The sequence below is a fragment of the Dasypus novemcinctus genome, chromosome 22 (assembly GCF_030445035.2).
Source record: "Dasypus novemcinctus isolate mDasNov1 chromosome 22, mDasNov1.1.hap2, whole genome shotgun sequence".
Lineage (NCBI taxonomy): Eukaryota > Metazoa > Chordata > Mammalia > Cingulata > Dasypodidae > Dasypus > Dasypus novemcinctus.
Genome location: NC_080694.1, coordinates 17150339 through 17222427, shown reverse-complemented (window position 1 = coordinate 17222427; position 72089 = coordinate 17150339). Strand labels below are relative to the sequence as shown.

The following is a 72089-nucleotide window of genomic DNA, read 5'->3' as shown; positions in this document are numbered from 1 at the left end:
GTTTAGTCTTCCAATCTTTGAGCATGGAATGATTTTCCAGTTATTTAGGGCTTTTTAAACTTGTTTTAACATTGAGTTGCAGTTTTCTGAATAAAAGAATGTTACATCATTGGTTAAGTTGTTCCTGACTATTTGAGTTTTATCTGTCACATTTTATTTTCACCATTCTTTTGACACTTGTAGTTACTTTTATTGATATAATCTTCATTTCTAAACTCTCTTGCAGGCCCCTCTCTCCTGTCTTTTCTTTTCAGGCTCTAGTACACCATGTAGTATTTCCTGAAAATCTGTCCCTTGCTTAGAAATTCTCTCAGTTTCTGTTTATCTGTGAATATTTTAATTTTGCCCTCATTTTTGAAAGACAGTCTTGCTGGTTATAAGATTCTTGCCTGGAAGTTTTACTCTTGTACTATCTTAAATATATCAGACCACTGTCTTCTTGCCTCCATGGTCTCTGGTGAGAAACCAGCACTTAACTTATTGGATATTCCTTATATGTTATGCATTGCTTTTCTCTTGCTGCTTTCAGAATTCTCTCTTTGTCTTTGGCCTTTGACATTCTGATGAGTATGTGTCTTGGAGTTGGTCTATTTGGATTTTTTCAGATGAGAGTACGTTGTGCTTCTTGGACGGGATATCTATATCCCTGAATAGGGTTGGGAAATTTTCTACCATTATTTCTTTAAATATTCCTTCTGCCCCTTTTCCCTTCTCTTCTCTTTCTGGGACACCCATGACCCATATGTTTGCAAATCTTTTGCTGTCATTTAGTTCCCTGAGACCTTGTTCAATTTTTTCCATTCTTTTCTTCATCTGTTCTTTTGTATATTCCCTTTCAGAGGCCATTTCTTCAAGCTCACAAATCCTTTCTTCTGACTCCTCAAATCTCCTGTTATATCATTTCAATGATTTTTAAAAATTTCACTGATTGCACCTTTCATTCCCATAAAATCTGCTCTTTTCCTATGTATGCTTTCAAATTCTTCTTTGTGCTCATCCAATGTCTACTTAATATCCTTAATCTCTTTAGCCATCTCATTGAATTTATTAAGAAGATTTGTTTGAACATCTGTGATTAGTTGTCTCAACTCCTTTATGTCATCTGTAGGCTTATCTTGTTCCTTTAACTGGGCCATAGCTTCGTGTTTCTTGGTGTGGATTGTAATTTTTTGTTGGTATTTTTTCTGGGTGAGTTTTTTCTTTCTAGTTTAGGGCTTCCTATCATTTCTACCTTGCTGGTTATGTTGTAGAAACCAAGCATTTAGTTGGTGCTGTAAGCTGTGGAGGCTCAAGCTGCCCTCATTGCACCATGGACCAATGAAGCTTCTTCCAACTTTCTCCTTTGCCAGGGGCAGGGACAGGGTCACAGCTGTGTGGAATAATCCATGTGCAGGCCTAGATTGTAGTTGTACAGAAAGACTGATGGAGCTTCACATCCCTTTCTCTCCTGCCTGGGACTGGGGTGGAGCTCCAGGTGTGGGCAGCAATATATGCAGTGGTGGTCCTAAGATGACTGCAGTTGCCCTGGAAGACTTCTGATTGTCAGTCTATGCCAGCCAAAGTTCTCTGCAGTTACCTGTACAGGCTGGTGCATGCTCCTCAGTCTCCTCCCTGCCAGAGGTGGGGCTGAAGCCTAGGCAGGCTGCAGGCTGATCTGCATGAAAGAAACTGTCAGCCTGTCTTCCCCTCAAGCTGGCGGCATAGTAAGAATGGTGGCTTCTGGACTTTTTTTCACTTGAGCTTGTTCTCACCCCATCTGTTCCCAGGGTTATCTCTTAGCCAGCCGAGTCTCCCAATCAGTAGCTGAAATTGGCAGCCAACCATCTCCCTCTCCCCTCTTTCTGGGAAATGGAACTTCATATTCCCATCACAGAGCAGCTCCTGGGGCAGCTTGTGCTGCCAGAGTAGGACAATCACTGATCTCCATGGCTTGGTTGGTAATTTCCCAGAGGGTCTGGCTCAGTTCCCTACAGCTTCCTCCCTGCTGGAGGTGGCACTGGGACCTAGGCTAGAGCTGCAGTATGATCTGGATGGGAAGGAGCCGGTCCCCACCAGCACTGGGATTTTCAGTCTGCCCTGCCTTCCCTTGTGCCAGGTGCAGAGTTAAGATGACGGCTCCCAGGCTCTTTCTGACCTGGACAGGTTCAAACCTTAGCTGTTCTCAGAATCATACTGTAGCCCACTGAATTTCCTCATCATAGCTGAAATTGGTGCCCTACTGTCTCTTCCTCCCTGTTTTAGGGAAGTGAATCTTTTGATTCCAGCCATATAACATCTCCCGAGATGGCCTTTGCTTCTAGTGGAGGATGGGCACCATCCTTCCTGGTGTGGAGCACTCTACCTACAAGTCTTCTCTGCAGGCAGGCCGTCTCCTCCTTCCACTCCCCTAAGGATGTTGCAGGATGCTCTTCTGGCCTCCTGGAGCGGACTCTAGGAGCTCCTTGCGCCACTGCCCTTTTGCTGATTTCCTCAACTCCTGATATTTTTGAAAAGAGAGAACCTTAATATGTTTTCCAAGTATCTGGTGTCCTAGGATCACTCTAATTTCATGATTTTTATTTACTTCAGAATGTTAGATATTTTTATATGAACTCTAAGTGTCAGGTTTAATATCTTATAGAAAAGTGCTAAATTATGTGAGTTTATTTTCTTTCTTTATGGCTCTTCTTTTGGCCTCCCTTTTTCAAGATTTGATGGAATGACCATACATAGTTTAGACAAATAATCACATCTTTAGGTATACACAGGTATCTTGATTTCAAACAGCTTCTCATGGGATGCCATTTTGTGTTTTCAAATGTTTCAGTCTCCCTTTGTTTTAGGATCTTCTCATGCAGGAGACAGGATGATGGCTATGCCACAGCATTTAAAACCCTTTGATCTGGTCACCTAATAACAGCAAGAATTAAGACCAAGAAATGTAACAGGCTTTCGTACAATGCCCATTCCTCAGCCGTCTTTTGGTTAAGTCCAAACCATGGGGAAAGTTTTGAAGGGTTAGTTTGTCCTACTGTGGGCAAACAATTGGAATTGTTCTTAATTTTTTACATTCGGGTCTTAGGGAACAGAAGATATTACGCAGAACACATAAACCACATTATTTGGTCATGAAATAATTTAGACAAATTATTTTGTAAAGCCTCTTTGCAGGAAGTAAAATTAAAGCATTTTTAAGCTTATACAAAAGGACCTGGACAACTTTTCTTTTTTTTTTAAGATTGTCATTGTAAGGAGACTTTAAAATGCAGCTATCTTATCCAGTGGCTCCTTTTCCTTCCATCTCATACTACCTCCTAAAACACAAACAGCTATGTAAATCACTATCTCTGAGCTTCCTGGGAAATATGCATTTCTACAAGTCATTTGAGAAACTACCAATGTACAACTTTTAGAAACTAAAATCGCATATAAACCTTGATTAGATCAGGATGGCTACCTCTTTTGAATTTGCATATTGTTGGGCAATATTATCAAGGAAATTTTGTATGTTATATCCCAAGTACCTGAAAACCTTCATTGCCAAATATTCGTGGGTATAAAACAGAAAACAAATAATAAGTCAAAGTTGAGCATGGGTTTTTCCCCAATAAATTTTGATGAATTTAATTTATTGCCAATTTTTATTTCCAGAGATTCAATCTCATTTAAAGTATTTCATATTATATGGATTTACAGAAAAGCTCTTATACTTCATGCCTGAAATAGCTATATTTATAAGAGGCAATCATGATTCTCAACAATTTGTAGAACACAATAAATGGATTTATGTATTTTGTTTTTTTTTTAATTTAATTCTAATTTTCCAAAATTGGTTCATTAATGTAATTAGATTGAAGAGTTAAATTTTAAAGTTATTCATTAAATCAGGTTTGCCAGAGTCAGAAAGTAATTTCTGTATGGATGGAATCATAATTGCATTTGGATGACAGTCTACAAAGTACCCTAACCAATATTACAGAAAATAAATGAAGCAAGTTCTGTTTCATGGAAATTTCCCAAAATAGCTATTAATTTACTGAATCTCAGAGAAGAGTAGCACCAAAAAAGGATTTGTTTGGATGGTTAATAATTTGAAATGTAAGTTGTATTTCTATAATTAAGAAAATTATCATTAGCTATTGCTAGGCATCCATCCAATAGAAGTTTTGGGGTGTGTTTGCTTGTGTTGAGAACTTTTACTAGTAAGGTATCTTGTCCAATAAGAATATGGGAATAAACACAGTTTTCATGTAAGGATGTGATATCCTATCGAATGTCAAGAAGTGCAACACCCTTGTAGGTAACCCCTGGGAATAAAGAAAGGGAGCATCAATTAAAAACACCACATGTTAAAAGACTATTTTACATGCATACAGGAGATTTTTACAGGAACTGAGATATTACCTAGGATTTTCAGAATACATTAAAAGTACACAAAAGGTTAAAACTTGTTCTCTCATGAGGAATTTCAGTTTCAATATGCTATAGCATGTCATGTCATAAAATATGTATTCCAATTCCAGCCCCTCTTCACCTGTCATCTTATTAATGTTATTCTGAAGGCAGACCTAAATTTAGTTAAAAACAAAACTATGGGGAAAAGGACTTTGGCCCAGTGGTTAGGGCGTCCGTCTACCATATGGGAGGTCCGCGGTTCAAACCCCGGGCCTCCTTGACCCGTGTGGAGCTGGCCATGTGCAGCGCTGATGCGCGCAAGGAGTGCTGTGCCACACAAGGGTGTCCCCCGCGTGGGGCTCCCCCACGCGCAAGGAGTGCGCCCGTGAGGAAAGCCGCCCAGCGTGAAAAGAAAGAGCAGCCTGCTCAGGAATGGCGCCGCCCACACTTCCCGTGCCGCTGATGACAACAGAAGCGGACAAAGAAACAAGACGCAGCAAATAGACACCAAGAACAGACAACCAGGGGAGGGGGGGGGAATTAAATAAATAAATAAATCTTTAAAAAAAAAAAAACAAAACTATGTTTCAATTTGTGTGTTCTAACCAATGTTTTTGTGCCACAAACCCAGTAACAATTATTAGAGTAGACCAATTCATTTTTGGTTGAAATACCCTGATAGTAGGATTATTTCATACAATTTTGGCCTCATTCAACAATAGTAGTTGGTTACCAGTTGATAGTCTAAAAAACAACTTGAAAACTTGGGCTCAAAAGTAAAACTTCCTTGCAAGGTTTGGGAAATGGTGGAAATTGCAAATTCTAACATATATTCCATAGTCACTCTCTAATTTCTATTTCTGTAAAAATATGGGCAAAATTGATAGCAGGTACAAAAGGTCCACAGTTTTTATTATAGTTCAGTCAGGAACTTCCTATCCTAGGTGTCACATTGTGGGAAGTTAGTCTTATGTTCATATTGCTTTATATAGTAATTATCATCTACAACATCACTTTATGATTACATTAAATTACTCAGGAAAACGATTCACTGTTATTTGGTAGAAAAGAAGTGTTTGTGGCATCCAAGAAAAAAGAAATTATAAATATTATATTTGGTTATATTTTATTAGCCTTATTTTGACTGAAATTTAGGCAGATATTGGAACCATATGTAAGAGGGAAAATCTGATGGAATATTCAGGGAGATCTTGCCTTACTTACTTAGCCCTATAATAAGTAATGAAATGATGATCCCAAAACCTGAAACTGTGCTTAAGTAACTTAAATGTGAATCTGAATAAAGGACAAGTATATTTATAGGACTACAATGTATCCAAAACCCAACAGATAAAATTCAAAATATCCAGCAGCCCATCAAAGTTTAGCAGATAAAAACAGGAAACAGGAAGACCCAACAGAGGATGAGTGTAAGAATCAATCAATAAAAATAACCAGAACTAAGACACATTAGAATTAAGAGAAAATTAAACTTAAAATGTTATTACAACTCTTAACCATACGTTTAAAAACAGTTTAGAGGAAAAAAGCAAAAAAGACCCAAATTAAACTTCTAAATTGTTTTTGTGAGAAATATATAAGAACCTGTATTTAAATTTACTTTGTTGTTTTTATTTTAAATTATATTATTGTTTACCAACTTGTTTTCCAATGCACTTTAATTAAAAGTAGAGATACTGGATAAATTCATACTTATATCCATGGGGACATAATATTATTTTACTGCAAATGCTATGCAATAAAAATAAATGCACAGAGAATAAGAGTGTGCAAAACATTTTGTTTCATCAACTAAAGATCACTTCAGCACACTGAGATAATAGCAATCACAGAATTAAGAGTAATGGTGTGCTTCTTTTAATTAGTGCAATAGTGCTTCCAATGTACAGATCAAGAAACTAAATATTGTGTTATGAAATATTGCATAAGTTTTGGATTTCTTTATCAAATATAGTTAATTATTTTTCACTCACTAGAGATTATTATGCATATATCAATCATTAACGTAGACATTATGGTCCCTTATATGAGAAAACCTATATGAAGCTTTATTTAATTCATATTTCCACCGTATTTACTTAATATATTGAAACAATGGATCAGAAGATTTATAATTGAGTAGAGATGAATTTAAATTATTTTTGTATACTTGTAATGAGGATTTCAATACTTACCTCATTAGCAGATAATCTTTTCCTAAATGTTCTAAAATCACCACTGAAAAATAATTTGTAAATAATATTCTTTGCTTTAAGCAAAATGTTTTTATTAAAAATCTAGCTCTCGATAATATGAAAAACCAGACGACATATTATTGCGCTTTCTTACCAACAATACCTTTGCCAGATGCTTCTGATTTATTCAGATAAAAGTTATTATTATTTTGATTTTAGGGATAATTCACAAATTTGAATGAATAGATGATTTAGATTTATAATTGCATAAATAGTTCAGGTAACTTTAATATATCACTGTCCTAATCTAAGATCCTCTAGATTTTAAGAAAAAACAATGAGAAAGAAATTATTTATCATAGTAGCTTTAGCAAATGGCCTTAAGCAGCCATGTTTCATTATCAGCTTATGTTCAATTTTATGAGGCTAAACCTCAAAACGAAATATGATTGTGTTATTTCTATGCTGACATATAATATGACTATTCCTTAGTATTCATGTTAGGACCACCAAAATTGAAAATAGGCAATAACTTTCAAATCATTTTGCATCTCAACACATTAACATGGGAGACTCTTGAAATAAATATCCTATTACTTTCCTGAATGACGATTGTTTGCTAGAAATTTTCTTTATAGCCTTTTTTGTTTGCTTGTTTCTAAGACTATAGATTGTAAGATTTAAGAATGGAGGTAATACGGAAAAGAACATAGAAGTGATCATGTCCTGAATTGTGGTTGAGTTGGAGGTTGGCTTCATATACACAGAAGGAGCAGAGCTTACAAAGAGAGACATTACAATGATGGGAAGGACTAAGGTGGCAAAGGCCTTTCCTCACTCTTTCCCTGGCTGGAAACTTGAGCACAGTAGAAAATATGTGAATATAAGACGTGGTGATGAAAGTAAAGTAACCACCAGCAACTGCCACTGCATAGGTAAAAATGAAAATTTCTTTGCTTAAAGATTCAGAACAGGAGAGCTTCAGTAGAGAGGGGGCATCACAGAAGAATTGATGGACCACATTGGACTGACAGAAGTCCAGCTGGAATATGTTGCCAGTATAGAATCCTGCATAGATTATGCTATTGAGTAGAGAAGACAGTGATATTTGGACACAGACCAGAGGGCTCATATTCATAGATTAGTGGAGGGGCTGGCAGATGGCTACATAGCAGTCACGAGCCATGATAGTAAGGAACAGAAGCTCTGTAGGAGAAAATAAAAACTCAAAGATCTGAGCTGCATATCCAACCATGGAAATTGTCTTGTTGTCAACGAAGAAGATAACAAAAGCCTTCGGCACAGTTACAGAAATGTAGCATGTGTCCAAGAAAGATAGATTCCTGAGGAAAAGTACATTGGAGTATGGAGTTTCTTGTCGAGTGGTTACTGTGACAATGATACAGTTGCCCATCAGGGATGCCAAGCACATCAGGAAGAACAGCATGTCATGCAAAAGTCTGTACTCCCACACATCAGAAAATCTTATAAGCAGGAATTCAGTCACCATGGTGGAGTTGGGCATCTTTGACAGATGTGATTAAGATATGGAGAGAAGAAGGCAGATAATCCCTAAACAAAATGGAAAATCAATATGAGGAAAAAATTAGCCTAATCAACCACATGCATCTAATTTTATTCTTTGTTGCTCATTTTGTTTAGTAAGAAGTAACATAGTATTACCTTAAGCTCTAAGGGAGCTGCTTCTGTATCTTACTTCTAGGGTAAGGTATCAATAAAGCAATTTCCAGTAGATTAGAGGTTACTAAAGGCAGGAGGGCAGGAGCATTTATTGCTTAATGAGTGCAGATTTTAAGTTTCAGAAAAATTTGGAGTAATGGATATTGGCATTGGTAGCACAATAGTTTGAAGGAATTAATATCAAGTGAATGGTACACTTGAAAGTAATATGGGAAATTATAATCAAATATATGTTATCACAAAACCAAGTGACAAAGAAAATAACAGGATTCTTTTAGAGCATGTGATCATATTTTGTTAATGTTCATCATATTCTAGCAAGGCAATGGGTTTGTTCATGTGGAAGATTGACTTAAGTCAATGCCTATGTATACTGACTCATTAGAAATATTTTATAAGTGTTAACACTTAAACTCATTAAGTGATGTCAAAACACAATATGGGTAGATATAGCAGGCTACAGTTGCATCAGATCCCCTCCAAACTTTACATGTGGTTGTAATGCATTACTTGCACCCTAGGTGATAAGTTATTTTTATCTTTACTTCTATGACTCTAACTTTTGACACTGATTTCATTTGGAAATTCAACTTAAGAACTGGTTCTCTGTTAACCATGTTGTTATTGATTACATATGTCTCTGCCTTGCAACTATTAGCATGTACCCTTTTTATTTTGACATTTGATTTTTCAAAATCTCTCTCTCTGTCCCTCTATCTCTCTCCTCCAAAATATTTATTATTTATTAGACCTATATGATCTGTTTTTTGTTCCTTTCTTAGCTGAGACAGCATAATCAACCAAATGAATAATGAAATAAGAAAAATTATTAAAACATGAAAATGTAAGAGAAAGGGCAGACGCGTAAACACAGTTTTGTCTGTGCTGATATTCGTTGAGAATCCCAGCTCCTCCTGCAAACTGACCATGTACTTTTACAATTCCATCACAGCCTGTCAAGTATTCCACAAGCCATTTTTTTTAAATTTTTAAATCTTGGTGATCCAGAGATGAAACATCACTCCACCTATTTCCTACATATTGAATGTTAAGTGCTACATAAGAACTATACAAACAAATTTCTATATGATAACAGATTTCCAGATTTCCCATCCTTTTCCTATTTTAGGTGATGGTTTCAACTCTGGATAATTTATTTTAATCTGATTTTAACCCACAGAGTACAGTAAAACATCTATGTTTCCCAGACTCTTCCAAATATCAACATAGTTTTATAAGCATTTAAAATTCCTAAGATATCTTAGCTATAACTTATTTAAGTAAAAATAATTGGTATGTATTTCATTCACTTTTCACCTTCATCTGCTATTTTAAAATGAAAAGAATTAACCATATCTAAGACTAATTAATCCTTTTCTCTTCTTTCTCATCTTGCATTGATGCCAATATTTCCCATTAAATGCCATTTTTTTTTTAATTCTTTGTCAATGGCAGCTCAAAAAGAAATGAAAAAATCATGCAGACCGGGGTTCAGGGAATCAGAGCAAATACTACTGATAAGTTTATTGTACCAAGGCGTAGTATTTGCACAATTCCAAACAATGTTCTGTTTGGCAAAAATGCCCTAGCAACACTATAATTAAAAAATTGGCAAACACTATGCATATTGATCCTAACATGTACACAATGAGGAACAAGAAGTCACCTTCTCCTTTCACTGACTTCTTTCTGAGTCATTTATTTCCATGCCAACCGCTAACATTTCTGTTTAAAGCAGTCAAGTATCTCAGCATGTTTCATGCTGGCTAATACTCCAACAACTCTTTCCATATGTTCTTTTTTGAACATAGATCTATTTTATTTCATAAAAAATAAAATATATATTAACAAAGTTTCTTTCATTTTCCATGATTTATAATTCTGTATAAATTCTGAGAGGTTTCAGTTTTATTGACATTAGAAAAAATTAAAGACTAAAGAGCATACTTACAAAAAACAAAAGTTACTTAGATTTTTTTTCGCATTACCTTTCTTTAAAAGATACTTATATTACGCATGCTTAGAATTCACTAGAATTCTCTAGACTTCACATATGTGCTTAGGTTTCTCCATTGAAATATTTATTCTGAAATCCTGATCCATTAATTACATATTTTATTTTATTTTTCTATTTTTTTTTCATAAGCTTTTTTCATATTTTGATTTGAAACTTAAAAATCTGGTTCCTGCCAGCATCTGAACATCTCACTTAATAGCATCTACATTAGAAAACCAATTGGCTGTTCCTTCAGTCTTCAGCTTCCTGGACTTTCTCAACTGTGGAGTGTGGTAAAAGGATTTCCACCCCGGCACTATATCTCTGTTCTCCCTTGATTCACCTTTATATTGGCTTAGTTGCTTAGTCATTCATTTCATTTAGGGTACATAGGGATGGGGTTCAAAGTTTACTTTCTCAACAAGTCCATATCACAAGTTTTATGACATTCCAAAATTCATTTGGAATTCTCTTTTTATACCTCCTCCTCTGCCCCATTCCCCTTCTACTTTATGTTCCTCATCTTGCTCTTTAATTTACCACCACTGTTCCCCTAAGTTTCCCCACCTGAAAATTTCACCCTTGTTTTCCCCTTCTGCCTTATAAATTTTGCAATCAGCAGCTGTAATGATTTTGGCAAGTCAAAATGATATAGCTCACATTATATATCTGATCTAAGTTAACTCCTCTCAATTGCTTATGATTTACTGTATAACTTTCTGGTTTTTCAGTAACACCACACTTGCGATATCTTTTTTCAAAAGATCTCATAGTAGTTAAAATTAATGGTAATTGATTATAAACATAGAATTATGCCACCAAAGATTTATGTTTATTTCAGGCAATGAGTTATTAAACTAATATCAACTTAGATAAAATATATGGCATCATTGAAATCCATGGAAAAATGGTCTCCAAGATATATCTCCAATAACATCCAATCTATTAATTAAAAATTAATAAATATTTCAAAACAAAGATTTCTGAAAATATTATAAAAATCCTTAAAACACATTCCTTTGGGGGCACCTATTGGAGGGTGAGTATACCTTTGCTTACCTTTTGTTTCATACATATTATTAGAAATTTTTAACTAAATGACATAATTTACGGTAGATATATATTTGAATATTTAGGGAATGATGACTTTACCTGAAAAAGCAATGAATTGATGAATTGATTGATTTGATGATGCAAGCAATTATTAATTTCACCACAATTAATTTTCCCCATTTTAGAAACTAAGAATAATGATGGCTAGTATCTTTCCTTGAAACTTATCATAAGAAGATATTATTTGTGGAAATTAGTATTTATTTGGTAACATTATGAAACAGTATAATTTGAAATGTGATATATTTGTGGTATATAAATATTGTTTTCCCACAAATCCTGACCATATTCCAGACCTTGAAGAAACAGAGAAAGGAAGAGATTGTTTTCTGCTCATGGGCAAACCTAGGCATTGCTGGAAATATGTAATTAACGGAGGCTGGGTCACACTAATTCCTCGAGAACATTCCTCTTCATAATGTTACTATAATTTCAGGAGATTTAACATGTTTATGTAATACATTGAAGAAGAATTCCTAGATTAAGCCCTTAATCACCATTAAATAAAATACAGCACATATTCTCTTAGCCTTGTCTATTTTCCTTGATCACTTTAAATGGCGAATGTACATTTTCAGATCTGCTTATCCTTGCACACTCAGCATCTTATTGAAAATGGAACATTCAACTTGCCACCACACTTCACATTCTTCTTCCCTTGTTTCCTTTTTCTTGTGACTAATGTAACCAACTATAACATGGAGAAACTCTGGTAAAAGTCAGAAGGGAGGATGGGAGTGACTTTCAGATTTATCTCCTGCTTGGAAGACTAAATATTTTCTCTCTTTTTTTCCTCTTTGGTGGTCTTTAGATCAGGTTCTACATTTTCAAACTAATTATTAAGACAATTACTAACCTATTGTAGAAAGGCATTAGGTTTTCATGGTTTGAACACAGAATAAAATACATTATTTCACAAGTTTTCGGTTTGTAGAATGAAGCTCCATGTGTCATTTTAACAGAGTTAGATTCATGGAATTCAGGGTAAATTATGTTTTTCACACCATTTCTGTCATTTACTTGCTTTGTTGCTCTGGATACCAATTTGACATCTTTCAAACATGGTCTCCTTATCTATACAAGTAGCAATAATGCCTATCTCATGAATTTAACATTTATAAAAGATTCCAGAGTATGAACACAAAATGATAGATAAGTTGAAGAAAAATAGTTAAAAGGGTTGAGCATGTTATCCTTTAAACACTTAATACTTTCCATCATAAAAAAATAAAACTATTGGTACATTTTATCAATAGTCTTATTGTTTATAAGCCAGCAAAAAAATGGGAGGGAAACCCAGTGATCTGTAGTTGTTTGTGTGATTTTTGTTAAAAGGAATATAAACCAATATAAAATGTTCTGAACTAATTTGATTAGAAACTGTAAAACTAAGTATATGAGCAATTATATAAATTATTAATCAAATACCCTTAATGTTTTCTACCCATATAACTGTGTAAGGTCATAGTTTCTTCACAATTGTCAACTGAAAAAAAATATTGCGATAGAATAAATGTTATGAGAATTCAGCTACCATCCAGTAAGCCATGATAAAGGGATTTTAAAAAGGATAAAATACTGTCTCTCCTCAGTAATTTTATTTTGCTTTGGGAAATAATATATTTTAAAAATTCATTATTGCATTAAAATATAAGTGATTTATTACTTTTAATAACAAATAATTATAATGATATCAATTGTAATTCCTAATATGGTAATTTTCAATAGATATAACATAGAGAATTATAAATAAATTAGAGTTTTCAATAATTAGACCATAAATTTTTCCTGAAACCAAAAGACATAAGATACATTGATTTATGTAAATTATATTAAATTGTGTTTTACACTATATCAAGGAAAATAAAGCAACATAGTTTTGTATGTATTTTGCCCATCATTACCCTCTTTTGAGTGCAAAATTTCCATGAAAATATTGTACTGTGACATTACTAGGTACTTGGTCATCATTTTCCCTCTTACTCAACTTCAGATGCAAACCTGCCTGTTTCATCTAATTATTTTGTCTCATTCTGAATTATTTTACCATATCAGGACTCTCTCAGGTGGAACAAATCATTAAAGTTTTGCTTTTTTGTCTAAAATAAACATACAGTGTTTGGTGTGATTATAAATGAAGTTAAAAATCTGCTGGTGATCTGTGAAACCCTGAGTGTCCTGATTTGTGGTGAAGTGAAAAAGGTCCAGTACTAAATCAAGGGGTATTTTGCTATCATAGATTTAACATCTGTTCTCTCCTAATCAAATGCTTCATGTCTAAATATGCAACTGTATTGATAACCTGTGGGTATATGTGGAGATTTCTCTTTTTGAAAATTTATTTCCAAGTCTTTCCTTCAAGTTTCTTATCCTTTCCCACAATCTGATACAATCCTGATTGTCAACTCTTAATAGGAATTTTCAGAAAATGACAAATTAGACTAGAATCCACAGAACTACCTTTTTTTTAGAGTAAATTAATATTTGAAAGACAACTTCATTGTTGTTTTACTATACATGTAAATCTCTTCAAAGCACTTTTTAATATGTATATTTTAATAAAGAAGTTGTGAGCTTACAAAACAATCACACATAACATGCAGAGTTCCCATACATCACCCCTCCACCAATACCTTGCATTGTTGTGAAACGTTTGTTACAGATTATAAAGGATAATCAAAATATTACTACTAACTATAGCCCATAGCTTACATTTGGTATATATTTCCATACACCCCTCTATTAATAATACCATGTATTTGTATTGTATATTTGTAATAGATCATGAGAGAACACTCTCATATTTTTACTGTTAACCACAGTCCGTCATTCACCATATGGTTCTGTGTTATATGATCCCATGCCTTGTACAATCCATCCAAAGTGTATACTCTATGCCTTTAATTTTTATCAGAGTTGTACAGTCATAATCTTACTAAATTTTTTAATGTTTCCCTTAGTCCAATAAAAAAAAACCCATACCAACCTATTATTTACCCTTAGCATTGATACAGTAACTTCTTCGACATTGATGCAAGAATACTACAATATTGCTAACTGTTGCCCATAAATTATTTTAATCCTATTTTCCCATGCGTCACCATATTCTTACCACCTTGTAATTGTGATGTACATTTATTCTATTTCATAGAAGAACAATCTTGTATTTGCACTGCCAACCACAGCCCTTATCACTGTTTGGGTTCACTACGTTATTCATTCCCTAAATTAGCCTCTAGCATTCTTTCCATTGACTTTTATGTCTTAGCCTATCCCTTTCAGTCACAATCATGTTTATAACCAGCTGTGCTAGTTACATTCACTATAAAGTGTTCCCTTCAACTCTAAACTATTGCACACTTTTACAGTCAAGCTAATTAGAAATTCTTATATATTAAACATCACTACCCATTCTCAGTCCTCATCCCATCACCTAGTAACCTATATTCTAATTTTAACTCCATGTATTTATTATCCATCTTTAGTTCATATTAGTGAGACATACAATATTTTGTTCTCAGGTTTTATCCATGTTGATATATATATATATATATATATATATATATATATATATATATATATATATATATATATCCCAAATTCATTTAATCTTATATCAGGATAGTATGGCTTTCTATGTATATACGACATTTTGTTTATCCTTTCATTAGCTGATGGACACTTGGGCAGTATCCTCTTCAGACTAATTTTGATTAGAGCCCCATGTTGTGCCAAACCTAATTTACTTGCTTTTATTTTAAAATTAATTCTAAAATGTATCCCACTTTCTTTTTCTTTATTATTAAAGATTTATTTTTAATTTCTCTCCTCTTCCCCCCCCCCCCGCAATGTATACTCTCTGTGTCCATTCACTGTGTGTTTTCTGTATCCGCTTGCAATCTTGTCAGTGGCAATGGAAATCTGTGTCTCTTTTTGTTGCATCATCTTCTGTGTCAGCTCTCCGAGTGTGTGGTGTCATTCCTGAGAATGCTGTGCTTTTTTTTGCATGGGGTGTCTCCCCTTGAGGAGTGCACTCCTTGCACGTGGGGGTCCCTACATGGGGTACACCCCTGTGTGACATGGTATTCCTTGCATGCCTCAGCACTGTGCATGGGCCAGCTCACCACATGGGTTAGAAGGCCCTGGGTTTGAACTCTGGACCTCCTATGTGGTAGGTGGATGCTCTATCAGTTGAGCCAAATCCGCTTCCCCCATTTTTCTTCAATTTAGTAGCTCCTAGACATTTTTTGCCTATTCTTGTTGTCGATAATTATAAATAGTGCATGATTTTCCTTCTTTCCATAATATGAGTTCGAACACTTAGATATCATTTTACTGGGTTTGAACAAGTATGTGTATATATTATAATATAAATAAGGTATTTTTATGATGTGACATAAAATTGAGAATGCATTGATACACCAATAAAGTACTAACTTTATCAAAAAATGTATATGAATTTTATTGAAAACATTCATTATTATGAATTTAACCAGGTTCAAATATATAGCCAAGGCATCTTTGCCAATCAAGAATTGAAGTCAAACTGTCTTCCCTGGAGAGGGAATTCCCTACTCTTCCCAGTCTCCTGACAGTGATGACCCATAGGTGAGCTTCATAAGGAGTAACCATGTGTTGAAATATAATCTAGAAGGAGAATCCTTCATGTAATTAAGGCTAAATATAAAATTCCATGAGAAGGGTCTCTGACATTTGGTCAGTGATAAAAGAGGCAGGATCAGGGATCTGTAAAGTTTCTATCATTGTACAAAAGAAATATTCATGTTACAGAAGAAAAAAGAGATTCATCATTTACCAGGTATATTTCTAGGTTTAAGTTCACATTTTTATTTAAAATGACTGAAGAAAAATGATCTGAATAGCTCTGGTAGGTCTCTTATTAGTATACTTTATTTCTGTCCCATAATGTAAATTGATACTCATAGACTATTAAAAATATGGAAAATGTAAAATTATCAACATTACCAAGAAAGTAAATCAGCAGAAGGCACTAAGAATGAAACATTATCTGAACTAGATTGGAAAGAATAGCTAATATATAAATCCACATAAGGAATAAGAGTTTCCTGGAGATAACCAGTGATGTTTTTCCCATAAAAACTTTCTTACATTTCTTTGCTGGATATTAGAAACTAAAAATGACTCCTGCACATTTTGAAAATGCTATTATATTTCATTTTTTAAATAATTCATAAGGAAAAAAAAAAGGCCATTCATAAGGTTTAATTCTCCCACTAACTTTGTTTTACCCCGTGTTTTAAAATTATAAAGTAAATAATTTCTAAATGTCCCTGGGGTAATAAAAAGCAGAAGAAAAACAATCTGTAAACTTTCTCTTTCTCTTACACCCAAAGCTATGCGTTTACCATGATGCAGTCTGGTACAGAATATGAATGGTAAATTTATCTTAGGGAAACCTGAGCCTTTATAAAGACCAAGGAAAAAGACAAGACATGAAGACTGTAGGAGAGGAATGAGACTTGTAAAGAAAAACCCAAAGATTTGGTTTTGATAAAGATTCTTTTTTAAATTGTCTGAAAGTCTACATATGTTCAATAAGCTGGCCTTAAGTCAATAGAATCATCTGTATTCTTGACTATTGTATTTGATATTTAATAAAATTGTCAGTTTAAAGGACTTTTCCTATTGATAAATATGTAGGTAGGACAGACAACATAGTAGAAAGCTTTTATAGAAAACAATTTGGATGAGATATTTTTCAATAATACTGAATTTTATGTGTTTATTCAATGAGCATGAATAAAAATAATAGGATTGTTATCCACATATTAGCCAAAATGTGTACTATTCTTAATCGCAAATCAAATACATAAATAATATACTGATAAAATATTAATTTGAACATTTTTATACTTATTAATCCTCTATTCTAAATTTACCACACATAAAACTTTAATAGATCTGAAATTATACAACTCAATATAATTAGTTTTAGGGTTGAAAGTATAATTAAGACTGAAATGATTTGTTTTTGAGTTGGAATTCTTCAAGATAAGCTGAAGTTAAATATTTGTGGATATAAAGTTTTTTGAATAAGAGTAATTCAGTAAAATTTAGAAAAGGAGGATGCAGGTAATCTAGGCAGTATTATTTCCTTCTTCAAATATTAAAATTCATGTCTAATTGCAGGAAGGGTTCGTCACAGAGGAGTAATATCAGGTGGGATGATTTTCTTAGACACTGTGTGAAGGTGAAAAGGTAAAATAGAGAGACAGAGAACAAGGGAAATGTGGTACAATTTGCAAAAGGAAAATGAAGTAAGTTATCAGAATCAAATAAAATATTTTTTTGGATTGTAAGAAAGGGCTCAAATGGATGTCTTGCTTTACAACTGAAATGAAATACTGGTGAGACAATCTATTTGGTCTCCTTTGTCTGTATCATCCCAAGTATCATAGATTAACTTTGAATCATTAATTTACTTTGTTATAAGAACATTTTCCATGCCAGCTGCCCATTCAAAGATATATATTAGCAATCATCCTAGTCAGGTGGTACATAAACAACATCAATAATAACTGTAGACTTTACAAAAAAATGGGGTGATACAGAGGCTTTCTTAGAGAGCATATTTGGGATGACCATAACTAAGGAAGAAAATAAGAAAATACTCATGTGTCCAAGAAGTGTTTTAAAGATATTTTACTGAAATAGAAAAATTTGACCCAGGAAACTGAAATGTTTATGGGTTTTTATTTTATTTTAAATCATATAATGAACTTAGATTCTCTGATTATATGCATGTTAAAATTATTTTATTGGAATAGATAAGAAAAAAGTAAAAACAGAAATATGGCATTCATTGATTTCAAATAGTCTTTTTCCCATTACCTTTAAAATGAATTCCTGATGAAAATACAAATATTATTACCAATGGTGAGACTTTATTCATGACTAATGTGGGTTTCCTCCACTTAGTTTACAGCATATTTCATCATATTATTTTTGTGTACAGGGAGACTGTGACATATTAGAAAACATGGACAACCTCACCGTCTTCACAGAATTCCTCCTCATGGATATCTCAACTTCCCGGGAGTTCCAAGTCTTTCAAGGTCTGATGTTCTTAGTGATTTATCTTGGAGCCCTGACTGGGAATCTTTTAACTATTATGGTCATTGTAATTAACATACATCTACACTCTCCAATGTATTTCTTTATTGGGAATTTGTCATTCATAGATATTTGCTTAATTTCAGTTACTCTTCCAAAAATGACCATTAATTCTCTGACAGGAAATAAGACAATTTCTCTCCTAGCATGTGCCTTCCAGATTTACCTGTTTATCATGTTTGTAGCTACAGAACTGGCCTTCCTTGTGGTGATGTCCTACGATCGCTATGTTGCCATTTGCCACCCTCTGCACTATGGACTCATTATCACCCCACGTGTGTGCACACAGGCAGCTGGTGGCTCATGGGCAGCTGGGTTGGTATATTCTGCTGTCCACACAGGCATCATGTTCAGGCTTCCCTTCACAGAGACTAATGTGATCCATCAATATTTCTGTGATGTGTCTCAAATTTTGAGGATCGCTTCTTCAGATGTTCGATTTTCTGAGTCCATAGCCTTACCTGTAAGTGCTTGTGTTGTCTTACTATGTTCTGTTATTTTATTTAAGTCTTATATTGATATTTTTTCAATGGTGCTTAGGATGCATTCTGTGGAAGCCCGTAACAAAGCCTTATCCACCTGTACCCAACAGTTGTCAATTCTCGCTTTGTTTTTGATTTCATTGCTGACTGCTGTCTTTGCTTCCACTGCAAATGAAGCATCGCTCAGTAATCTTCTCATGGCCATGTTCTACTCCATGGTGCCCCCACTTATAAACCCCATCATCTATAGCCTGCGCAATAGAGAGATTAATAATGCACTTGGCCGAATGTTTCACAGATCTTTTGAGCTCCAAACAAAAAAAGGTATTTTAATTAAAACTTTTAAGTAAAACAGTTAAAAATATAATTCATTGTTGGAAACTGAGGCACAGTGATCTTGCAAGGAAAATTTGATGTTTCCATGACTATGCTTGCAACCTAAGAAATGTGGCAATTAAGAGTTCCCGGCAAATACCTTAAAGCTGTGAAAGGGTGAAAGAAAAGATGAGCAGATAACATTTGTGTAGTAAATAGAGCAGTTAAACTTTGTACCTTGACATAAGATTTTTTTAATTCCTTAGGCTATGAGTAATGTTGATGGTTAACTGCATATTGCTGCTTCTGCACACTTGGACTGGGGTATATATAAAGCCCCTTGTGAGCAATAAAATTGTCTGATAAGGCTCTATTCACAGACCCCCTGAATCCAGCTCTCTTCTTCTTCCTCTTTCTTTCTTTCTTTCTTTCTTTCTTTCTTTCTTTCTTTCTTTCTTTCTTTCTTTCTTTCTTTCTTTCTTTCTTTCTTTCTTTCTTTCTTTCTTTCTTTCTTTCTTTCTTTCTCTTTCTTTCACTCTCCCTTTTCTCTTTCTTTCATTCCTGATACCTTCAGGTCCAAATCTCCAACAATTCATATTCATATATGTTCTTAAACAGAATCTATTCTTGTTAAATATCAAGGTTTGTTTAACATAATTCCTTTTGTTTTATTACATATTTGATAATGAGCTATAAATTTGTGTCCTAGTTTTTCAAGTTTATAATAATGTGTAATTCAGACATTCTTCTATAAAATGTTTTCCACATTGTTAAAATGCTTTGTACAATTTGTCAAATGGTTTGTAACTGAAAGTAAATGATGATACATGGAGAAGATCATGGATGAGTGCCCTAACTGATGCCTATATTTTTCAGATAATTTCAAGATTTTGGATATAGCCAACTTGTAAAAGAGCAATGAGTGTTTTGAATTAGAATATTTAATACAAATTGTATTTTTGTATTGACATTTATACAAATATCTGTACCAAGCTATAAGTGTTTAAAACTAGGAAAACTGCAGAATAAGGACACAAGAAGGTTAGAAAACTGGATCCATGCAGAAGCTGCTCTCCTTATTGAAAAGTGGATCTAAATACCTGTCCCTAATATTGTGATTAGTAAGGGAAGGGGTTGTGGTGGTGATGTGGCGGGGGGGTGGCCACGGTGGCTGCTGATGGTCGGGAGAGGAAGGAAGAGATGTGTTGTGGGGACATTTTCAGGATTTGGAGTTGTCTTAGTTGGTGCTGCAGGGACGGATGCTGGACTTTGTGTGTGTCCTGTCATGGCCCACTGGGTGGACTGGGGGAGAGTGTGGACTACAATGGGGACCACTGTCCATGTGCTGCAGTGGTTCTCCAGAATGTATTTGCCGGGTGCAGTGTATGTGTCACAATGATGGAAGAGTTTGTTGATGTGGGAGGGGTGGTGTAAGCGGGGTGGGGGATATATGGGGACCTCATGTTTTTTGAATGTAACATTTAAAAGAAAATAAAGAAGAAAATAAATAAATAAATAAATAAATACCTGTCCCTTAAATTAGGGCATACTTTGGATGCTTTCCTGCATCTATGTGATATGGCTTTTAAGGTGAATGCCATGCTCAATTCATTCAATCTTTCTGAATTACTAAGAATAAGTAATACCTGAGGGAAGTTTATGACAGGACACACTCTTACCATGGACAGTTGGCTTTCTTTCTGGCCCACAATTACCTCCTGTGCCCAGGATTATGTGTGTCCACTTGGCAGGATAAGATACCATCTCCTACTAGATACATGGACTGCCAGTACTTCCCTTCCCATTTTGCCTGAAGCATTGTAAAATATGCTATGGAATATACACACACTCTGGCCATTTATCTGTCCCTGGCAGGGAGGGAGCCAGCTTCTAACACTAGAACACACAAAAAACTGAGAGCTATGTGGTACTTAAAATATGTGCCTGCACTGACCAAGGATTGAGACCTGCTGGTTTTGGGGAAGCATCTCTCCCCATGTAGCTGTACTTCTGTGTCTCTTTTCTATATGAGTAAAATGTTGCTTCATCCAATGGGTTTGTCACACATGTTTCATTTGGCCACTCAACAAGTATTTTTGACTGGTTTGGCATCTCTTTAGGTGTCTCTTTTTCATCTCAGCAAATAGATGTAGTTAATTTGATTGCCATAAATTACAACATGCCATGGTGATGTCTTAAATGATTGTCATTTCAGCCATCCCATTGAGGTGCCAGTCTATTGGGGTGATTGGCTGACGAGTAGCTTGCATCAAACTGGTCATGTGAGGTCAAGTGGGATGTAGACATTGTATCTGTTAATGGTGAAGAATTAATACAGCAGGTAAGGGCAGAAATAAAGGAGGTAGATTCTAGGAAAGGTAGGGAAACTATATCCTGGGTCCTGGCCTCCTGCATGCTCCCTTGCAGTTTGCCAGCCCACACAGTTTCTTTGTTTCAGATTACTTTAGAGGAGATTCTAGGGAACTCATCCTGGTCTGGGTTGTTTGTAAACACCAGGTTAGCCCTGTTTGTACTTAACATCTAACTAATAATGGCATTATCAAAATTCAAGTTGTTATAATTTGTTTTGTTTTAGAGAGAGAAATATGGAAATTAAAAGACATATATTGAAAGAAGCCAGGAGTGGACCATGTGATTTTGGTTGTTGTATTTTTTCAATGAGGAGACTCTATGGACTAACTTTTCTAGCACTGAGAATGGCAGTTTGGGAAAGTCAATTACTGACCTGAATAACATATTTTGTCTCTATTACTCAGGACATCCAACAGGTGAGAGATAGGAAGAAACTCAAAATAGATTTTTTGTTTGGTTTGCTGGTTGCATGAGAGTAGTAGTCCCAACTGTGGGAGACATTCCAAAAAGTAAAACCTAATTGAAAACTGTGAGTCTCTAAATGCCCTAAAGATCAAGATGATTGACACTTGGATATAGTACTCTTCTCCATGACACGATGTGGATGAAACTCATGGATAGCTTTGGAGACATCCATGAAAGAAGGCCTCTCCCAATTGAAGACCTGATTTTCACTTTTGCTGCTTTCAGGGATGATGGCAGGGAAAGTGGTAAGAAAACTCCACCATAATGTCCCACTGTGGGGTAGAAATGATAGGAAGTGACAGGCCACAGAGAGGAGTCACTAGAGCTGAGCAATTGGAGGTTCCTCAAAATGGAGTATGTAAAGTGAAAACAAAGAGCAAGCAGGGAAAGAAAAGGATGGAGCCAGGCCCACCACTGAGTGATGTGGCTTTTGTTACTAATGGAAAAGATGAATAGAGAAAATTTCAATGGAATTCCAGTGAAATATTTCACCAACACTATTGGAGAAAAGGAGGTCCCTACAATTTATGGGTTAAGGACCTAGTATGATCCATAAAGGATTAGGAATAAGAGAGCCCAAAGTACTGAAAGGATTTAGAATTCAGCATAAATACCCTCTGAGTCCCTGAACAAATTTGGAGATGGGTAAGGAGAAAACAACTTTTAATAAGCCTCAATGTACCTGAACAGAGCAATGAAGAAGATAATTGCAACTTTGAGAACGCTGTGTTGGATAGGAAGGAAAATTTGACATAATTGTACCCTGATAATATTCCTTTAAAAATGACTAAGCATTGGATGAATGTCCCTGGATCCTTCCTGGGGATCAGCAGCTCTATGCTCCTCATTGAGTAAAAGGGAAATGGGGATGGATCTAGAACTTAATGGGTCTAACAGATACAAGGACCAAGTGGCAATAATCCAAGGGCTTCTCAGGGGCAATGAAATACTACTGACTTAGTGGGACTTAAAGTGGACTCATTGACACATGACAGGCAAGGACACATGTTAGTGGGTGTGGCCTTTTTGGTCATTTCATGTGTCAGTGGTCGTAGTTCCCACTCCTGAGTGCATTATAAATTTTGACATTTCACTATCTGTGTCATCGATTAGCACCACCAAAGACAAACAGAAGTTACTGTCACTTTCAACTCCTACTACAAAGGGAGAGGCTAAAGAGCTGATGGTTCTTTGTGGCCAATGGACACATCATAAGCCACACATGGGCATTCATTTAACCTCTCTAGTTAAGACCACCACAATGTAGCCACCTGTAAATGCAGCCTCCAACACAAGCAGGTTGTAAAAGGCCATGCAACACACAATGGCAGTGCTCTGTCACTAGGATCAATATACCCCTCTAGTTCTATAAAACTACAAGTACTGGCAACTGCTACTCATGCAGACAGGAGGCTGTGGAAACAAGTAACTGCTACAGGTTTGCTGATCCGTCAGGTTTTGGATATACAGACTACCCAAGACAGTCTCTATATATTCCACCTTCAACTGACAAAATTTAGCCTATTATTGGGACTTACTGGAGACAAAGCATTTAACCACTGACATGGTAGATGTAACTAAGACTAAAACTGCCCATTCTCTCATGGGTACTCGCTAATTCTGCAAATAAAGTAGGAGAGGGTCAACAAAGCTCTATCATTAAACAGAAAAGGCACATCCAAGACCAAAGCAAACTACTCTATAAACAAATAGTTGCCTTATCAGAAGAAAAGAAACAGTCTTCAGGAGCTGCCTCAGTCTCTCCCTTGGTAAAGTGTGGCCCTGTGGTTTGAATGTGTATCAGATAATTATAGTGCTTGGTTCACAGGTACATCTATATACATCCAGGCTAATAGAGTCCATTGAAATTCTGTGGCCATCCATACCAATGATGGTCACCTACTGACTGAGAATAAATGAGGCTATTCTGCCCAACGTGTGGTGACTGTACTGTCCACTCCAACCTCAACTTTCTGCTACATATTTACAAACTCATGGTCATTAACATGGGCTGGCCATATAGATCCTGACTGATAAAAAATGATTAGACTAATAGAGGCTCCCACATAGGAGGCCATGGAATGTGGAAACAACTTATGAGTGGGGAATGAGATCTACTCCTCAACCACGTTGATGTCTATGGTTAAGGAAAATTAAGGAAGAACAAAAATAAATTTTCTGACATAACAAAGCCTGTAACTAAAAGGTTGCAATATTTGCCTGCAAGGACCCCACCACATGGGACATGGAAACCCACCTCAGATATAAGGATGAGCCAAGTCACAAAGACTCACCCTAAAGGAAGTAAAAGCCAAAGAGGCATCAGTCATGTCAGTCCTGTAAATGAACCCAGGGCACATCATGTGGTGACCTGGGGCAAAGCAGCTGGGCATAGGCCCCACAAGGGTGTGGCAGCTACACCACATAAAGCCTTTGCCCCTAGACATAGGTTGCACTAATGTTTCCATGTTGTATTCACATATTCCATATATAGCACAAGTCACAAGCACCATCTGGATACTGTGACCAGAGTTGCAGCCTTAGAGAAAGACCTATATGCCTTTTGCCCATACACCCAAATAGCTCCAATCAATTAAAGATACCTCATTTACAGTGCAAGACAACCAAAAATGGGAATATAAATCTTCAGTGCTTCCTATCATTTACAAAACAAATGGGAAAATAGAAGTTTGAAACAGAATTCTTAACCATAACTAAAGATCTTCAAAAAGACAAATAACTAATTGATATTCTCATCTAAATGACTATATTTACACATTCAACATTGCACTTTCCAAAAATAAATACTGAGCCTAGATTGTATGTAGGACCAGGCAATCTAGAGATTAGACTAACCTGTTTTATGACATTCAGCTCACACAGTGATCATGTGGGTGGTAGCCAGTTTCCTCCACCAGGACACATAAACACTGGATGAGTCTGTTGCATTTAAATTATCTCTCTACATTCGCCATGGGTTTAGACACCCTGCCTATGGGGAACCACAACCCTAGTGAAGCTGAAATTCTATGTCTCTTCTCTATGCAAGTAAAACTTTGTGCCATCTATTGCTGTCAGTCTTACTTCTGTTGGTGACCTGCATTATATTGGAGTGACTTGATTTCTCTTAGAAGTCTCTTATTCTGACCTACAAAATAAAATGTAACAACAAATGGAATTTGGATTTTGCATACAGAATATCAGTTATTGCTTATATTATATGACACACTTCCTACCAAACATATATAAGAACCATACCTAAAATCTGTGAATAGGTTATTTTTTATGCTGATTCTCCCAGGTTGAGCCAGCATTTTGATGGTTACATTAATTAGTGATTTTATAAGTCAGAACTGAATCCCTTGAAAGTTTCCTTTTCTATGAAATTTTACCTAGAAAAGTTTGAACATTAAGCAACTAATCTGCATTTAACCTCAGCAAAAATCCAACAACTGGAAAAACAATGTTTTATTTCTTCATCCTTTTAATTTACCCTCTACAATTTGAAATTATATTTTATTTATTTCTGAAGCTCTATAATGATATATCTTTTTTATTAGATAGTATATTTACAGAAAAATAATGCATAAAATATAGAGCTCTCATATACAACCCTATTATTAACACCTTGCTTTGGTGTTTTACATTTGTTACAATTGATGAAGGCACATTTTAAAATTGTACTATTAACTTTATTTCATGTTTTGACTTTAGGGCTCACAGAAGAATCTGTTTCTTAATCCCAAAGGTTCATGAGTTGCTGTAGCAGGTAGATACTATGGTCCAGGAACGTGAGACAGGGGACATGAATGGAAAAGAACATTCACCAAAGGCATTTTTCCCTCCCCAGAAGTTGCCTCCTGCCTGTTTCATGGTGATAATTTCCTGCACTTCATTCTAAACAAAGTAATTTTTTTCTTTTATTTTTTTAATATAAGAAGTTGTTAGTTATCTAAACAACCATGCATACTATATGGGATTCCAATATACCACCCCACCACAAACACTTTACATTTTGTAAAACATTTTTTACAAATGATGAAAAAACATTGCCATAATATTATTGCTATCTGTATTCCTTAGTTTATATTTGGTGTATTTTTCCATAGACAATTCTATTATTCACACCTTGTATAAATATTGTATATTTGTATATTCCTGAGAGAATATGGTCATATTTGCAGTGTTAACCACAGTCCAGCTTTTACCACAAGTTTCAGTGTGTTATACATCTCCTGCTTTGTATAGTACATCCAAATTGCACACTCTGTGATTCTCACTTGCACCACAGGATTATATCATGAGCTCAGTCTGTTTCAGAATTTTTTATTACTCCAAAAGGAAAAATCCCTAACCCCTTAACTCCCCCATTATTAACCCTTAACATTGATATGGTACCTTCTTTAGCATTACTGTAAAATATTAAAATATTACTGTTAATTATAGTCTGTACATTACATTACTTATATTTTCTGGTATATTTCCATATTCTTAAAAATGTAGATAAATGGGACATCCTCAGAATTCAACACTTTTATGCTTTAAATAAATGTATTAAGAAAGTAAAAAGGCAGCCTACTCATTGGGAGAAAATTTTCAGAAACCACACATATGTTAAGGGTTTCATCTTCATGTTATACAAGAGATCATACAACTTAAAGATAAAAAGATAAGCAACCCAGTCAAAACCTGGGCAAAAGACTTGAACAGATATTTTTCCAAAGAATAAATACAAATTGACGAAAAGCCCATGAAAAGATGCTCAACATAACTAGCTATTAGGGAAATGAAGATCAAAACTACAATGAGATATCACTTCATGCCTTACAGAATGATCGTTATTAAAAAAACAACAATAACAAAAACATGAAAACCAAAAACTATGGGTGCCAGAGAGTATGTGGAGAAATAGGAACACTCCTTCACTATTTGTAGGAATGCAAAATGGTGCAGTCTCTTTGGAGGACAGTTTGGCTGTTCCTCAGGAAGCTAATTATAGAATAACCATGCAATCCAGCAATCCTGCCACTAGGAATATATTCAGAAGAACTGAAAGCAGGGACTTGAACAAACATTTGCATACCGATGTTCATAGCAGCATTTTTCACAATCACTAGAAGATGGAAACAACCCAAGTTCTTTCAAACAAACAATGGATAAACAAAATATGTTATATATATACATTGGAATATTATTTGACAGTGAGAAAAAATGAACTTAGGATATACTATGTCAACATGGATTAAATTTGAGTACCTTTTGTTGTGTTAAATATACTGCTATTTCTAAGCATATGTGTTAATTAATGCAGCTTTCATAAAGTAGGCCATGTCAATCAAGAAACTTAATGTTTTCTGACCTGGATTTTTTTTTTCTAGTTTTTTTGTTTTAATATTTGATTGCTAAATTAATTTATATCTCAAGATTGAGAGGATCATTTATCTTTGCATATTTTCTACATTTTATTCTTTAATACTACATTATGAAAAATAATCTTCAAATCTCTTTACATTATCCAAAATGACATGTTTAATATTTAATATAATGCATATACACATATATAGTTTTCCGTAGCACCTTAGAATGCATAAATCTGTCATTTAATTTCTGATTAGTAAAATACACTGCAAAATCATCCTTTTTCTTTTTGAGTATATTTCCTTTGGTTAAACATTTCCCACTTTTGCCTTAACTATCTCTGTACCTTGGCAGTCATTTAAAAATATTTGCTTTGTATTTTTTAGATATTAGTTTAAAATATGAAAGAAGCAATGGGAAGCTGCTTAGGATCTCCATTCCTTGTTGTTAAAAGTCTAGTTAGCATTTGTTTATTGATATGTAGGATGGAGTGGCCACAATTTGCCTTTGTCCCATTAACATCCAATTAATTTGAATGGATGAATATTTCCACTCAGTTTTCAATTCAAAAAGCTGCCTAAGGTTTTTCCCAACAATTTCTCAGGCTCAGTTTCAAAAGAGAATTACCTCAGATATTTTTGAGCATGCACATGACAGCTGATGGAGGGCTGAATATTTTTGGCAAAATATTATGTGGATAAACAAAATCTAAACCAACATAACAGGATTGTAGCTTAGCCTCACAGTCTCAGAATTCATGATCATTCTCTCTGCAACAGGCTTCATATTTCTGAGTTGTAAGTTGTCAGAAAGAAATCCCAGTGTTAGAATAATAAGTTCATAATAGAATCATCAATTTTAACAAATGTATACCACTCATGAAGAATATTGTTAATGTGAGAAAGTGTGGGGGAGAGGCAGTGGGACATATGGGAATCCCCTATATTTTTATGTAATATTTATGTAATCTAAAGCTTCTTTAAAAATAAAAAATAAAAAAATAAATCCTAGGTTTTGTTTTCTTATATATTATTACCTAAAGTTTCTTCTACTCCTCACTAGGCACCAATTTGCATGTTGTTTTCTAACTGCATAAGATCAATTCATGAGTACCATTTCATGGTCTTACCACTAAGGATCATAAACTATGTGTTTATTGGCTATAATTTTGGTGATGTCTTCATCCATAAAAAGCATAAATATATAGATATAAATTCTTGCACTAAAAGTATACTGATATTTGATGGAGAGATATGGCATGACCAAGTTTATTAAACATGTCTATTTTTTCTGTTTATATGGCTATATAATTTTAAATAAAGATACAGTTGCCTGGATCGTGGTTAGATTTCATCCACTTGATCCACCCAGAAATTTTTATCCTACTGCTGCTATATTGAACACATTTACACTTGTCCTCAAGTCCTTTTTCTGCCACAACTTTTTTACATTAATATATTTCATTCATGGATTCATGTTTTGTTGCACTCTGTGGTGAAGATTAGAAATATCACCTCCATACATACTTTTACAAAAAAGAAAATATGAAGTTAAAATTTGTCAGAGAAGAAAGCACAAAATACCCTAATGGGCTAGTGGATTGAGCAAAACCCCACATGAGATCAGCAATTTTTCTATAGTCATTGGTTGTTCTATAGTTTGGCACAAAATCTTGGGTAGTGCGAAATGCACATCTGGAGCTGCTTCTCAAACACTAAGCAATTAAGGAAGCACTGCTTTGCTCCTGAAGCATAGGGACAATGCACTCATTCTCTATTCTATTTGACATTTGGTTTGATTATTCTGCATCAGCGCAGTTACCAATGTGGAGTGATAGGCAACAGAAAATAGAAAAGAATCTTGAATAATGAAATCTCACTGCAATGAACATTGGTGGTTCACTCTAGTATAACATAGCTTAACAAAATTCATACACTTCACTTAAAATGGTTTGCACCAATTAATACATACCTCAATAGTGATTGAGAGTTCTCTTTGCTCAATTTTCTCATTAATACTTTATATTGTCAGCACTTTCAAATGATTCTAATGTGTTTAGTTTATACAAATGTTTTTTTAAAATTTTAATGTTCTTTAAAATCAATTTAAATTTTCCATTGACAGGTACATTTCCCCATTTTGTTGCATAGAATTTTGAGTATTTCCATATCTTTTGAGGAATAGAAATTCTCAATTCTAATATAATCAGTGTTTTCCATTTTGTTTTACTTCTTATATGACATATCCTTACCTTAGCTATTTATTTTATTTAATTTCATTTTTTTAATTAAATTGTCTTTTTTTAAAATACATAGATCCAAAAAAATGTTACATTAAAAAATATGAGGTTCCAACATACCCCACTCCCAACCCCCACTACTTCCACATCAGCTTCTTTCATCAGTGTGGCACAAACATTGCATTTGGTGAATACATTTTGGAGCACTGCAGCACTGCATGGATTATAGTTTGCATTGTAGTTTACACTCTCCCCAGTACTTTCAGTGGGTTATGTCAGGATATATAATGTCCCTGCAATATCATTCAGGACAACTCCAAGTCCCAATAACGCCCCCACATCTCATCTCTTCTTCCTTCTCCCTGCCCTTAGCAATGACCGTTGCCATTTCTCCAGATCAATGCTACAGTTTCTTCCATTACTAGTCACAAAAGTTCGATAGTAGGATACCAGTAAGTTCATTCCAATCAATATTTTATTTCTACATCCTGTGGACCCTGGGTTGGTGATGTCCACTCCACCTCTATATTGCGAGGGAGCTTAGATCCCACATGGTTGATGGATGTGATCCTCCTGCTTGGAAATTGTAGGCACTCTTGTTTCCCTGATGTGGTGGTTGACCATTTTCACCTCTGGATTAGTCAGCCAAAGGGGTACTGATGCAAAATACCAGAAATCTGCTGGCTTTTATAAAGGGTAGGAGCTTACAGTGATCAAGCTGTAAAACATAAGTTACTTTCCTCACTAAAGTCTATTTCCACATGTTGGATCAAGATGGCTGGTTCAGGGAAATGGACTTTGGCCCAGTGGTTAGGGCGTCCGTCTACCACATGGGAGGCCCGCGGTTCAAGCCCCGGGCCTCCTTGACCCGTGTGGAGCTGGCCCATGCGCAGTGCTGATGCGCGCAAGGAGTGCTGCACCACGCAGGGTGTCCCCCGCGTAGGGGAGCCCCACACAGGGGAGCCCCACGCGCAAGGAGTGCACCCATAAGGAGAGCCGCCCAGCGTGAAGGAGGGAGCAGCCTGCCCAGGAATGGCGCCGCCCACACTTCCCGTGCCGCTGACGACAACAGAAGCGGACAAAGAAACAAGAAACAAGACGCAGCAAAAAGACACAGAAAACAGACAACCGGGGGAGGGGAGGGGAATTAAATAAATAAAAATAAAATCTTTAAAAAAAAAAAAAAGATGGCTGGTTCAGGTTTTCTGGGTTCCTCTGGGCTCAGCTCCTCTGTTTCCTCCATAAGGTCAGCTGTAGACTATCAGGCAAATGGCTCCATCTCTTTACCCTGGGCTCCAATTTAAGACTTCAGCATCAAAATCCAACATCAAAACTCCAACAATAGAAAACCTCAACCCTTTTCTTTGCCATGCCTTTTATCTTTGCCTTTTATCATAACTCAATCATGCCCATGTACAGACAGATTACAAGCATAATCCAATATCTATTTTTGGGATTCATAACCATATCAAACTGCTACAATCTCTCTGTTAACTGACTTGTGTAAGTCCAACAAACTGGAGAGTAGGAGTTGTAACTCTGCTGAGGTTAAGGGCCCAGCTGGCACATGGCCAGTCCAGAGATTCAAGTCTCCTGGACATACACCAGCCTCAGAACAAACCAGAGGTTCAGTAAAAGTGACAGAAGATGCAAGTGTAGAAAGGTCACATCTGAGTCCATCTATATCACACTCAGGAACACAAATTCCAAAGTAGGGACACTGACAAGGCACTGAACTCCAGAGTCAACCACCATGACTGTGGAACCTGTGTGTCTCCATAGCCCTCAGGAGCACCAATACTTGGGGTTGTATCTACTTTGGCTGTCTCTGGGATCCTGCTGAGGCATGCACAAGTACAACCCCTCTGATGAACTCCCGACTCCTTTTTGAAGACTCTTAGCCGTATAAACTCATTTGTCTTTACTATTTCCCCCTTTTATTCAAGGTCTTTTTCTAGTTGCAGCACCAGTTGGTGATTGGTAGTAATCCCTTGGCACCAGGGAGGCTCATCCCTGAGAGTCATGTCCTATGGTGGGGGAAGGTAATGCACTTACATGCTGAGTTTAGCTTGAGCAACACGGAGGCTCTCAAGAGGTACCTCTTAGGCACCCTGCACCTCTAGGCCTAGCTGAAACTTCAGGCACACAGTCTCATTAGCGTAGTCATCAGTATCAAGGGCTCTTTATCAGAGCATCCTTCTTCACTGGTCTTTTCCCTTGCACTGAGGGGATTGTTGTTCCATTGGGGAATGTGACAGAGCTCCACTGGCTAGGAACTCAGCACTCCTTCAGTTGTCATTTTTAAGTGTAACTGCTTTGAAAACACCCAATGTATATCCAAAAATTTTTATGTCTCCTATATACATGCCCTGGAGAACTCCCTCCCAACCATGTATCCCCCATCAATAACACCCCACACCAGAGTTCCTCCCTTGCCACAGTTGGAACCCTCTGTGTTCCAAAACTTCTTCAAAAATGAAGGTTAATACATTGCCAGATTCAATTAATAGGAAAATGTAATATTAGTGATAGGTTTAAAGATTAGAAACAGAATGCATCTTAATTTAAAAATCTAAAATGAAGTAAAAATGAATTGAGTTTTTAAAAATGAAAAATATCATAAAACTTTGCTTTTGACATTTTACCTTTCATTGCTGCAATAGGTATTGCCCTGTATGTTCAGTGGCAAGGCAATTTCTTTCATTTCTTCCTCAGTGTCTACATCTGTTTTTTTTCCAATTTTTAATTTTGTCTTCAAAAACGTTTGAGATCACAGTAAAGTCATATACAATGTATGGAACTCCCATATATCCAACAGCAATGATTCTTACATGTTCATGTTATATTTGCTGCAGCTGATGTATACATATTGAAACATAGCTATCAAACATGGTTTCATTCTGATTTACATTATGGTTTACATTTTAGCCTACAGACTTATACATTTTTGGTGTAATTTAACATGTCCTATATCATTGCATGATCTTTTGGAATTCCATTGTCCCCCAGTTACCTTGCTTCCATCTATTCTATTCCTACCTCCCCCTCCCCTCAGGCCCACAGTGACATCCAATCCACACTACTTGAAGGACCAGATTCACAGATACTTGCAACATTGCTGAGGGCCTGACATACTAGACCGTCCTCCCCCATTGGGAGCCACCAATTCTCTCCAGAGACACAATTCTCTCTATTTCAGAACACAGGTTTCCACAGGGTGTGAGTACACCTTCCCTCTCATTGTATGGGTCTCCATCCAATGATATAACACTCTATGACAAGATGAGCACTCACACGCTCCTTAGAAGCCTGCCCCTGTGCTTGGCTGCTATTTAGACATTATCCAATGTTAGTCTTTAAAGCCGTTATGGTGTTTACTTTCATTTTTGTTCCTTATTCAATATTATGAGTGCATGTTTGGAGGTAGGTAGCAGTGAATTTTTTTGTCATATATAATTATCAAACTGTTGAAATGCCATTAACTATAAAGTACAAATTTTTGAAACTGTACTATCTCTTGCTAGATTTGTCATGTAAGTATTCCTAAATTATCAGTAATAGGCATTTCTGAAGCTGTGCTCTTTATACTGTTGCATTGGATTCTTTGTTTATTTCTGCTTTCATGCCACTTATATTCAAATGAATATAATGTAAATTATATTTGGAAATGATAATTAAAATGATATATATATATAGTTCTTGATATGTTTAAAGGAATGCACATGGAAATGGTTGAATTCATGCTATGAATTTTTTTAAATTGGCTCTTCTTTCTTAAAATGTTGGGCAAAGCTTTACAAAAACATTTTTGGCAGGATGCTATGTATTCATTAAATATTGGATAGTTTTAGTTTAATGCAAAGAATTTTGAATTTTGCAAGATTAAATACGAAATAGTGTCTTTTGCTTAAACATTTTCAGCTAAAGTCATGAATTCAATTTATGAGTTTTATATGTTTGTTGTATTTTCTGATGAAAATTTGCATCTACTAGGGAACCAATATTTAAATGAAATTATAATCAATATATTTCAGAAGTGATGTCCAATTGCAAATCAAGTTATTGACAATAACTTCAAGAACATCAATAATTATTAATGAATAGTAGATCACTTTGTTGAAGAATGCTGTATATTTCTAAAGGTAATTATTATTCATCAAAGTAATTTAGCAATATATTGTTAACTGAATATGGAAGAATATATTATATTCTAAATAATATTTAGATTTCTAAGAATATTTATAAAAATATTCTTAAGGTAAACACTCCAGGATCCTAGGAATTATCATGTTCATCTTTCTTTTCATAACATTCTTCCATCTTTCATAGAATCACTCTCACGATTGGAAATAAAGTTTCATTGCATGTGTATATGCAATTGTATAAATATAGCCTTATGTGTATTATTATTCAAAATATCCATGAACCTTATGAGATGACACTCTCTACTATACCTCTTTAAGACAAGAAAATAGAGTACTAGTTCATGAATAGACTGGTTCACTTGAGATTGTTTGACTGAAAATGTGATGAAAAGTAAGAAGTGTGGGGTTTAAGAGTCAAAATATGAGAACTTTTTCTTAACATCATTTCACATTGCCTTGAAAACTTGTAACATCCCATATGAAGCCTGCTTCAATAACATAAGTTATAATGTGGGCATTGACCTACTTCAAATCATAGCCAACACAAAATGAACATGTGCTCTAAATGGAAAACTTTGTTGTCTTTAGCAGTGACTTAAAGTGTTTCAGTTACTGCATCATAAATTACTTAGCTTGCTAATACAATATCAAATTATTTTCCAAAACAACTGTACCAATTTATGCATACTCTCAAGCAATATTTCCACATATCCGTTGCTACACAATCTCACCAACAATTAATATAATTACATTTTTTTTATCCAAACTACTTAATTTGTGGCAGTACCATGTGGATACATTTTTTATTATTCTTTAAGCCAAATGCTGCAGAATGCACTGCCATTGGGGAAAAAAATGTATCTGTTCTTCCTCCTCTTAAGAATGTCTTTCTAGGACTTAAAATTTACATGTATTTTTAAGTAGTTCATGAGCTTGTTATGGTTTAGAACCATAATTTCCCCAGAAAAAAATCATTTTCTTAAAGTTAACACATTACTGTCTGTGTGAACTCATTGTAAATAGGAAATTTTGATGAGGATAAATAAGTTATTCTGCGAACCACCACATTCAGGATGCATCATCAACCTACTACTAGAATGCTCTATAACCATAATGAAATTTAGACAGAGAAAATGCTACAGAAGCAGCCAACTGAAATCAATGAAACCTAGAAGAGAAGGGGAGTCCAGCAGATGCCACCGTTTGTCTGGCCATGTGACAGATGGGCCAAGGATCTCCAGCATTCAGTCTCAGGGAAGAAAGCATTATCCTGATGATGCCTTGAGTTGAACAATTTCCTGTACTCTGATCATAAGAAAATAAATTCCAATTGTTTAAGCTGAAACAAGCCTAGGAAATGAAAACAGAGTTCTAATTCTGATACCTTGTGTTGGTTCTGGAGAAGAAATAAAATCATTTAATGCAATCAACTTCACAAATATATTTCCAAATATATTCAACAATAGTTATTTAAATTATGAATTATCATTTTAGGAATATAAACATTTTATGCAAACAAGACATGATACTGTGATGTTTTTCTACATGTCTTCAGAGAAGATAACAGATTGAAATGATGTATAGAATGTTTTATATAAGACTTTGGTATTTTGTAGAAATTTTGTATATGCATTATTTTATTTTTAAAATACCTAATTTATTTAAATATATTATTCTATTAAGTTCCATTTCTTTTCTAGATTTCTTCCACCCATAGCTTCCCATCAACTTTTTCTGATTTGGATTGTTACATTATATACCCACTGTGTGTCTGTCATGCTAGTTATTCTCTTCATTGGTTTTTCACTATTTTTTTTAAAGATTTTATTTATTTATTTATTTCTCTCCCCTCCCCCCCCAACCCGGTTGCCTGTTCTCTGTGTCTCTTTGCTGAATCTTCTTTGTCTGCTTCTGTTGTTGTCAGCGGTATGGGAATCTGTTTTTCTTTTTGTTGCGTCATCTTGTTGTGTCAGCTCTCCGTGTGTGCAGCACCACTTCTGGGCAGGCTGCATTTTCTTTCGCACTGGGTGGCTGGCTCTCCTTATGGGGTGCACTCCTTGCGCATGGGGTTCCCCTACGCGGGGGACACCCCTGCATGGCAGGGCACTCCTGGCACGCATCAGCCCTACGCATGGGCCAGCTCCACATGTGTCAAGGAGGCCAGGGTTTGAACCGTGGACCTCCCATGTGGTAGATGGATGCCCTAACCACTGGGCCAAGTCCGTTACATAGTCTTTCACTATTTATCTCTCATAGTCACTTCATACATGCAGTATCACAAGAAAGGGCAAGTGGGATACTTGGTATTTCTGATATTTTGTTCCCCAGGTCTCACTCATACATTTCCCATTAAGTTTGTAATTAAAAAAAAATTATGTCCCTCAATTGAAATGACAGAACATGTCTATCAAGAATATAGGGATAATTTTTATTTTTAATTATCATCCCCAAATTCATGTTTTCTCTTTCTTACCAGATATTGGCTATCATAATCAGTTTCATTGTCTTGTCTCTATTTTATTCTACTTTCCAGAGCTATCTTTTTTGTCTTTAGTTCTGTAAATTTTCTCCATCATAATTTCCTGTCCTACATTTGAATATTTTCAACCATCATTTATTTGTAAACTCTGAGACATTTATTGTTTTCTCATTATCTCTGTCTTTTTATTTGAACCTTATCTTCCTTCATCATATTTAAATATCTATTACTCTACATTTATTGAAATGTGGTATTCTGATAGGCTTTTCATTTACAGAAAATATTTTTCATCATCGTGAGAAGATATGGATATGTTTTGCATTTGTGAACATATCATTATATTCGTGGAAAATGTAAACTGGCAAAATGACTGGAGGGAAAAACTGGAGAGAACATCTGAAAGCTCCATATATTCCATGTTAGAAAGAATATTAAATAATCATTCAAGAAAAAAAAACACTCAGTAGTCTATTGTCTCATTTCTCTTTAAGGTAGCGTATGCTGCTCTTTGGAATGAGTATGCATGCCTGGCGCCCAAAGGCAGGTATGAGGAGTCCTCTGAGGATGTTCCCACGATTCAACATGCATGTTTAGAGTCACATCAGTTTACAACTTCTCCCAATCATTACACTGTCTCACACATTTTTTATTCCTTAAAGTTACTTTTAGCTATTTGCTCTATATTACACTTAATTATTAGTATAGTATTTCAAATAGCCTAGAAGAAATGTATCAATTCTAAAATCCTATAATCACAAACACCAACAGACACACACTCATGCAGACTTAGTGTAACACACACACTACTAGATACAAGAGAAAGAGAGATTTAAATAGGCGGTAGATATAGTAAGTAGCTGTATACAATGAGAATATGTGGCCTTGAAGTGAACATGTAATTAAATTTTATTGTTCTAAGTTGATGTTATTATTATACAAAAATCAATAACATAGCAAATAACAATGAAGGATAAAGCAATGAGCATGCAGAAATCTGAAATACGTATGTAATTTTTCTAGACAAGTTTCCCTATTTTTAATGTAGCACTTATCTAATCTAAGTATCTTTAACAAATAAAAAATTAAAGAAAACATTAAAATATTTTAAAAAGTAAATGTAAGTAAATTTCCAATATGAGAATTGAAATATGGGTTGTTATTGACAAACGTTGTGGAAATTTCTCTCTTATGTTAATCCTCCTTCTACTCCTCTGCATTCCAAATAATTTTGTCTTTATTCAAAGTCCTAAAGATATCATCCAAAAGAGTGTAGTATTGTTTTTGCCAATTATTTTATTTATTTAATAAGAAAATATATTTTTTTAAAGATACATAAATCACAGAAAATATTACATTAAAAAATATAAGAGGTTCCCACTACCCACCCACCCCCACTCTTCCTACATCAACAACCTCTTCCATATTGTGGCACAGTTGTTACATTTGGTGAAAACATTTTGGAGCACTGCTGCACTTCATGGATTATAGTTTACATTGTAGTTTACATTCTCCCCCAGTGCATTCAGTGGGTTATGGCAGGATATAAAATATCCAACATCTGTTCCTGCAATATCATTTAGGACAACTCCAAGTCCCAAAAATGCCCCCATATCTCATCTCTACCTCCTTCTCCCTGTCCTCAGCAACTACCTTGGCCACTTTCTCTAGATCAATGCTACAGTTTTATTTAATGCACTTTCTTTTGATTTTGTTTAGGTTATGAGAGAGAAATTAAATGTATATTGTCTAATATAAATAATATTTTAATGCAATTGTTCTAGTAATATTTACCAATGCATTACCTTCCTGTGTATGTCACTTTTGAGTATTTGTATGCATTTTTTTGTTTTGTTGCATGGTTTAGTTCTCTGTTTTTTTCTCATGCTACAAATATTACTAATATTTTATAGAAAATATAGTTTTTCTCTCTCTTTAAGAAATGGAAAAGCCAATTATCAAATTTACCCTGAAGGATAAGGGGTCCATACCCAGATATAGTATAAAAAGAACATCAAATAATGCTACCTTACCACAAGGCCAAAACTGCATAGCACCAGCATAAAGATAGACATACAGACCAGTGGAATTAAACAGACCCAGAAACAGACCTTCACATCTATGGAAAATTGCCTTTTATGGAAATCCTCCTAACTTTATTCTCCTATGAATTGTTTATGCTAGTTGGGTTTCATGTGAATGCTAGGGTCAATTAGTTTATATCTCTTGAGAAAATCTTGTAATTTTTATTTTGATGCAATTTAATAATTAACTATAACCAATACCTTTATAATATTGAGTGTTCCAATCCATAAATATGGCCTATGCCTCCAGTCATTTCATTCTTTAACATCTCTCAATGTTTCTCAATGTAAATTTTCCAGAGGTCTGGTCAAGGTCTGGTATACTTTGTTAAATAACTGTGAGGAGTGATAGACACATAGACTGAGGCAGAGAGAGAGAGAGAGAGAGAGAGAATCATTCAACTGTCAATGCTTTCCTTAAAATTTTGTTGTTGTTTTTTTGTTTTCCTGGTTTACACAAGTTTCATATTTCTTTCTTGATTTGATGCAATCAATTGCCTTCTCTACATCTTTCCAATAGCATTCTCATATTATCTATTAAGATATTTTTATCTTACACTATGAATTGTATATACCTCTAGCTGCTGTTCTTTTTCTTTTCTTTTCTAACTATCATACATTTCATTTACTTTTTCTTGCTTCACTATATTGCTTCATAAAAATGGTGAGAACAGTTTTTTGGGGGATCTGTTTCCATATTAAAGGATATTTACATCATGCATATATTACTTTTTATGATGGTTGACCCAAGATAATTTATTTAGGTAGTGCTACTTTTTTTTTCAGAGAAAGGATTATCTTCTTTTATTTGCAAAAATCTTTCTATTTTGAATGATCATTTTTTGTAACAGAAATGTTTTCTGCTTCCACAGCAATGATGCTATAATATTTTTCCTTTAAATTCTGTTATGGATTACTATATTTTATTTTCTAATTTTATACCAGATAAGTTTCTGAGATATTTAAATATACATTGGTCAGTATATTTATGTCACTATTTTTTTAAAAATTTTACTTCATACTACCTTTGTAAATGCCTAAATTATTGAACATATTCTCACCTATCCTATCAAAATCCATTTTCGAACAAACTTCCTGAGACAACTTCATTAACTTCTTTGCTAAGTTTTAATGTGAACCTTATATGCCTCTTGTACAGTGATCATGTGGCTTCCTCCTTTCTGTATTCTCTTGAGGCTGAACTGTCAGATTCGCTTCATTCATATCAAATCCTAAGATAGTGAAACTGGTCTAATACAGTACTTGATATGTCTGACCTTTTGTTCCTCCTAATATCATTCATATTTTCCTGGTTAAGATACTCTATTTTAGGATTCACTGTATTTTTCTGCTTTCGAACATCACGCCTTTGTATGGAAAACAATTTAATGCCATCTATCTCATTTTCAAAAGGAGGATCCCCATACTCCTTAGTAAGGGTTATTTTGTAAAATCCTTCCCTCCCTTTCCCTGTTTTATTATTCTCTCCAAATATTTGTTCCATAAGTTGGACCTCTTTAGCTTGTTTATATTTTCTTCTCCTTTCTAATTGATGACATTTGCATGCCTTTAAGTTTCATATACAATAGTTTAATCTCTTCTTTTTGATTTATTTTAAGAACTATATATGTAAGGTTTGAAAGATGAATTTTTTTATCATTATGCCTTTTTCATTTTTGTACCATGTTATACTTTCAGAGTGTGTGTGTGCATGTGTCTGTGTGCATACATGATAGACATATACAAATTATGATCATATCTAAGTTTATTGAATTGGGTTATTTTATAATTCCCTCTTAATTTCTGTGAAAAAATCAAATTTCATTAGTGTACTAACTAATGTAAATATTTTCTTCTGGGTGTGTATATTTATAAACCTAATAACTCTAAATAGTCTGTTTTATTTATAGGAAGACTGACCAGCAATTATAGGTTACCTGTGGTTTGTGGTATAATAAAATAATTCATTTCTGCAATGTTGTTATATACAGAAACAGTGAACTGATAGAAATGACTTTTAGGTAAAGGTGGAGATAACATAAAATTGTCCCCAAAAGATGCAAGTGAGAAAGGCCCCTAAATACTCAATAAAAGCAAATATAACCTCGACATCTTCCTCTTTTATTTAATTATTTACGTATATCTTTATGTATATTTAAATTCTGCTTATTTAGGATTGCTTCTGGTACTCTGCGTTTAGAAAACATCTCATGCTCAAATGGAGTGGGGAGGAGTTTTCTCCTAAAAAAGGCATTCAAGGTATCCATTCATTCAACATCCCTGTGAAGAGTCATTTCAGTCTCTATCTTTTGATAAGCATTTAATGCATCACACATATATGCTTTTTGAGATACACATCTTAAGCTTATTTTCAGCTATTATAACCATTAACATTCTCTAACTCATTCAAAAATATTCCAAGGATGTCAAAAAAATAAAATTGTCTATTGTTAAAATCTGTTAACTGTGCACTCATTCATGCCCTCATGAACCTTCATACACACATCCCTATTTGTGATAGACATATTCCTAGGCATAAGTAGAAAAATTATCAGATAGATAGATAGATAGATAGATAGAGAGAGATAGGTCACAGAATATAAAAAGTTAGAATGATAGAATGGGAGAGGAACGGTGTAAATCAGGGGTTCTTAACCAGGAGTCTGTGAGCTTGAAATTCAAAAAATTTTTCGTCTGGAGAAATGTTGGTGTTGATGGAATATATTTATTAAATAATACACAGTACAGTTTGGACTTACTAAGGGGTCCATGGTTTTGCCCTAACTTGCAAAGAAGTCAATGGAACATAAAAGGTTAGGAACCCCTGGTGGGTTCTTATTATAAATTACTAGCAAGTGCATTTATTTATTTATGATTGGTTGGTGTGAACATGAGTAGTCAATAGAATTTTATTGTTCTAAGCCCAGGCAGGCAATTTTATAATCAATAATACAGAAAATAGCAGAAATAAAAATATGTATGATCTTTAAACACATATACGATTATTACTGACCAGTTTCCATGAGTATATAAATTAGGAATATATATATACACACATAAATTTTAGAACTAGTATTATATTAAATATATGGATGACATCTTGAGAAAAACTTTAAAAATAAAGTGTCCATTTTTATACCTCTTTTTTGCATATTTACAAAATATTTATTTCCAAATATTTAAAACTGTGCCATATATATGTTTTAGGAGGTACCAGGACCTTATACATGGGAGGCTCAATGACTGAGCTACATCCAATCACCAATCAGAGTATTCATTTGTTTGTTCATTTGTTTTATTTTTAGAAGGTACTGGGATAGAATCCAAACCTTGTACATGGGAAGCAGGTGCTCTACCACTTAAACTACATCTGCTGCACAACATTTCCATGTATTTTACTTAACAATTAGAACACAGCTTTTTCCTCTAAAATACTTCTGATTAAAACTATTTCTTAGTATTTTGTCAATAACATCATAAGAAAATATTGTAAAATATTAAAATATTTTAGGAGAACTTTGAATTCATTTTAATTTTTGAAATTAGAAAAAGATGGATATACCTATTTATCACTCAACAAGTGGGTCAAGGGGTCTGCACTATTCCTGGCATTCAGGGAAACTGGACTCTTTAATATATGTGGAAAACATTTATGTAAGGCTTTTGCCCCACAATGGTGGGGACAATTTGGCTCAGGATAAGTGCTTCATAATATCACTCAGTGGAGGGGCGGGGGGTGGGGGAGGTGGGGACATATAACATCTCCTAAACCTTAACCTTGGCTCTTTTACAAATCACAGTTGTTGCATGGAAAAAATTTCTTTCCTGAGATCCATCAGAGATTTCTACCAGTCTGTACATAATCTAAGCCCCAGAATTGGCATACATATACTTAAAAGGCTGTATGTATCATGTTCAATATTATAAAAAGGGAATTTAATTTTACATTTAATTTGTTGGGACTGCTCCAACACAAGGAAGACAATGTAGCATCTATTGTCCTCCAAAATCTAAGAGGGCTGGACATTCTGACAGCACAACATGGGGGTTCGTGTGTTATGCCAAAAAAGTGTTGCTATTACATAAATAAATCTAGACATGTTGTGAATAACATACAGAATGTAAAAAAAGCAGTTCATGCCCAACACAAATTTGGCTAAATAGGGCCTTTATGAATTTTAACTTAGTTTGGGTTAAGCAAAGTGTTTGGTAGCTGGCTGTCATCCCTGCTCCAAGCAGCTCTGATATCACAGCTGGGAGAGATCCTATTAGCTATCTACATTAAATATTATGTGTTTTTTTAAATGGCACTATATTGGAGTGGGTTGATATCTCTTAGGCTGTTTTTCCTTCTGCCCTGTGGAATGAAGTGTCACAATAAATAGGATTTGATTTTACATGAAGAAGACCAGATATTGCTTGTATTATATGATACTTTTTTCCCAACAAAATATATATAAATTCTTATCCTCTGAATAAGGAAAGGTTTTTCTTACTCTGATTCTCATAGGCTAAGCCAGCATTCAGAAGGTTACATTAATTAGCTATTTTATAACTCAGAAATGAATCCCTTAAAAGTTGCTTTTTTCCTTGCATAGCTGATGTAGAAAAGTTCCAGCATTAAGGAACCATATGCATTTATCTTTGGTCTACATCCAGAATCCCAAAAAAGAAAACTACCCAAATGTTTTATTTCTTCATTTTTTAAAACATTTATTTTATTTATTGATCCCCCTTCCCTTTTGTGTGTTTGTTCTCTGTGTTCATTTGCTGAGTGTTCTTCTGTGTCTGCGTGCCTCCCTTTTTTGCGTCATGTTGCTGCACCATCTCTCCATGGGCGAGGGCCATCAGCTCTCTGAGGGTGTGGGCTGGTTTGCCTTCACAAGGAGGCTCTGAGAAGTGAACCCAGGGCCTCCCAAATGGTAGACAGGAGCCCAAGCAGTTGAGCCACTTCTGCTTCCCTATTTCTTCCTTTTAAGTTTTAAATTTTCTCTCTAAAATTTGATATTTTATTTCATGAATTTCTGAAGCTCTCTGCTAGGATTTGTAAGCATGCATTTTAATTAATATATCCTTAATGAAGTAAACAAAACCAGTAAATAACTTAATTATTTCTAACCTGAAAATTTTTTCTAGTTGTATTAATTGTAATATTTAAATTGCTAAACTCATTTTTACCTCAATATGAAGATGGTCATTTTACTGCTTGCATATTTTCTACTTATGTGTATTTTAATTCTTTATTACAAAGAATGATCAAATTTTTTCAAGCTACCTTAAATGATATTTTAATGAATAAAATTAAGTATATGAACATACAAAATTCTCCTCAGAATACCTCCCTCAGGCATAGTCGGTGACATATTATGTCTGTGACATATTCTCTCATAGCAAAATGCAAATGTTATATCATCCTTTCTCTATTTGAGTATGTTAACTACAGGTTTTACATGGCTCGTTGTCTCCTTAATTGTTTCAGTGCATTTATAGTCATTTAAAGGTTTCCTCCCAATGTTTAGTAATTTTGAGATGTTTGTTTAAAATGTGATAGCACCAAATGAAACCCACTTAGGATTTCCATTCTTTGGTGTTTGATGCCTGGTGAGCATTTGTTTAATGATATAAAGGAATGGATTTGGTGACAATTTGCTTTGGTGCCATTAATGCCATGTAACAGGACTTGACCCTCTTAGGCTTCAACTCATAAAAGCTGCCTATGTTTCTCCTGAAAATATTCTGTTACTCTTTCAGTAGAGAAATATCCTTAGATATTTTTATATAATTAAAAATAATTTTATGATAAAATATAGCACCTGAACAAAATTCAGATCTTGTGTTTAACTAAGGAAAAAGATTTTGTGGATGGATGGATAGATAGATAGATAGGGAGATAGAACCAAGTAGTTCATGAATATCAAAAGCATTACTTTGCCAAAAGTAATAATCCAAGTTAAAGTCTGAAGATATTTGTTTATCTTCCAATGCTTGGAAACTATTACTGTATTTTCACATTTTTGGTGAATGAGGATTTTACTATGTAAATTTTAATTGATTTTTTTCTTAGCTGGGTCAACTGTAAAACTGTTTCCTGGGAAATAAACAGCATTGTCAAATTTTAGATTCAGTTAATAAACTTACAGAGATTGTGAGTTACATTTATGGGTTTTGCCTAGGGAATATGATGTCTTTAATTTGTACTCTGTTTAGATATATATTTATATCTTATTATAAAAATATTTATATAATATATGTTATATATATCTTTACATTATATTATATTCATTTTATTTTTAATTGTCTTTTTTTAAAAGATACATAGATTGCAAAAAATGTTACATTAAAAACTGTGAGAGGTTCCCATATACCCCACACCCCACCCCACCCCACTCCTCCCACTTCAACAACTTCTTTCATCATTGTGGAGCATTCATTGCATTTGGTGAATACATTTTGGAGCACTGCTACACTGCATGGATTATAGTTTACCTTTTAGTTTACACTCATCCCCAGACCATTCAATGAGTTATGGCAGAATATATAATGCCCTACATCTGTCCCTGTAATATCATTCAGGAAAATTCCAAGTCCCAAAAATGCCCCCACATCACACCTCTTCAACCCTCTCCCTGCCCTCAATAATTCCTGTGGCCACTGTCTCCACATCAGTGATACAGTTTATTCCATTGCTAGAGTCACAATAGTTCCATATTAGAACACCAGTAATTCTACAATAAGCCATATTTTATTCCTCCACCCTGTGGACCCTGTGATGGTGATGTCCACTCCACCTCTAAATCAAGAGGGGGCTTAGATCCCACATGGCTGATGGATGTGAATCTCCTGTTTGCAGTAGTAGACACTCTTTATTCCCTGGTGTAGTGGCTGACCATCTTAACCTCCCTGTTAGCCTACCTGGGTTAGTCCAATGAAGCAGAGAGTAGCTGTTGCAATTCTGCTGAACCTCAGAACCTAGCTGGCATATGGCCAGTCCATAGATTCAAGTCTCCTGAGCACATACCAACCACAGCTCCAACCACAGGTTCAGTAAAACTGACAGAAGAGGCATGTGTAGAAAGGATACATCTAAGTCCAACTCCATCACACTCAGGAGCACAAATTCCAAAGTAGGGTCCACTGGCAAGGCACTGAACTACAGAGGCATCTGCCATGACTGTAGAACCCATGTATCATTGTAGCCCTCAGGAGCACCAGTACCTGGGGTTGTCTCTGGGATTCTGCTGCGACATGCATAAGCGTGACCCTGTGAAACGACCTCACGATTAATTTTGAAGTTTCTTAGCCATATAAACTCATTTGTCTTTACCATTTCCCCTCTTTAAATAAGACATTCTTCTAGTTGCAACAATGCTGAGGGCTTGACCCATTAGACTGTCTTCCAAAACTGGGAGCCACCAGCTCCCTCAAAAGACACCCTTCTCTGTCTGAGAACATCAAGACTCCCCAGGATGGGGGTACAACACCTTCCCCCTCATTGTACACGTCTCCACCCAATGATGTAACACACTATGACAACATGAGCACTCACACACTCCCTAGAATCCTGGACCAGGTGCACCCTGTGCCAGATCCCCCCTTCAAACACCTTAAACATGTAACCCATCCTTTTTATATTTTCTAAAGAATTTTCCCAACATTATAGTTTCAACCATATACCTGACAATCTCCCATGTTCACCTGTGCCCCCAAAACTGTACCCCCAAAAATCTCTCCCCAATTCCATGGACCATCTGACCCATCCTTCCAACCCTAACCCCCCTCAAGCCTGCAAAGCCCCACCCGATAGTATCACTATACCCCCATCTTATCCCTTCCCTGCACAACCACTTAACTCTACTTTATCATAGATTCACTCATGTAAGTGTCAGTTCACAATCTTCCTTTCACCCCAGATTTCCCATATGCATATCTTCCAGTCTCTAGATTACCAAGAAAGCTTGATTTGGTTAATTCATATCAGAGAGGTCATGTACTATTTGTCCTTCAATGCCTGGCTTGTTTTACTCAACATAAGGCCCTCAAGGTTCATCCATGTTATCCCATGTGTTAGGAGTATATTCCTTCTTATAGCTGAGTAATATTCCATTGTATGTATATATCACATTTTGTGTATCCATTCATTGATGGGCATTTGGGTTGATTCCAACTTTTGGCAATAGTGAAGAATGCTGCTTTTACCTTGGTTTGTGTCCTTGTTTTCAGTTATTCTGAGTATATGCCCAGCAGTGGAATTGCTGGGTCATATGGAAAATCCATAGCTAGTTTTTTGAGGAACCACCAAACTGTCCTCAAGAATGGCTGGATCCTTCTGCATTCCCACCAAGATTGGATAACTGTTCCTATTCCTCCACATCCTCTCCAACACTTGTAGTCTTCTGTGCTCTTAATAGCCACCAGTCTAATGGGTTGGTATCTCACTGCAGTTTTGATTTGCATTTCCCTAATAGCTAATGATGCCGAGCATCTTTCCATGTGCTTTTTAGCCATTTGCATTTCTTCTTTGGAGAAGCATCTGTTCAAATCTTTTCACCATTTTTAAAATGGGTTGCTTTACTTTTTATTTTCAAGATATAAGAGTTTTTATATATGCATATATATAAAATATTTGTCTCCTATCAGATATGTGGTTACCAAATATTTTGACCCATTGGGTAGGCAGTCTATTCACTTTATTGATAAAATCTTTTGAGGTGCGAAAGTCTTTAATTTTGAGGAGGTCCCATTTATCTATTTTTTTCTTTTGCTTCTCATGCTTTGCGTATGAAAGTGATGAAGCCATTTCCTATTTCAAGGTCCTATAGATGTTTCCCTGAATTGTTTTCCAAGGTTTTTCTGATCTTCACTCTTATATATAGGTCTTTGATTCATCTTGAGTTGATTTTTATATAAAGTGTGAGACGGTGTACCTCTTTCATTCTCTTGCATACGGATATCCAGTTCTCCCAACACCATTTGTTGAAGGGGCCATTCTCTCCCAATTGAGTTCATATCTATCCACATAGAATGTGCATAATCAGTTGCTGAGAAAGGCATAAAAATATACTCATATGTAGATCAAGAAAAGTCAGGAAACCTTGTCAGAAGTATTCTCTAAAATCCCACTCAGAGGTCACAATAATTTCTACCAAAATATTTCTCTCTCTGAGAGTAAAAATGTATCATCTGAAAATTGTTTCAGAAAAAATACTCAGAATTGTCCCAGACTATGTGTAGCTGGAAAATAAACTTTTTAAAATAAAAATAAGCCAAAAAGCACATCATAATTTTAAAAACATTATCTAAAGACCAATAAATCATATCCTTTATGTTTTACCCAGCCTAAAACTCAGATCCTGATTTTTAAAATGTGACTCATCAGCTTATTTTAAAAACATTTTCATCCCTTGTGAGTCATGATAGTACAGGGTTTTGATTCTGTTAGTTGCTTGACAGAAACATAAACTTTTCCATTCACAGTAGTTTGGAATGACATACCTTAATTTCAAATGTGACCAGTTTATCTTTTCTGGCATTCTATGATTTTTATATTTTCTTTCATTTGCTTAACAGATATTTGGAAATGTTTGAAAATCCACAAGTATTTGCAATAAACATAGCATGAACCTTGGACATTAAAACTGAGATATAAAATTACAAATATTTGCAATAGTATCTCAATATTTCCCTTTCAAATTAAATATCACTGTTCAGAAGAATTTCATTTTTTTTTTCTTTTTGCTGTATAAGCTATTTTGCTTTACTAAACTATAGTATCTGAGTGTTTTAGGAGACCCACAGATGAACTGAAATTATGTGTAAAGGAAGAAATATCAGAAAATTTTCACGAAAGCAGTTGATTTCAAATAAGTCAAATAGAGGTAGGAAGCTTTGATCGAATAGGGAAGAAGTCACTTTGTAAGCACAGAAATAGTGCCATCTGGGAGGTTGTTGTAAGACAACCAGATATGTGTATTACTCTTACTTCAAGAACCAAATGCTGTTAAAATGACTACAACTGTCACAGGAAAAAAAGCAGTGTGGCATCTTTATACTGGCATGATAAAGACTAAAATATATTTAACAACAACAAAAATCTCAAATTTCACTGAGGATTCTGTAATGCAGATATTTAAAATATGTTCAATTCGGGAAGGGTCATTTTGACCTCATCTTGTAAACATCAAAAAAAAAAAAGAAAAATAAACATGATTTGGGGCTCCATTTCACTTTACATTTAAATAAGCACTAAAACAAGAGGACATTAAGGTTTTTTTCCCCTCTACTTATTGAAAAGCAGTAAAATCAAAGTCAGAAATCTACTTCATAGGATAGGAATATAGCATGGCCAAATTCCATCCCACCTACCTTAGTACAACATGTTTACATAGCAAATATGCTGTTTTTCCATCATGATAAAATTACATAGTCTAGATACATTAGCTAAAGTAAAAGAGAATATATATCATATATTAATGAAGGGTTAATATTAATGAGGCTGAAAGTTTTAAATCTTAACAAGGTAAAATACAATAAATGTACAGGTCTAATTTTTATTATGAGTAAAGAAAAATAATTGTGAATATTTACCAGGAATAATTCTCTTGAATATGACATTTCTTAAAATGTTATTCATTTCGAAATTGAATTACAATGCAGGGTAAAACAATTTATGGCTTTAATTTGTCATTGGTAAAAATCTCTTTATTGACAAAGCTAAATAAAAATATATTGAATTAAAGAGGATTGCGTCTGACACAAAGAAGAGAGGAAGGACCCATTATACATATGTCCCTTGTCAGTTGATTTCACTCAAGAACTTTAGAAAGCATCTGGAAGACAGAGGAGAATCTTGTGAAGAGATGAGTCCAATTTTATGGAATTTCTTTCTCATTTTTCAGATTTCCTTGCGAGCACAGAGGAGAGAACAAGGTCTGTAAACAGATTACTTCATTAATTGAGCAAGTGAGGTCTGAAGCCAACTCACAGCCACACAAAGTGTGTCTACGTAGGGACACTTTGTTCCCCAACTCCAGGAGAAGTAGCAGAACCTAGATTTCAAGTATTCAGGCAGAAGAAATTAATATTCTTCATTTTTATTAATCAAATAATAGCTCGGTCTACTTTACCAGAGTTGAATTGAGTTTCTACCATAGACTTCCTCAGTCTCTGAGGTGCTGTTAAGGGATTTTGCTGGTCAGGTCACACCAGCAGGAGTACCTGGCAGGGCTCTTAGTCTAAGCTAGTGCTGTGCAGTGGAAAGATAATGTGGCCCACATACGAAATGTTATATTTTCTAATAGCCATATTAAAGAAAGTGAAAAGAAAAATCAAATTAATTTAATAATCTAGGTATTATCATAAAAATATCAATCAATTTGAAACATTTGTCATCCTTGCTCTATCTCCTCCCCTTTATTGAAAGTCTGCACTGGATTCTACTGGAAACTCTTTCAAGGAAGGAACAGGAAGCCACCGATAGGAAGACAGAGAGTGACACAAACCAGCCAATAAGGAGGTGGATTGCAGGGTTTGAGCCTGAGGCGAGGCTCCAGTCCTTCATGCGCGCTGCAGAGGAATGGCTGTTGTTCAGTGTTGGCTTCTAGTCTATTGTTTGTCAGGCACTCTCACGTTCTGCTTCTTGTTTCTCAATTGCTGCATGGTGAAGAGGAAGCCGTGGCTCTCAGAATCACCAGTAACACGAAAATTGATGTTGAAAATAAGACGGAGATTAGTATAGCAGGAGCAAAGCGAGTACCTTTGACCACTGCTGCAACTTATAAAACCGGGCTGAGGCAAGGAATAGCTCTTGGAGACGTTGGTAACAAGGTCATTGAACAGCCACAAGCCAAAATGCCTCTAAACCAGGAGGCAAAGCTTCAGCTGTTAGAAAAGTTACTGCTAAAAATCTACCAAAACCTCTGAAAAAAGCACCTTTGCAGGTGCTAGAACCAGAGCCAGGGTCAGAGACAGTGCAGGAGCTGAGCCCATTAAAGAAGAAAAACTTTTGCCTGAGCCAATTTTTGTGGATAGTCCTTTTCCAAACCCAATGAAAACCGCTAAATGCATCCCTGCAGATGAATATTTTTGCCAGGCTTTCTCTGACTTAATTCTTGCAGTAAGTGATTTGGATGTAGAAGATGGAGCTGATTCAAACCTTTGTAGTGCATATGTGAAAGAAACTTATGCTTATCTGAGACAACTTGAGGAGGAGCAAAAAGTCAGACCCAAATACCTACTGGGTCAGAAAGTCACTGGAGACAAGAAAGCCATCCTAACTGACTGCCTAGCGCAGGTTCACATGAAATTCAGGCTGCAGCAGGAGACCATGTATTTGACTGTTTCCATCACTGATCAGTTCATGCAGAATAATTGTGTGCCATAAAGATGTTGCAGCTGGTTTGTGTCGCTGCCATGTTTATTGCAAGCAAATGAAGAAATGCATCCTCCAGAAACTGGCAACTTTGCCTTTGTGACTGTCTGTTTTTACACTATGCACCAGATCACAGATGGAAATGAAGATTCTAAGAGCTATAAACTTTGTTCTGGGTCACCCTCTGTCCCTGCACTTCAATATTTCTTCATCAGTTGTAACCTACGTACCACACTAGAGAAAGATGTTAATGGTAGGGGAGAATGTGAGGGGTTGGGATATATGGGAATCCCCTGTATTTTTGAAGTAACATTTATGTAATCTAAAGTGTCTTTAAAAATTAAAAAAAATAGGAAAAATAAAAAATGATTGGAGCAATTGATGTTGAGCACCATACTTTGAGCACCAACAAATACCTGATGGAACTGACTATGTTGGGCTACAATATGGCATACATTTCTCCTTCTCAGATTGCAGGAGGAGATTTTTGCTTAGCACTGAAAATTCTTCATAATGGTGAATGGACGCCAACTCTACAGCATTACCTGACAGGCACTGAAGAATTCCTTCTTCCTGTTATACAGCACCTGACTAAGAATACATCATGGTGAATTATGGGCTTACAAAGCACATGACTACCAAGATTAAGTATACCACCTCTAAGCATGCTAACATCAGCGCTCTAACTCTAGCACAGGTGAATTCTGTGATAGTTCAAACTCTAGCTCAGGCTGTGACAAAGGTGTAACTTGTGAACTTGAATTGATGTATTTTAATATTTGCAAATAAAATTGGCATTATATGCTGCCTTTACAAAAAAGAAAAGTGAAGTAGCATGATTAAGGTTGTGACAATTTGGAGAAAAAAGAGAAATTGGGAGGGGAAAGTAAGAGAATTTCATAATAAATCTGTTTGTTAAGAGGTGTTGAATGGGATGAAAATTAAGAAGGGCTTCAACACAGTAAGGAATATAAATAGTTAAGGGAGATCCAACAATTAATTCTTCAATTGATTCCAAAGTTTTGATATAGCAATGGACTTCATACAGGGGGAAATCTTTAGGCAATGGTATCCAATTGCTGACTATAATTGTAGAGGTGTATGGTCCATGTTTTTAGCTAAGGACAATTAAGGCTTTCCTTCCTTATTCATGGACAAATGGGAAAAAGTGATTTGTAAGTATGGTGTCCCAGAACAGATCTGCTGAGAAACCATGTTTTACTCCCTTAAAGGAATTTTGAATAGTTTCATTGTAAATAAAGGATTCAATTTGTTCAGGTTTAAGCAAGGGTGAACCATCAAAGAAAAAGTAATAATCCAATTTCTACAATGTCACATGAGACTTAAAAATCACCCTAATTTATATTTGTTTGTTTTTTTGTTGTTGTTGGAAAGAGGGAAGTTTAGAAGTTTGGATTTGATCAAATTCTAGGAGACCGTTGGAACAGGGAGGACTGAGGCAGAGAAAATGTGACCAATATCAGTAGGTGTTGTGAACCATAAATTAGTTGGAATAGTATAAAAAAGATGGTGATTAAATTTTACTTCTTTGGCTAGGAGAACAGGGTTATAAATGGGAAAAAGTTTGTTATTTGGTCTGTTGAATCTGGTTCTAGGCATTCCAAATTAGTATCCCTCCCTTTTGGGAGAAAGATGTATGTGCTTGAAATAATCCAAAGAAATCCCTTCTGAAAAAGTAAGATGGGCAGAACAGACTAACAGAAATTGATGTGTGCCTTATAAAGCTCTTAACTGAAAGGGAATTGGGAGGGATTCAAGGCCATGGATTTGTGGTAACTCCCCCCATTTAAATGCATTACTCCAGAAAGCAGGGTTAAGGAGGCTGTGGTATTTAAGACAGGGAATGTGGTCCCAGTATCTATAGGCCTCTTACACCCTAGTTGACAATTATCAGTTCTCTGTCACCTAAAAATGTGATGTAAGCATTTGGAGAAACCTCTGCTGTATCCTGGGAGCAGGCCAAATAGTCACATTGAAAGATACCTTGCTTTCCTCGAAGACAGAGATCATTCAGGGGATCACTGCTGCTTTTGAATTTATTTTTTATTTTATTTTATTTTACTTTAGAGTTTTGGGCAGTTTTTTGAATATCCAGGTTGTTTACAGTAATTACAAGTAATGGCACCATGAACCCTGGTGCTTATGTACAAATTTAAAAGATGCTTTGAGGGCTTTTTGCTTTTGTATTTGGAAATTCATGGTTTGTGCTACTTGTATTTGTTCTGTTTTAGCTTGGAAGAATTTTTTTTTTCTCAGCCTTTTATAGATGTGATATAATTGATCTGTAAGATTTACTAAATCATTAGGATCCATTGTGGCCAAATTTAGTTGTTTATGTTTTAGAGTGGTGCTTAGTTCTTCCAAAAGGGCATTAACAAAAAATAGAATTAAAAAGAGTAGAGGTCTTATAGTTAATATGGTCAAGATCTGAGAATTATTAAAGGTTTTATTACAACTGTTACAATATTCACATAAGGGTTCATATGTTTCTGGGTACATTGTTGGATTTTATGACAATCAATAATTTGGGGAAAAACTTCATGTATTACTTCATGAAGTTCCTTAGGTACCTTAAATTCTTCATTTTTTTCTCAGGAATTCTTCATTTTGAAAGGTCATTTTAGGAGTTTATTCAGATTTGAGAATGACCTTCAACCAGCAGTGATGTAAATTAAATAAAAGTCTCGTAAGTATGACAAAACTTTTTTCCCCCAAACTTTACTGGGTCTTCATTTGGATTTGGGATGCAACTCAACACAAATACAGAACCTTCCAAAAGGTAAAAAAAACACAACAAAACCATAAAGTTGCTTCAATATTTTACCTAAAAAATGTTGGAATTATTTAAATTAGTATTTTATATTATTCATAAGAGAAGAAAGAAATACTGAATTATAAAACTGTTATGCATAAATTCTTTTGAAACAGCTTTATTGATCTAATATTGACATACAATAAAAGCATGAATTTAAAATATAAAATTTATTATATTTTGATGTTTATATATACTTGTGAAACCATCACCATAATCAAGATACTGATTGTGCTCATTGCGCCAAAAAATTACTTAGACCCTCTTAGAATGCTTGACTTGTAATCTCTGCCTGCCTTTAATCCTTAGGCAATGATCGAACTACTTTTTAATATTATAAATTAGTTTTCATTTCCTTAAGTTTAACAAAAATTGAAATAGTCAACATGTACGTTTTGTTTCTTAGTTTCTTTTACTCAGAATAATTTTGAGATTCATCTAATTTGTAGAACATATCAATATTGAATTCAATTTTATTGCTGAAATATAGCTCATTGTTTGGATGTACATTTTGTTTATCATTTTACCTCTTGGTAGACATTTGGGTTTTTTCAGTTTTGGGGTTTACAAATAGAGTTGCTATGAATGTTTGTGTACAAGTATTTAAATTAAAGTAAACTTTCATTTATCTCAAATAATTGCTTAAACATGCAATTGTTATAGATCAAATTGTAATCGTATATTTAACATTCTAAGAAACTGCTATAGTGATTTTCAAAGTATTTGTAATACATTACACTCCTATCATTAGCACATGAAAGTTTTGGAACTTCCATATCTTTCCTACATTTGTTATGCTCTATCATTTTTTAAATTAGTCTTTCTAACAAGGGCATAGAGACACCTAATTCATGTTTAATTTGAATTTTCCACATTATAAATGTTGAAATTATTTTATGTTTATTTGCCTTCTGTACATCTTTGTTTGGTGATGTGCCTGATTAAATGATCTGAATTGAAAAAGGGGTCATAATTTATGACCTGCTGAACTAAGAAGGACTATAAGGAAGCGGACTTGGCCCAGTGGATAGGGCGTCCGTCTACCACATGGGAGGTCAGCGGTTCAAACCTTGGGTCTCCTTGACCCGTGTGGAGCTGGCCCATGTGCAGTGTTGAGGCGTGCAAGGAGTGCCCTGTGACACAGGGGTGTCCTCCGTGTAGGGGAGCCCCACGCGCAGGGAGTGCACCCCATAAGGAGAGCCACCCAGCACAAAAGAAAGTGCAGCCTGCCCAAGAATGGTGCCGGACACACAGAGAGCTGACGCAGCAAGATGATGCAACAAAAAGCAACATAGATTCCCGTGCTGCTGACAACAGAAGAGGACAAAAAGAAGAACATGCAGCAAATGGACACAGAAAACAGACAACTGGGGCGGGGGCGGGGGGTTGTGAAAGGGAGAGAAATAAATAAAATAAATCTTAAAAAAAAAAAAGGACTATAAGAGAAATCTGTGGGAAAAGGATGTGGCTTAAGCAGTTGGGCTCCTGTCTACCATATAGGAGGTCCAGGGTTCCATCCCAGGCCCTCCTGGTGAGGACAAGCTGGCTTGCATGGTAAACTGGCCCACATGAGTGCCAGCCCATGCAGAAGTGCCATCCCACACAGGAGTGCCACCCCATGTGGGAATGCCACCCCATGTGGCAGTGCCAGCTGACGTGGAGAGCTGACACAGCAATATGATGCAACAAGAGACACAGAGGAGAGAAAATAAGAAGACATAGCAGAGCAGGGAGTTGAAGTGGTGCAAGAGAGTGATCGCCTCTCTTCCACTCTGGAAGTTCCCAGGATCGGTTCCGGGAGCCGCCTAATGAGAATATGAGCAGACACAGAAGAACACACAGTGAATGGACACAGAGAGCAGACAGTGTGGGGCGGAGGGAGAAATAAAAAAATAAATATTGTTAAAAAATGAGAAATTTGTGAACAACTGTACGCCAATAAAATAGATAACCTAGATGAATTGGTCACATTCTTAGAACACACCAACTACCTACATTGATGGAAGAAGAAGTAGATCTCAAAAAGCCAATTAGTGGTAAAGAGATTGAATCACTAATCTAAAACTTCCCAACAAAGGAATCCTAGTACCATGTGACCTCACAGTGGAATTCTAACAAATATTCAAGAAAACTCACCTACGGTTTTGCTCAAACTCTTGTGAAAAATTGAAGAGGAGGAAACACTGCATAATTCTCTCTATGAGGCCAAAATCATACTCATACCACAGCCAGATAAAGATATCACAATAAAAGAAAACAATAGATTAGTGTTTCCTCAACAGAATACTAACAAACTGAATCCAACAGCATATTAAAGAATTACATATCATGAGCAAGTGGGATTTATCCTTGGTATGCAAGTTTGGTACAAAATAAGCAAATCATTCAGGCATTGATTTGCAGAAGGAGATGGCAGTCCACAGGGAATAAAGTTCCTAAAAAAATTCACATTGGAAGAACTTGAAGAAGGAAAAAATGGATTTCTAATGGTGTTCTTAAGCTGGAACACAGAAGACGATGAAAATATGACACTGGCAAGGTGGACAGGCATGATTATTGGGCCACCAAGTGTGACTACATGGAGCATACCAGTGCTAGCAAAGTGTCAAAATATAGCATTAAAGTTGTTTTTCAAGAGCATAGACGTTTAATATCCATACAGTCTAAGAAGGTGCCACAGCCATCAGAAGAACACATATTCAACAATTAATTTTATTGGATCTCAAATTTGTCCTAAATTAACAACCATCTTCTCATGTTAATATATTGATTAAAGATCACAATGCAGAATACATTAAGTAAAAGAATTCCAGCTGGTAAACATGACTGGGACATTTTTAAGGACATATTTCATGTATGTATACCTATTATGTCTTTAGGTAACAAAAAGAAAAATGCAGCACAATTTTTTTTTTTCTTAAACCTCAAAGTAAAATTCAGGTTTATAGGATGAAGGAAAAAACTAAATTGAAAAAATCCTTTAATGTAATAAACTGAACACAAACACACGGTGCTGAATTCCATTCACTTCTGACTTCTGGCTGCTTCCGGTGGCTTTCTCTTTATGTGTCTGAATTTCATTCTGCTTATAATGAAAGATTAATAGGATTAAGACCCATCTTTCTTCTGTTTAACAAGTAGTCTCACCGAAAGGTTTTCTTTACAATGGGTTCACACCTATAGGAATAAAATATGCTCAAGAACAGGTTTTTCTGGGGTCCATAGCCTCAAGCCACTACAGCATCCTACAATGCCCAGGACTGTCCCCCACAACAAAGAATGATCTGTTCTAAAATGGCGATAGTACCTCAGTTGAGAAGCCTTGTTCTCAGTTATAAACTGCCCTATAAATTATCTCAATTTATAGAACTATATATCTATAGTTTTGGGAATATATATTGCATGTCCTATTGTCACAATGGAGTCAAATTTTTAAAAGGATAACTGTAAAATCCTTAAATCTTTATACAGTTAGTAATATACATTGTAATAACTAATATGTGCAAAAGGAAATTAAAGTGAAATTTAGAAAAAATTCAACTAATAATTATTATATGGCATATCTAAACTGGTAGGGTTTAGCAAATCCTTGCTTAAAAAAATTTTATAGACCCAGATATTACATAATATAAAAGAAGAAAAGCTATAAAACAGTGATATGAATTGTTACCTTCAACATTAGGGAAAAAAAATACAAATAAAACACAAAATAAAAATAAATAAATAATGAAGACAAATAACATTTTAAAAAATAGAAAATAATCTCTATTAGAGTTTTAAAATGCCAAAAATCCACACTTAAAAGCAAATACAATCTTGTAAAAATGAATTTATTTTTGCTTTCAAATTATGCTTTAATTTCTGTAGTCAGATATGATGCAGTGAGATATGAGTATTAACTGCTGTACATCCAGAAAATAAAAAGCACATTTATTCAGATTTAGTCCAACAGCTTATTCCCTTAATAAGAAAGACAAGGAAAGTTTGAATTTAATTAAAGCTAGTTCATCTTCAGTGTAAAAACTAGGAGATATAAACAAACTTAGGGTGTTATATACAGTAAATAAATGTATATTACCATATTTGCACATTGTACCATTTAAACAAAGTCTCATTTCAACTTTTACTGTTAAACATAACCCACATCTCAATCTTGAATAAACTTTTCACAATACATAAACCCAGTAAGAATTCTGTGCACAAATACATGTTATAAATATCTGATTTCAAACATATATAAATTGCCATGACTTTACATTTTGCAACAGCTTTTTATTGTAATTTTTAAAAAATAATAGAAAAATATTTCAATGCACATTCAGCTGCTATGAAAACACCCATGATCTTGTGCCTTTAAACCATTCTTTGTGTAGTGTAAAGCATCACACCAGGCACTTTTGGAATGAAATTTACTAAACTCCTAAGACTGAAGGGGGTACAGCATAAATATTCATGTTAAAATATGGTAACAACATAGTTAGCTCCTTATTTGGGAGGTAAAGGGGCAGAGAAGTAAGTGGAGATAAGTGCTAGTTTTAAGAAGGCTCATAGAACATATGTGTAGTAGCTAATGGGCTAGCATATTTTTAAAAACCTCTACTGTAAGCCTAACACCAACCTCACCAGGGACTTTCTGGCTCCTCTCTGTGAGGCAACAACTCACCATGGTAGTCAGTAGGTTTGCTGTGCCAGCTGTCCTAGAATGCTCGAAGGTTGTCTTGCAGCTCATCGGAAGAATTAATAAGTTTGTTAATTCTCTTTTTAATTAAATGATCTGTTTCTTGCCCAAAAAAAGCCTCTTTTGGGAGAGGACTTAGGCCGGGTGAGTGGAAAAGAAAGCTGCCGTTGATGTTTAAACACATTCCTTTTCACTGGCCTTTGTCTAGTTTTGGCTTTTCCACATAAAGAGGGTTTTTGAGCAACATCTGGGCTTTGGGTTCAAACTGTACAGACCAGTGCCACAGGATGAGCAGAGTCAAAGGCTTGCTTTGTGTATCCTGGCCTTCCCTACCTATGTTAGCATTTTTTGATGGGGTAAACTGAAGAAGGTGCTAAAAATAGGTATGTACAGGCTATCTGACAAAACAGGTAAATCTCCCTGAATTCAAATGCTGGGGACCTGGTGCACCAGCGGCCACACACAATCTAAGAAATGCAGGAATGCAGGAGCCTCCTCTGTCATTCTGGTGTAGATGGTTGAAGCGATCCAGGAAACGGTGTCCACCAATGATCCACTCCTTTTGGATAAGACTCTGGAAACCAAACCTAGTTCAACAGTGCGTGTCTGTCATCACTTGCACCAGAGAGGAAACGATGCAGCACAGCTCAGAAGTGTTCTCCTCTAAGAGAAGAATATTCATGTTCTGTGTTTCCAAATATTCGGTAATCTCTACTGCTTTTTAAGACAATGTCTGATTATGTCAAACCAGCTGCTACTTTCCAACAGAGAAGATCATTTTATATCTGTGTCCCAAAATTCAGTACTATTATCTATCAGAAATAACTTTAAATTTAGAGGATGCAGTCTGGATTTCCTGCAGGAAGTTGCTTGATAGTTCTTCAGTTTTAACAATTTCATAGGGTGGCCTGTGGATGGTCTGGTAAATTCCATCCAAGAAGCTTTTTTGGATTTGTAAATTGCCATCATCCTGTTTTGGGGCAGTGCTGACATTTTTAAAAGGACACATCCCTTGTGACAGGACCAACAACAATTGGTTCTCCATGACCATGGAAGTGTGGAATATCTTCTTCAGGAGGAGGGATGGAGACAACAAAGTATGCTAGCAAATTTTCACAGACTGTATAGCCTTCATTGACACTCATTGCCTTGTACGTCCCGTCGCCCTTGGTCTGCTTGAACTGCCGACACCAGTCCTTAAGTGTGTCAAACATTACAGTATTGTTCTTGGCATCTGTGACTATAATGCTCTGTGCAGCAGGTGCACAGAAAAACAGGAACCAATGTTTAAGCAGTTTAGTAGCTTGGGTATGATGAATTATGCCAAGGAAAATCCTTTTGACTTCCTCTTCCTTTGTGTACCTCAGACAAAATTGGAAAACCCAAAAGTTTTTGCAGTGGATGATGAGTTTCTTGGTATATTTCTTTAGTTGTCCAAAGTGAGTTTTCTTGTTTTTGTTTTTTTGTGTTTTTTTTCCCTCATCAAACACTCCATAAATCTGATCAATACAGTGGAGTGTAATGTCACTTTCTCCTATAACCTTATTCTTAAATTGAGTTTCATCATTATCCAATGCAGATTCATCATCACTCATGAAAACATCTTGAAGTCTGTGCAGACAAGTCTCCCATAGATCCCAGGCTGACGTGAATCTTCCTGGACCTACTTTAGTACTGTGCTGGCTTCACAAAGCAGCTGTTCCGGCAACAAGAGATACTTCCTTCTCTGTTATTTCCTTTGCGTTTGTGTGAATTTCCTCCGGCCGCACATTGGACACGAAAGAGGACTTAGGCGCCTTGGCGCTGTCGCCACCACCCACGACCCCTTTCTCAGCAAACCACCTTTCTGGGAAGCAGCGACTCAGGAGAGCAGAGGCGGCGGCTAGGGCCCCCAAGGTCACCGTCACGGTCATAGGTACCAGTTACTGGAGTCCGCTGAACCCAGGGGAGCGGCAACTGCAGCACCGCCGGTTCCCGGTGCCAAAAATGAAATTAACAAATCTTTTGGAACGAATTACCTATATCAGGAATGAAGGGAAAAAAAATGCATTAAATATATTAAAAGCGTTATAGAACATACAGTTGTACATTTTATGGTAATGAATATTTTACTTTATCTTAAATTGACACACTACTGGAAAACAAAGGTTAACAAACTGATAGAAGAAAAACTACAGAATATGATCAGTAATATATCTCCTAATTCAATTGATTTGGACATCATAGAAATTAGACAGGTCAAAGAGAAATGCATGTCAAGATAGACTCACCAATAATATTTTGAAATTTTTAAGAAAAATTTTTGATATCTTTTAGTAGTGCAAGATTTATTATTCTTAAATTTTGAAAATTAATTTCCATAATCAGTACAGATTACTTATTAAAATAAGAGAAATATTCTAGGATCATCTAGAGAAAACATTGCAACTAATGTCATATATTTAAAACTTAGTCCAGCTCTTTGCATGAATGTCTTTTCCAATGTCATTGCCAGCTCTACAGGTTCCTTTGCAATGGCCATCTTGTCTTTCCTGCCCCAAACAAAACTCTAATTATATTAATATCCAACAAAAATATACAAAATATATATTACAAATTAGAAGAGTAATCACTGGACGGGGCCATTCAGTGCCAGGGATTAGTGACTGGAAGGGGAAACAAATGGGAATTATGGAGTACCAGGGACAATACAATGCTTGATGTGAATTCTAGTTACAAAGGTTTGCTCAGTTCCTGAACGTTCAGGATGTATTCCCAAAGAATTTAGTAGCAAAATTAATCAAGGATTGGTGATTGATCAACTATGAACAGTGAAGGAATATGACACAAGGAAGATTCTAAAAAGTTGGATTTTCCAATGTAAATGCAGGGAGACCCATTACATCAGCAAGAGCCCATTCCATTAGAGATGGTGAAATGAAGCTGAGTTTAATTTTGCTACGAGTCTCTAAAAAAGAGTCTGGAGGCTGTCAGAAGGATTGCCCTTATGCACAACTGAGCAGAGTCTGAGAGACAGATAAAGCAGATACAACCCCCAGGTATTGGTTCCTTTGAGGGCTAAAGAGACCCATGGGAGTTATGGTCATGGCCGATGGGGTTAACTAAAAGGTCAGATGGCCCCTCTTTGGAAATGGTGTTTATGTGTGATGAATCTGGACTCAGATGGGATCTCTCTTCATAAGACTTTCATGCTAATGTGCTGGAGGTGCAGTTAGTGTTGGGGTTTAAGATATATTTAGGGGATTTGAATCGCTGGACTGACAATGTGATAGCCAGGTCCTGAGCCTCAGCAGACTCCAACACCTACAATCTGATTCACTGGACTCACCACACTCAGCTAAGATGGAGTTGAAGAAGGACAACCACCACACCATGGAGCCTAGAGTGATTACAACTGAAAGTGGGAGGATTGCATCCAGCATCCATGTGGAATCTGAGCCTCCTCTTGACATAGAGGTGCAATGGACACAACCAATCCAATGTCCACATAAAAAAGGTGGCATTGGATTGGGAAAAGTGGACATGGTGGCTGATGGGTATGGGGAAAGGCAGGAAGAGATGAGAGGTGGAGGCGTCTTTGGGACATGGAGCTGCCCTGGATGGTGCTTCAGGGGCAATCACCGGACATTGTAAATCCTCACAGGGCCCACTGGATGGAATGGGGGAGAGTATGGGCCATGATGTGGACCATTGACCATGAGGTGCAGAGGTGCCCAAAGATGTACTTACCAAATGCAATGGATGTGACATGATGATGGGAATGAGTGTTGCTGGTGGGGGGAGAGGTGGGGTGGGGGTGGTGGGGTTGAATGGACCTCATATATATATATTTTTTTAATGTAATATTATTACAAAGTCAATAAAAAAAAATTTGTACTTTATAACTTCCACAGTTGAAGCCTGTATTCACAAGGAATTAGTGATGCAAACAAATATTTTACCTAGAAATTCATTACAATAGCATTTTGAAGGAACATATGTGAATACAAACTTAATATTAAGAATATAAAGAACACTTATGTTAGCAAATGTACACCACAGAATAACATACATCCAAACAAATCAGATGGTTAAAATAATTTACTAATATGGGAATTTGCTTAAATATAAAAATAAATACATATATACATATTTGAGCAGCTGGTAAAAATTATAATGTGAAGCATAGACTTTGGTTAGTAACTGTGCTTCAATATTGATTAATCCATTGTGACAAATGTACCACATCAATCTACAATGGCAGTAATAGGGGAAAATATATTGGGGTGTTATAGGGGATGCCCTACACTTTTCTTGTCAATTTTCCATAATCTAAAGCTCCTCTAAAATTAAAATTTATGATTATTGAAAAAATAAATCGGCATATGATAATTAATTATGCCATAATTAAATAGAAATCTCTGACAAGGAATAGCTTATAGCTCATCATTTTTGCTTGATGTTTATTTACTAAATATATTTTTGAGTTACAAAGTGTTTTTAATAACCCATCTGCTAGATGGAAGAACACAACTTCATTTAACAAACACTTAATTTTTTTTTTGTCACGGAGACTGTTAAAGTATTTATTATGCAAGTATTCATCTGATACATTATATGGGACTAAACTAGATTATTTTATGTTTGTGAGTGCCTTGTGGAAATGGTACTTGTGTTATTTCTCTTTCTATCACTATGGCACTACATTATGACATAAGTAAATAAAATAAGTATAGAATAACTATTTGAAATAATCGAACTGAAACCTAAAGTTCAGAGAGCTATCCATATTGAATACTATCAATTTCATAATATAATTTTTAATACTTACTATTTGCAATGTATTTTGGAAATCCAGTCCAAATTGCTCATTTTCGTTCCTTTCTCAAAACACCTTCACGTTTCAAGCTAAGAGCAATCTCCTTCGTGCTAGAACATTGCTGAAAGCTTCCTTCACATCTTTGTTTCTCAAGGTATAGATGAGAGGATTTACCAATGGGGTGACCACACAGTAAAACACTGACACCACTTTCCACATGTTGAAATTGTACGTGGCTGGAGGCCGGACATAGGCAAAGATGATGGTGCCATAATAGATGGTGACCACCGTGAGGTGGGAAGCACAGGTGGAGAAAGTTTTCTTCCAAGCTGCCTGGGAAGACATTCTTACTATTGTGACCACAATTTGGCCATAGGAGGATATGGTAAGTAGGAAAGAACTTAGAATCACCACAGAGCTACATGTATAGCCCAAGGCCTCTGCTAGGAATGTATCTGAGCATGACAGTTTGTAAATGGGGTCTGAGTCACAAAAGAAATGATTGATCTTCTGGGGGCCACAGAAGTTGAGGTGAGTGATAAGTACGGTAGGTAGGACAGGGGCAATGAAGCCCCCAATCCAAGATCCAGCTGAAAACCGTAGGCAAATATCAACACTCATGAGGACTGAGTAGCGTAGAGGGCTACATATTGCCAGGTACCGGTCATAGGCCATCACAGCTAGCAGGATGCACTCAGTAGCCCCCATGGAGAAAAAGAAGTAGTACTGGGTTATACAACCCGAAACAGAAATGGTGACAACCTGTGATAGGCAGGTAGTCAGCAGTTTAGGCACTGTAACTGTGGTGTACCAGATTTCTAGGAAGGCCAAATTTCCTAAGAAAATGTACATGGGTGTCTGGAGTGTGGAATCCATGAGAACAATGTAAATGATAAGAGCGTTTCCTGTGAGCGAGAGCAGGTACACAGTGAGAAACATCAAAAATAATGTGAGCTGTGGATGGGGAACACTGGAAAACCCAAGGAAAATGAACTCCCTCACTGTCGTTTGGTTTTTTACATCCATATTTCATCTTCTCTGATCTGCAATAGATTAATAAAGCCCAGATAGTTTATGTATATGAAAAACAAGGACTGGATATTCTCACATTCACTTTTTAAAGACAGTAATGGATCCCTAGCAATAATAGGAAATGTTGGCTGAAAAAAAAAATGACCTCATTCTAAACCTGGATTAAATTGTTGGGTTTCAATTTTAAAAAATACTGCAAGGAAAATATTACAATAATCCCCATTTTAGAGAGGAAGAATCTAAGTAAGTAATTTTCACACAATTACAGAAATCTCTTGGTGGCACTGCTTTTCAAACCTGCAGGTTGATTTAAAATACCAAGATCCACACTCATACATGGAATGTTATTACAAAGAAGTATATGTCATTGTCCTATAATTAGAGTCTATTAAAAGACCAACAACAAAAAGCAGGTCAGAAGCCAAGGGTTAGGGGCCTTTGGACTAGAGTTCTCAGCCATATGAGTAACCTCATAAGAGAAAAGGATACATATAATTTTAACTTCATTATTCCCTGATTTATGCCATCAAATTAGGGGTTGGTAAGTATCAATATATGGATAAAATTCTATATTCAGAAAACAAAACAATTAGCAGGATTCAAAATTGGCTTGAAAGAGATTTTATTTTAAATTATTCTTTAAGTTCCCTAATCATAGACTTGTTTGCAGAGTGGTTAAAAATAGTCAATCAAATCAATTTAGGAAATCTTTTGAGAAATAGTTGATTATCAAAGGACATATTATGTTTACAAGGGCTTAAGGGCCAGAATATTTAGATGATATTTGTAAAGTAAAATTTTACCTGGTATCCGTAAAAATTATTATATAAGTAAAATAAATTTATTTTACTATTGTTTAAAAATTCCAAACGGCAAAGTCACAAGCTTGAAAATTTATATCACAAAAGAAAAGACAGTTGAATTTAATATGGAACCATTTGAGTTCACATCTATAATGTCTTCTTTTAATCCTTTATGGAAGTTTTGAATCATTAAACTCTACTGAAATAAATATATATAGGCTTTAAAACACATATTAAGTTTAACTGTGGTGCATTGTTGTTGCAATACATAATACTTTAAGATATAGTTGATGGAAAATATGAATTAGATGTATTTAAAATGTTAAGAAATATTAGTGTGGTTAGTTTACATTTTAGTTGTATTCCTAATTAAACTATTCATATTAACCCCTTAACAATTCTAAGGCTTTTGTCACATTTCTTGGATTAAGAAAAATTTAATTGTATAATTAAAAATTATCATGGCTATCAATATACCATGAATCTTTAGTTTAGGCTGCTTGGGTGAAACAGCTTGGACTAATTTAAAAATATATACATTTTTCATTATTTTGATTATCTGATTCTTTAAAGAGAATCATTAAAATTTGTATTATTCACGTAACACCAAAGATCCAAGGGGTTTCTTAATTCCTATTATGACAAAAATATTGTCAGTTACTTTTGTCCTAGGAATCACACACTCAAAAAGCTAAATTGACTCTTTGGAAAGAGTTTTGACAAAGAATCATAATAACATGATCCTATGGAGATAATCCCTTCTCTTTCTCTAAGACATACCACTTAATGTCACCTTTAATAGAATTAGGATTAGAGAGTCTACAGATCAGTATTGATATAGGTGGTAATTGGAGGACAGGAAAAGTAATTTAGTAAATTATTATTTTTACAAAAATTAAAATAACTCAACAATGAAATCAAGGAACATGTAAATAATTTACATTTATTTTGGGGTTTTAATTTTCAAATGATATTAATTTTTTTCTATCTGCCAGTTGAGTGCTTTAGGAGGTATATTGTCTCTGGTAATAGAACTATCTAAAATCATTTTTTAAAATGTTTGCAGTTATGTGGCTATATTTCCATTATTTCTGAGACAAGTGAAGAATAACGTGAATACTTCCAAAGGTATACTCACAGCTTATATTCTGTTTTGATATTTTTCTGGAATAGAAGATTATTATTTAAATTTTCTTACAAATACTTCTTTTCAGTAAGAATATGTATTGGAGCCTATGTAGCATTTGGTTGGGTCAGAAGAAAATAAACTATAGTATATCCTCACTGCTGGTGGCTGGGGATTCATTAGTTTTATTGCCTTATCAGCAATCCCATAAGTTGTCCCATGGCATCTATGCTGTAAACACCAAATTCTCTGTTGTGTTTTTCTTCTTCTTCAGATATCTCTTATTTCCCTGTTGACAAGGTACAGGGAAAGCCATTTACTAAAATTCCCTTTGTGAAAACTATTTTCATAATTTCTACATTCTAGAGACCTGGAGAGCTGTCCTCTATCTTGGGACTTCCTGCAGCCTCCCTGAGGACTTTGTTGGTTTGGGATATTGTGTTCCCCCTAAGAAGAAAGAAAAAGCAAAGGAATTATAGGAGGCTTTAGCAAAGTCTTCACACATATTGAAGGAAGAGCCTCCAAAGTTTCTTCATTGATTGTATTGCCTAAAGTAATCATGATTCAGAAGATGATTACAGAATAGTATCACACTGTAATAGGGTTCTCTGGGGAAACAGATCCAAAAGGAACTGTATATATTTATATATAGTAGCAATTGACTTACACAATTATGGAAATGGGAAAGGGAAAATTCCGTAAGACAGGCTGTAATCTGGGAACTCCTATGAAGGTTTTTGATGAATTCCCTAGGAGAAGGGGGCCAGATAAATTAGAGATGGGAATTCTCCCTTCTGACTGCTGAAAACATAACTTCCCGTATTAAGGCCTTCACCTGATTGGATGATAATTCTCTTATTCTTTAAAGCAATTTCCTCAATTTATTATAGATGCAATCAATCATAGATACAACCAACTTACTGATCATTTAAACTCTATCAGTAAAATCAGGCCAGTACTTGCTTGACCAAACAAGTGGACACAATAAACTAGAAAGTTGACACATGAACTTAATCATCATAGTCCATCTATTTTCAATCACTTGTCACCGATACACATCCCCTTAACCCATGTTTAATCACCTACTAAAACAATAGCAAACACATTTTCAACTAGCAATACGCAACAGATGTGTGTACAATCAGAAACATATCAATTTTCCCCATAATAGGGTGCAAATCTTTAGGTAAAATTCAATTTTAAATTAGATATCTTAAAACTTGAATACTATAAAATGAAGATAACACAACTTAAGTCATATAATAAAGGGTTAGGATAGGGAACATAACAAAGATACTTGCTTTATGTATATGTACAGATAGAGTCATAACTAAACAAGGAAGAAATACTCATAACCTTTACAATCTTCATTTCTGTAACTGATCATGTGGTTGTAGCTCTTATTATAACTACTGCAAACTACTACTCCTTTCATATTCCCTTTACCCTCAGCAAGCACCTCACCTGGTCAGGGTCCTTTGCCTGAGAACGCAACACATTCCTGAAGTTTCTGCACCTTTGGTAGTCCTGCCCAGATTGAGTTGTTGCAGTTTTCCATTGACTTGACACATAGGGCATGATATTATTAAGAGAAACCCCAGGACATCTCTTTTATTCCCAGCAAATTCATTTGTACATCCATTGTGTAGTAGCAGTCAAATTTTCCCTTGAAAACTAGGATCAATCATACAGTCAGTATAGTAACTCCTGTCTTAGCCTGTTGATTAAGAATACACGAGGGGTGGCGGACTTGGTCCAGTGGCTAGGGCATCCGTCTACGACATGGGAGATCTGCCGTTCAAACCTTGGACCTCCTTGACACATGTGGAGCTGGCCCATGCGCAGTGCTGATGCGCAAGGAGTGCCGTGCCATGCAGGGCTGTACCCACATAGGGGAGCCCCACGTGCAAGGAGTGCACCCCGTAAGGATAGCCACCCAATGCAAAAGAAAGTGCAGCCTGCCCAGGAATGGTGCCGCACACACAGAGAGCTGACACAAGGTGACGCAACAAAAACAGACACAGATTCCCGTGCCGCTGACAACAACAGAAGCAGACAAAGAAGACGACACAGTAAATGGACACAGAGAACAGACAAACATGGTGGGGGGCGGGTAAGGGGAGAGAAATAAATCAATAAATAAATCATTAAAAAAAAAAAAAAGAATACATGAGGATCTCAGGAGAACCAGTACCTGGGCTTCTATCTACTTCAGCTGACTCTGGGACCCTGCTGAGGCATGCATAAGTGCAGCCCCTCTGATGACCTCCCGGCTCTTTTTTGGAGACTCATAGCCATATAAACTCATTTGTCCTTTCCATTTCCCCCTTTTATTCAAGGTCAAAAAGGAGTTTTTAACACGTGATTTTACATTTGGGCTGAGATATTCTGCTGGTCTGAGTTGACCCTTTTATTCAAGGTCTTTTTCTAGTTACATCTTCAGCTAGTGCTTGGTAGTAATCCCTCAGTGCCAGAGAGGGTCATCCCTGGGAGTCATGTCCCATGCTCGGGGGAAGGTGATGCATTTACATGCTGAGTTTGACTTACAGAGTGGCCACATTTGAGCAACATGGAAGCTCTCAGGAGGTACTTCTTAGGCACCCTGCAGCTCTAGGCCTAGTTCATATTTCAGGCACACAGCCTCATAAACATAGTCATCAGTCTCAAGGGCTCATTGTTGGACCATCCTTTTCCTTATCAGTCTTCGCCATTGCACTTGGGGATTATTGCTATTCCATTAGGGAATGTCAGTTGGGCCAACTTTGGAGTTTGTGTTACTGAGTGTGATGGAGCTGGACTCATATGTGACATCTCTACATATGCCTCTTCTGTCACTTTACTGGACCTGTGGTAGGCACTGGGATTAGTGTATAATCAGGATACCTAAATCTCTGGACTGTGTCACAACTAGGCCCTAAGCCTCAGCAGACTTGCAACTCCTGTCCTCTGGTTTATTGGACTTACCCCAGTCAGCTAATAGGGAAGTGAAGAAGGTCAACCACCACACCAGGGAGTCAAGAGTGCCTACAACTGCAAGCAGGAGAATTGCATCCATCATCCATGTGGCATCTAAGCCTTCTCTAGGTATAGAGGTGGAATGGACATAATCATCCCAGGGTCCACAGGATGGAAGAATAGAGTATGGATTAGAGTAGACTTACTAATATTCTACTATGAAACTATTCTGACTAGTAATGAAAGAAATTGTAGTATTGATGTGGAGAAAGTGGCCACAGGAGCTGCTGAGGGTAGGGAAAGGGAAGAAAAGATATGATGTAGGGGCATTTTCAGGACTTGGTATTGTCCTGGGTAGTACTAAAGGGACAGATGCTGGACAATGTATGTCCTGCCATGGCCCACTGCATGGACTGGGGAACAGTGTGAACTACATTGTAAACCATTACCCATGTGGTGCAGCAGTGCTCCAAAATGTATTCACCAAATGAAATGAGTGTGTCATGATGATGAAAGAGCTTGTTGATATGGGAGGAGTGCTGTGAGGGAGGAAGGAGTATGTGGGGACCTCTTAATTGTTTTTTAATGTAACATTTTAAAAAAATAAAGAGAAAGTGAGAAAAAAAAGAATGCCTGAGGAGATCAAAGTGAGTTGGCTGAAGAAACCATAGGCCTAAAGAGCTTAAAGTTGAAGAGACAGGAAGCAAAACATTTTTTTAGTGGATCATTAGGCATAATAAGGAATGCTGTTACTCCCATTTCCACTCCTTGATTCCTGGACCATGAATCCTGGACATGGGAGAATCACAACATAGAGTAGAGCATACACAGACTCCTGGAGAGCACTGATACCCAGTTGGCACCATAATTGAGGATTTAAAGGCCATTTCCCTGTTCTATCCATTCACCTGCTTCAGTATGAAAGGGAACATGGTAAGCCAATGAATTCCATAAGCATGTGCCCATTCTAAAACCTCATTTGCCATGAAATTTTTTTTTTATCAGAAGCAACATAGTGTGGAATACCATGAGAGTGGGTGACACATCTGTAACCCAGAAGCATTGCATGTAGGAAGGGGCACCCTAATTAATAGTGTGTGTCTATTCCAGTTGGAAAAAAAGTTGCTCCTTTCATGATGAAAGTGGTCCAATTTAATCAACCTGCCACCAGGTTGATCACATCAGGAAATGGTGCCACAATTGGGAATGAATGTTGGTCTCAGCTGCTGGCAGATTAGGCACTCAGCAGTGATTGAATCCAGGTCAGCCTTGGTGGAGGAAGTCCATGTTGCTAACCCCACGCCTAACCTCCATTCATTCCACCATTGCCAATTTGCTCATGAATCCACTGGGCAATGACAGGAGTGGGTGAGTAAAGGAGGCTAACTGGTATCCACAGAATGGTTCCTTTTATCTACTTAATTAATCCTGTGCAGATTCTTATTTAAAAATCTTCTGTTGAAATCACTCTATGATTAGTGCTCACATGGGATGTAAGTATATTATTGTTAACTGTCCATTCAGAAAACTGTATCCACATACCTCTTCTCCAGACTTCTTTGGCAGCCATTTCTCAATCATGACCCTTAAAGGTGATAGATCATACAACCAGACAATTGGTCATATCCCATGAATAGGTAGACATATTTAGGCAGGACTTTGCTGAAAAATTCTAAGGTTCTAAACTGTTATTATCATATAGGAGCCTGCCAGAAGCTCTGAAAATGTTATCTATTTGAAATTGACACTTCAATAACCATTGGATCAGCTGCATCATAAGGCCCAATTGTCACAGCAGTGTATGGAAGCCTAGACCTGTTGCAGAGCTTCCTTTTATTCCAGAACCCAATCAAAGGAGTCAACTTTTTTTGGTCACTCAGATATTGAGCCTGAGTAACTCACACAAATGAGAAACATTGTGCCTCCCAAATTTAAAGAGGCCAACTAGACATTGTGTCTCTTTTTGGTTGTGGTAGGGTCAATGCTACTTTACCTTAGAAGTGATATCTTCACATATGCAGCATTACTGGATGCCTGGAACTTTCACTAAGGGGCAGGGCCCCTTATTTTTTGCTGAATTTATCTTCCATCTTCTGACACACAAATGCCTTACCAATAATACTTGAGAACTTGCTACTTCTTGTTTACTAGGTCCAATCAGCACAACGATGTCAATATAATGGATCAATATGATGGCCTTCTGGAAAGGAATGGTGATCAAGCTCCTTGCAAACTAGATTATAATATGGATCAGGAGAGTTGATATACTACCCAAGGCAAGACAATGAAGCTGTATTGCTGGCCTTAACAGCTGAAAGAAAACTGTTTCTGACTGTCTTTACTATTCGGTATTGAGAAAAAATTCTGATTAGTTGCTTCATACCAGGTTCCTGGGATATCTTGATTTTCTCAAGTAGGGACATCACATCTGGAACAACTGTAAGAGTCATTACTTTGTTGGGTTTAATATAATCCACTGTAATCTTCTGTAATCATAAGACACAACCACTCCCATTGTATTTATTTGGCCTGTACAGACCAAATAAAGTTAAATGATTATGTTTTGAAAATCCCCACCCTGCATTTTCCACCTCCTTGATAGTGGCACTAAACTCTTCCTTTCCCACCATAGTAACCTTCATTCCACTAATTTGCAAAACATTTTCTCTGATCATGATTTAATGAAGCTCAGTATCAATAATGGGCTAAAATCCAAAATTCATAAATACATGAAGATTAAACAATCAGCAGGTCAAAGAAAGAAATTGCAATACAATTCAGGAAATACCTTATACTAAAGAAAATGAGACCACAACATATCGACCTATGGGACCCAGCAAAGGAAGTCCTGAGAGGGAAAATTATAGTCCTTAATGCTTACATTTACAAGGAATAAAGAGCAAAAATCAAAGACATATCTTCATACCAGGGGCAAATAGGAAAAGGAGAGCAAACTAATTCCAAACAAAGCTGAATGAAAGAAATAATAAAGGTCTGAGCAGAAAGAAATAAAGCTGAGAAACAAA

At 35.7% G+C, this 72089-nt stretch overlaps 1 protein-coding gene and 2 pseudogenes across 1 annotated transcript; 1 reads left to right on the top strand and 2 right to left on the bottom strand.

Annotated features, from left to right (window-relative positions):
- Positions 1-18400: 18400 nt before the first annotated feature.
- Positions 18401-51586, top strand: LOC101411101 (G2/mitotic-specific cyclin-B1 pseudogene; annotated as a pseudogene).
- Positions 51587-58290: 6704 nt separating this feature from the next.
- On the bottom strand, positions 58291-60262 carry LOC101411549 (myotubularin-related protein 12 pseudogene; annotated as a pseudogene).
- A 2969-nt stretch (positions 60263-63231) lies between these two features.
- Positions 63232-64173, bottom strand: LOC101411998 (olfactory receptor 5A2-like). The gene has a single exon (XM_012529725.2). The coding sequence runs from the start codon at positions 64171-64173 to the stop codon at positions 63232-63234; it is 942 nt and encodes a 313-aa protein (XP_012385179.2).
- Between the last annotated feature and the right edge of the window lie 7916 nt (positions 64174-72089).

Bases quoted from the DNA above. Each gene is read 5' to 3' on its own strand.
- LOC101411998 (XM_012529725.2), bottom strand. From the start codon at position 64,173: ATGGATGTAAAAAACCAAACGACAGTGAGGGAGTTCATTTTCCTTGGG.